Raw genomic sequence first — 50502 nt, forward strand, 5'->3', positions numbered from 1 at the left:
GCTGTGTCACAGGGCTGCTCCTGCACAGTGGACACTCCTGCCAGATGTCCCTGGTGCCATGGGCACCCACTTTGGAGCTGTCTCGGGCTCCTCAGTGTGATGGGACCCTCCTGTCCCACAGAGCTGCTGGTGCTGCAGGTGCCAGCATGGGCACTGCTGGAGGGGGACACGAGAGCACTGCCATGCCATGGCTGGCAGGACAGCCCTGTCACCAGAGTACGATTTTATAAGGACGAGAAGGAATTCGTGGGGTCCCTCAGGGGCCACCAAGCTCTCCCTGCCCCCCCTGGAGCTGCACAACAGTGGCCGCTACCACTGCAGGGGCGGGTGGCCTCAGGAATGTCACAGCACCAATGACAGTGACAGTGCACGGTGAGCACCCCCACGGCTGGAACCCCAATTTCCTGACACCCCAAAATCCACTTCTCAGTGGACTCAGAGTCACAGTCCTAACCCCCATTTTTTTCCCAGAGCTCTTCGCTGTGCCAGTGCTGGAGGGTCCCCCCGGGCTCCCCAAGGGGTCCCCCCTCAATCTCAGCTGCCTCAGCACCCCCAGCCCCCTGCGGCCCCCAGCCCCCCTCCTGTACCGCTTCTACCGGGATGGGCAGTTGGTGGGGGGCCCGCAGGGGTCCCCACAGCTCCTGGTGCCCGCCGTGGGGGTCTCCCACTCGGGGAATTACAGCTGCGAGGTGCGCTCCGAGGGGGGGGCCGTGCGGAAGAGCAGCGCCCGGCTCGGCGTCACGGTGCACAGTGAGTGTGGGGATGGGCACGGGGAGCCGCCACAGCACCCCAGCTCTCCCATCCCTGCTCAACCCTCTGTGTGCCGCCCTGCCTTCCCAGCTCTCTTCCTGGGTCCCTGCATCGCCTCTCCTCGTGTCTGCATCCCTTACCAGGTCCCCTCAGTCCCTTCCTGAGTGCAACTGTGCTAATCTGAGGTCCCTGCATTGTCAATAGGTCACCATCCCTGTCAGGGCACCCAAAATCTTCCCTTCAACCCTTTCCTGGTGTACCCTCTCTGAATATGCCATCTGTTCCTGGGGTCACTTCCACTCCATTCCAAGCGTCCCACGTTTCTTCCTAACGGGATCCCCCCAGTCCTCTCTGATCCTCCCCCTCTCTGATTCCCTCACTGCTCCCTGGTGTCCCCTACTCCCATGTCCCCAGTCCCGCCTGTGTCTCTCTGCAGGGGTCTCGCTCTCGGGCGTGTGTCCCTGTCGCTGCAGCCCCCCCGGGGACAGGTAGCACTAGGGGATCACCTGGTGCTGAGTTGAACGGTGGCCGTGGGGATAAGTCCCCTTCTGTCCTTCTCCTAGCACCAGGGGGGCTCGGGGACAAGACTGGGCACCACCCCTCGCTTGGAGCTGTGGCACCAAAATAGGGGCTTTTATGCCTGTTGACACCGTGGCTGACAGTGTCCCCCTGAATGTCACCATCTGGGGTGAGAGGGACCCTCGGGCTACGAGTGACTCCACCCACAGCATCCCCTTCCCACCCATCCCAACCTTATCCCCCACTCCAGCCCCTTCTCCCTAGTGGATGCCAGCACCTTCCAATGACCTCAGCCCTGTCTGTGTCCCCGCAGTGCCTGTGGCCAATGCCACCATCACCCCCGGTCCCCTGGCACTCCAGGTGTGCCCAGGTGACCCCGTGACCCTGCGCTGCTCGGTGCAGGTGGGCTCAGCACCTGTCACCTTCACCTGGCTGCACAATGGGCACGAGTTGGCCCGGGGTCCCCTCCTGGAGCTTGGGGCCGTCGATGTGGGACATCCAGGCACCTACCAGTGTGTGGCCACCAACCAGCTGGGACAGGATGAGCACCGCGTGTTCCGGGCACTCAGCCCAGAGCTGGCCCTGGAGGTGACACCACAGGGAACCACTGGAGTCACAGGTGACGTCACACGGAATCACCAGAGTGTTCAGGACTCCCGGGGTTCAGGGTGACCCCGTTGTGTCTCCCTCTGTCCCCAGCAGTGGCTGTGAATGTTGGCAGGACCCTCCTGTACCTGCTCCTGCTCCTGGCTGTCATCGGGGGCTGTCACTGCTGGCACCGCCGGGGTGGGTGACCCACACAGAGTGTGGGTGACCACACGGGCAACTAAAGGACACCAGTGACACCTATGAGAGCATGCTGTGACACTGGGGACACTGGGAATCCCCATGCCATGGCTCCCGTGGTTGCCCATCCTGCCCAGGGTGATGACCATGAGTCAGGGGGCTGCATAGGGCACCCAATGCTCCCCTTTCCCCCTCCCAGTGCTCCCAGTACACTCATGGCTCCCCACCTCTCCTCCCAGCTTTGGGGAACACAGGACTCGTTTCCTCTTATTGGCACCGAAATGCAGCTTTTTGGCTCAGCTGGCAGAGATGGTGTTTCTTTGTTCAGCACTGTTGAGCTTTAGGAAGGGGATTCTCCAATTTTGGGCTGCCACAAAAAAACAGGGGCTGGTGCCCCTCCCCCTGCCAGTGGAGGCACAAAAAGCAAAGGTCCCAAAGGGCAGAGACAAGAACAATTTCCTGCAAACTGTAACGAGAGAAAACAACCAGCAGCAACGAGGGTCAGAATCCAAAGGGTCACAAAAGGAACTATTTCCAGGGAAAGCCCCAGCAAGGAACAAACCCCAGACAATTCCCCCAGCTCAATTCCTCCACCAGAGGAACCTGGCAGGGCCCTGGATCTTCATTGCTCTGATGGCCACAGCAGCCTTCAGGAGGCTCTGGATTCTCGTGTCACCATTCCCAAACCCCTCCTGTGCCGTGGTCCCCACACCACGATGTCACAAAGGCCCTGGGGGGTTCCAGAGCCTCCCCCTTTTCCAGGGCAGCCAGGATCAGGCCATGGCAGTTGAATTCCCTCTGTCTCCACAACAGCTCTGCCAAAGCCCAGTGATGCCCTTTGGGCTCCCTCAAATCCCCTCTCCTCAGAGAATCGGTGCCAAGGATTCCTGGGGCCTCGGGGCCAGTCCCAAGGGGATGTTTTGGCCATTCCCAGCATTTTAAAACATCAACAAATGGGGGAAAATTCCTCCCAATGCCCACAAATCCTCCCCTCTCAGCCTGGGAATTCTGCTCCTCCAATTGTCCTCATCCAGGTGCAGAATTCCCCCCTCCCAGAGCTTCTCCATATGGAAAATCAAGAATGGGAATTTGGGTCAGCTGGGACAGAGCCAAATCCCAGCCAGGGAGTTCTTCAAGATGCAATGGCCACAGGCAAGTCCTGACAGCTCCTCACACCCCTTGTGCTTCCAGAGCTGGTAGTAAAAGTTTCCTGCAGCTCAGAAATCCCTGGAATTAATCAGTAATTGGACTTAACCAACCCGGAGTGAAGTGCAGTGGTGGGGAGATGTGGAGGGATCCCAGAAAACCAACATCCACACAGGGATTTGAGGCACTATAGTCCAAAAAGATCCACAAAGTTTCACTAATTTTGGTTTTGAGGGGGAAGGTGAGTTTCCACACAGCAGGAATATCAGGAATATTCCCATGGAAGGTGTTTTTCCTGCATCAATGTTACAATTTTGGGTGTCTAAAAGCAGCAGCTGGAGAACACCAGATCCAGGATCTCCCCCCAAATTTCCAACAAGGGCCATGGGCCCATCTCCCCCCAATCACACTCTCACCAAGGGACCCTCCCCACCTCAGGACACCCCAAACCTCACCACGCCCTCAGCAAGGGACCCTCAGCACCTCAACACCCCAAATTCCCAGCAGGGGCTGGGGATCTCAACTCCTCTCATTAAAACCTCAGCAAGGGACCCCCCAAACCCCACCAAGGGCTCCTCTTCCTGATCCAAATAAATTCATTTAACTGTTAAAGTACCCCTTCGTTCTGATACCCAAAGAGGCTGACCTGGAACAGACACTAGACAGAGTTAAAGGAATAAAATAGAATTTAGTAAGAGTATTACACGGATACACCTTGGGGAGTACAAGAGGCTTCACCCAAGCTGGACTCCAAGTCTTGAGTTTTCACCGTTTTATAACTTTTGGTCCATTTCCATAGGGTTAATTGTCCAATTCCAGTTCCAGGTTATGCAATCTCACCCTCCCATATTTCTCTCATCAATTCACTGCTGTTTGCACTTTTTGTATAAATTATACATTTTGAGGCTGAAGCTGCAGCAGTGTCCCTGGTCCTGGGGCTGGAAAAGGATTGTTTTGTCTGACTGAACTGTGAGGAGAACCTCCTAACACTTTACATGGAGTTCAGAGTCACACACTAAGGCAGTGCAGAATCTGGAAAATAGGAAAACGAAAATTTAAGGCATCAATTCCAATCCCAGGCAAGTGCTGGGGGTGTCCCTCCATGGACACGTTCCATCGGGCACCGCTCCCTCGGCTTTACAGACATCCTGATAGTCACGAGACTGCCCAAACCCCTCCCGAAATCCCTCCGCATTTTGCACACGGTGAGTTCCGTCACTTAGGATTTTTTGGATTTTTGTCATTTATGTTTTCCATGGAGTAAGATTGCCACCTTCTGTTCGCTGTTCTGAACTACACAGTGTATTTTGGGGGGCTTGCTTCTATTTTATACGATTCCATCGTTGTTATAAGAATATATTATATTATTGGCTTTTCGCAAATAATAAAATGAATGCTGCAGTGTAATGTTGCGAAACTCTGCTGTAAATCTAGTTTATTTTAGTTCCGCGTGTGCGCGGCTCTGGACTCCATTTCCCAGGGGCACAGCGCGTCGCTGGGCGTGGCTCAGTGCGTCACTTCCGCCGCGCTGCGCTGACTCGTCGTTGCGGCGTGGCGGTGGCAGAGCCATGTTTTTTGGTGTTTTTTTTTTTTTTCCTAAATGTTTTAATGCTCTTTTTGGAACATTAAAATTCAATTTGTAAAATTGTGTTAACCAATTTGATTGTAATATTCCTTTTTCCTTTTTTATAGTCTGCATATTTTTTTCATTAATTAAGACATATCCTGACGTTCTTTTTCTTTTTAAACATTTGGATGAACTATTGAGATGTATCTTTTCCTGTTAGGAGGGCTTGTTCTTTTATTTCCCTCCTTCTGGTATAACCTATTCTAATGGTGTGAAAATTTTTTTCTCAATATGTTATTACTTATTTGAGTAATTGTAAGATATTTCTCCTCCATACTTTGGTTTTACTTTTAATTATTACACCTTTAATTAATGACAGCAACTTCAAATTCCTTTTCCCTTTCTCCTGCCATTTCTACAGTGTTACTACACACATCACATTTTTTTTTAACATTTACTACACAAGTTCTTTTTGTTCCAGTATTTACTATAAATTTTAATACTTTCTTTTGTGGGCCTGTTTTCTTAAAGGCTTTGGATGATAGAGCCCATGATCTCCCCATCTTCTTCCAGATGTTCCTCCCGAACTACTCTCAGATCCCTTCCCAGCTGAGGGCACCTCCCTCCACAGTGTATCTTTTCTTCACAGCACAAACTGGCATTCTCAGCCTGCTCCTGGTGCCTTGACTGTGCCAGGGCTTCACCCTTTCCCTTCTCCCCGTCTCTAAAACATGAATGTTCAGGAGTAGTGGGATGGGAGGGACTGTCAGGATGTCTCTGGATTTCAGCTGAACTCTCAGCACTTTGGTACGATATTCTTCCTTTACAGAGGGAGTTCCTTTGGGCAGAGGGGAGCCGGAGTCACTTAAGGGAACGCAATATTCTTTTTTTTTTTTTTTTTTTTTTTTTTTTTTTCCTTTTCTGCTCTGTCTCTGGGGTTTTTGATCTTTTAAAAAGTTTTACTTCCAGGGGTTCTGTGTCTCTTGCCCAACACATGGCATTCTCCCCATTCTTTGGATCACTCGATTCTCCTGAATTTACAAATACATTGAAGGGCTGGCAAATCTAAGCCTCCCAGGGCATATCTGCCAGCATTTTTCCTTCTTTCTTCAAACCCATCTTACCTGCTTCTTGTCCCATTTTTCCAGTTCATCCCTGGCCTCTGCCTCTTCTTTCTAACTAATTTCTCTGGTAACTGCAACACACTTGCCCCCCCTCCACAGCAAAGAAAACCCTTATTTTTTCTTTGCTTGTTCTCACATTTTTGTTGGACAACCTTGGATGCTCTTCGGAATTTCATCCCTCAATCCAGCAATGTTTTGGGTCCGCTACTTTTGTCCTGTTTCCTAGTAATCCACTACTATGGACTGTGCTAGGAAACCCTTGGCTCCCTTTATATTTTGTATCCCAGTTCTTACATGAACCCTGATTCTTATCTGAACCTTTGGTACCTGGGTTCTTTGGTTTTCTAAAAAAATCCTGACCCATTCCTGATTGGTCCTTCAGTGCCTCTGGCCCCCGACGGTTTAAATAAAATCCCTTTGACAAACACCCCTGGTCCCTGACTTTATTTTATATCCCTTCAAGAAGCGCTCCCAGCCCCTTTTTTATTTAGAAGTCCCCTCTTCAATCACTTTGTTCCTTCACCTGCCGCTTGTCTCGTGAGAAGTCAGAACTGAGGTTAGAAGAACTCAGCACTCGGCCCGTAACTGCTGCATCTCAGACAGACACCAGTCACACACCACCCAACCAAGCGATACTCACAGTCCCATGTTCTTGCCTGGATCTTCCTGCACAGGAAATCACAGGTAATTTACTGCAATTTTCCTCGGGGAGCTCAAATTTCTTGCCCATGCCTTATCTTTTGATGAATTTCCTATCCCAGGAGAAGGCAAGAGTCACCCCAGGAGACACCAAAGGTAGGGTGTTTTCCCAGCATCAGTTTTTCTCCCCTGAAAAATGGAAATTCATCACATTGAGATCACAATTTTTTTTATAAATTACAACAATCGGGTAGGTTAATCAATAAGGCAATTTGTTAATTCCATGATAAGGAACGGGCAAGCAGTGCTGGGGATGCAGGGAGTCTGCACTCCACCAACACGTCCATTCTAGCCCTGGTCACTGCCCCTTTTCTAGGCAGGTTCTTGTTAAGTGCTGTCATGCCTACTGTGCTGGGATAGCCCGAACATGTTGGCTGGATTCCAAGCAACAGCGGCTACAAGCCCCCACCAGGGCTGGACAAGGCTTGAACCTGTTCTCAGGTTACACTCTTAGCAAGCAGGTAACAGCAGTAACAAGCCTTCCCATGTTCACACAAGCTTGCATTTTCCTTATACATAAAAAGTGGATACAATTCATAATTATAGTGGCATAAAACACATAACAGCAAAAGCCAGTAATTCACAGCAAAGTCATTTTAAGAAATATAATGAAATTATTATATTTTCCTCTGTCTCATGTCCATGCTTTACATTAAGTTCAATATTCTTGTTTATATTGATCCCATGCTGTGTTTCTATAATGACACAAATCATTATGTAACATCTCACACGATTATAACATTTTCTAGCAGACTTTTTAACAGGAAAACTAAATTCAAAGGTAATCTTTCCATCATTCATGGGCAAAGGGGACAGAAACAGAGCCACAGGCACAGGGGCCACTGTTCAAAAGTTTTCTGGCACTCTCAGGGGTGCAGCGAGGGCCACAGTGGCAACCGCAGTCCCTCCAGTAGCCTGTAATGATTTTTTTTTGTCTCCCCGGCTCACTGGCTGTATCTCTCCCACAATTCCAGTTCGCGGCTCTGTGGCTGCTTTGCTCATTTGTTCCCCGGTTCTTCAGACCGCGCCCCGTGTCTGCTCAGAGGCAATTTCTCTTTTACTTTTCTCAGCTCTCGGCTGTTCCCTCACCCATGGTTCTTGAGACCGCTGTCCCCACAACTCATTTATTCTCCCACGCTCAAAGAAGTGATGTATTTTCTGGTCCATGACCTTTTCTTGTTTCTTGGCATCCTGTGGCTGGCTGTAGCCATAACCTTTCACTACTTTGTATATTCCGTTCCTGAGTCCCTTGGTTTCTTTTGACCCATCACTTACAGCATCCCAGAGAGTTATTCCCAGCCTTTCCCACTCGAGGGAAGCACTCCTGGGGGGCGTTTCCCACTGTCAAAAATACTCTTGGGGGTGGCAAAAAATCCTCTCTCCTGACCCCATCTTAAAAAGACAAGAGTCTTTTTAAGACCTCCAGGTCACACTTCACTGCTCTCTTAGAAAGAATAAGCTGGAGGACATTCAGCATGGCCTGCTCTTCTTTTGACAGTGCCTTTCCCATCCTTCCAGCCCCAGCTGCTCACCTTTCCCAGTGTCCCTGCTGCACTGTACATATTTTTTCCAGAGCCTTTCTCCCAGGACCCTTCTTTCTCCCGCATTCCTTGGAGATGCCCTCCGACTCCCCCAGCGCGGTTCTGCAGCGCCAGTCTCCAACCGAGCCTCCCGCCTGTTCACTCACAGAGCCCTGCAGAGTGCAAAGGGTGCGTAGCTCTGCTTCATTAGCACGGTGTAAATCACTGTGGAGTCACCAACATGCAGGAGCTCAGTACTTGTGAACAACTAACCAGTGTGATTAAGCAGAAGCCACTTTATTGTTTGCATTATGCTCTACTTACACATTCTAAAACTACTGTCCCTGGGATCACGCAGTACTTGATGGGTGCCTCTGTGTTGTCCACGTGCTCTGCTGGCACCTCTCAGGAAATATGATTGGTTACAGTTCAGTGCTTCCAGGCCCTTCTTTATCTTAATTCTTGCAGTCTTCGTATTCTGTTTTCTGCTTCTTCTTTCCCAGATTAGCACAATTAAAGTTTTAGTAGCCTTGACAATTTCCAGAGTGTTTGATAAGAATATCTAAAAATGATTTGGCCAGAGCACTGGCAGGAGCACACTGTAGCCTAAGACGTTCAAATACATTGCTACAGTGGGCACCCATGGGAGCAGAGAGGGTACACATGAGGGGTGCCCTCGGGAAGGGACCTCCAGTCCCAGCCATGCCCCGAGTGTCCCAGCACATTCCCGTAGATGTCCCCACATTCCCGTGGTCGCCCATGGGTCGCTGGCAGCTCTGCGTAGGCCACCTGGGGATCCTGGAGTGTGGTGGCACAGGGAGACACTGTGAGAGACACTGACTGTGGCATCTGGTCATGGGGACACTCATGGGTGACGTGTCGCTTTGCGTGTGTCCCAGCCCAGTTTGCTTGGTGCTCACGACGTGGGTGTACAGCACCTCCCCCTCCTCTGGGGGGGCCGGGGGCTGTGGGGGGACCCTAAGGGAATAAAGGAGATGTGTGGGAGGGAATGGGAGGTCTTGGGGGTTGGGGTCGAAGGCCAGAGTGTAGTTTCAGCTCCCCCCTCACCTTTCCTGCTGCTTTCTGTGAGCTGCAAAGGAAAGAGGGGAAGGGTAACTGTCGGGTCCCCTGGGCCCTGACCCCTCTCTGGAATCCTCAAACCCCACTGCCTCCTTAATTTCCCCCCGGACCCCTGAGAATCCATGGTGATTCCCAGAACATTTAAACCACCCCAGTACCCAGCACTGCATGAAGCCCCAGAATGTCAAGCCTGGCAGGGAGGCTGAATCTCCTAATTCCCCTGGGATCACTGAAAGAACTCCCAAAATCCCTGCAACACCCTCCAACACCACCCCAAATCCTTCAGGACCCTGAGCAACCGTACTGAGCACTCAGCACTTCTGCAGTCAGGGGCTGTGGGTGCCACCCCATCACCCCCACATTTAAATGGCCCCCCCAGTTCCCCAGGGACCCCATTGTCCCCATTGTCACCCACCCATGTTGTACCATCGGTGCCAGCCCACAGCTCCACACACGAGCAGGAGCAGGAAGAGGAGGGACCCGCCAAGGCCTGCGGCCACTGCTGGGGACAGAAGGGACACATCAGGGTCACCTCTCACTGAAGGGCTCCTGCAATCCCAATGACCCCGTGTGACCCCACCTGTGTTCCAGTGGTGTCCAGTGGTTCCCTGTGGTGTCACCTCCAGGGCCAGCTCTGGGCTGAGTGCCCGGAACACGCGGTGCCCGTCCTGTCCCAGCTGGTTGGTGGCCACGCACTGGTAGGTGCCTGAATGTCCCACATCGACAGCCCCAAGCTCCAGGAGGGGACCCTGGGCCACCTCATGCTCATTGGGCAGCCAGGTGAAGGTGACAGGGGCTGAGCCCACCTGCACTGAGCAGTGCAAGGTCACGGGGTCACCTGGGCCCACCTGGAGTGCCGGGGGACCGGGAGTGATGGTGGCATTGGCCACGGGCACTGCGGGGACACAGACAGGGCTGAGGTCAGCGGGAGGTGCTGGCACCCGCTAGGGATTATGGACCAGATGGGGGGATAAGGGTGAGAGGGGTGGGATGGGGAATCCATGGGTATAGTCACTCCCACCCAGAGGGTCCTGCTCACCAAGGATGGGGACATTTAGGAGGACTCTGTCCCTTACAGGTAGTATCCCCAACGTGCTGCATCTCCAGGATTGGAGCAGTGCCCAGTGTCGTGACCAAGGCTCCCCGGTGCCAGGGGAATGACAGGGAACCTGTCCCCACGGCCACCGTGCAGCTCAGCTCCAGAGTGTCCCCGAGTGCCACCTCTCACCAACGGGAGTGCACCAAAAGTGACCCTCCGAGAGTGGGACCCCTGCCGAGTGACACAGGAGGGACTGGGGACAGTCGAGGAGTGGGAGACACCACGGAGTCATGAGAGAATAAGAGAGGGGGAGGATGAGAGAGGAGTGGGGAGCCACCAGTGAGGACGAAGGGGGCCCAGAGATGTGAGTGAGACTTGGAAAGGAGTGGAAGGGACCTTAGAGAAGGATGAGAGATTCAGAGAGGGGAAATCAGGAGAGGGTTGAAGGGAAGATTTTGGGGACCCAGACAGGGATGGTGGGACCTATGGACAATGGAGGGACATCACAGAGGGAGAGCTGCAAACAGGAGGGGGCTGAGGGACCCTGGTGAGGGATGCAGGGAACAGGAGAGGTGATGCAGGGACCCAGGGAGAGAGCTGGGAAAGCAGGAGAGCACGCAGAGGGTTGAGCAGGGATGGGAGAACTGTGGGGGCTCCCCGTGCCCATCCCCACACTCACTGCGCACCGTGACGCCGAGCCGGGAGCTGCTCTTCCGCACAGCCCCCCCTCGGAGCGCACCTCTCAGCTGTAATTCCCTGAGTGGGAGACCCCCACGACGGGCACCTGGAGCTGTGGGGACCCCTGCAGACCCCCCACCAACTGCCCATCCCGGTAGAAGTGGTACAGGAGGGGGGCTGGGGGTCGCAAGGGGCTGTGGGTGCTGAGGCAGCTGAGATTGAGGGGGGACCCTCCAGCAGCGGCACCGTGAAGAGCTCTGGGAAGGAGATGGGGGTGGGGACTGTGACTCTGAGTCCACTGAAAAGTCGCTGTGGGGGTGTCAGGATATTTGAATTCAAGCAGTGGGTGTGCTCACCATGCACTGTCACTGTCACCGGTGCTGACAGTGACATTCCTGAGGCCACCCACCCCCCGCAGCGGTAGCGGCCGCTGTTGTGTAGCTGCAGGGGGGACAGGGACAGCTCTGTGTCCCTGATGGAACCCTTGAACTCCTTCTCATTCTGATAAAATTGCACCCTGGTGACAGGGTTGTTCTGCTGGGCTCGGCAGCGCAGTGTCACCGTGTCCCTCTCCAGCAGTGCCCGTGCTGGCACCTGCAGCACCAGCCAGTCTGTGGGACAGGAGGGTCTCGTCACACTGAGGAGCCCGAGACGCGTCCAGAGTGGGTGCCCATGGCACCGGGGACGTCTGGGTGTAGTATTCACTGCACGGGAGGTTCCCAGGGACACCAGGAGCAGCCCTGTGGCACAGCTGTCCCCAGGTGGCTCCAACCACAGTGGGATGCACTGGGATGTCCCTGTTGCAACAGGAAGGCTGTGAGGCCACCCACACAGTGGAGCCCACCCAGATCTATCATGGAGCCATTCTGAGCGTTTGAGATCCCCCCTCACCATCTGACACCATCAGGGGACGGCTGGGCCCGCTGCCAGGTCTGTCACACATGTAGGTGCCACTCTCGGTGACAGTGAAGCTGTCCCTTCTCTCCTGCCGCAAGCACTGCTTGTCCTTGTACCAGGTGGTGGCACCGGCGGTCCCCGAGCCCTGGCACGTCAGTGTCACCCGGTCCCACAGCACCGCCGGCATCCAGGGGGGCTCCACCAGGAGCTGGGTGCTCTGGGCACCTGCGGGTGACAGGGGACACCAGCCTGCCAGGGCACCACGGGGCTGGGGACAGCAGAGCAGGGACATGACATCCCCTGAGGACTCACCAGCGAGGCCGAGGGTCTGGGCTGGAAGGGAGAAGGGACAGGGCTGGGTGGGGGTGGCTCTGCAGGGATAGTGTGACCGAGGGGGGGAGAGTGAGACTGTCCCCAAAATGTCCCCATGGGGACACCCTTCTTTTAGGAATGTGCTCAAGTACAGTCCCCAATATGCCTGAAGAAGCTCCCAGGGGACATTTTTTTGTCACACGTCTGGGTAGAACGGACACCTCGACGACAGGGACAACACAGCCACCCTGTGCCTGTTCAGGTCACTACCTGCCATTCCTACGGCCACATCCTCATGATGCTTCCCCCATTTTCCCTGTCCCCACAACTGCCCCAGCCTTGTGGAGCCCAACCCCACAGTTCTTTCCCCTGTTCCTGTTCCCATATCCCTGCCCCCACATTCCCATCCCATTCCTGTCCCCTTGTCCCTGTTCTGAGTGTCACACAATGACCCTGGTGACACTGAGGGAGCTCCGGCTCTGTCCCCCACTGGCTCTGTTGGCCTTGGGGACCTCAGGTAACCTCTCAGCCCCCCTGTGCACCCTCCCCACTGCTCTCTGCCTCACCAGGGCCCATCCCCAGGGCGTCAGGCCCGTGCCCGGGGCACTCACCCCACAGGAGCAGCGCCACCTTCCCGGCCATCCCTGTGTCCCCGGCCATGGGCACTGGCTGTCACTCGCTGCTGGGGCCACCTGTCCCCTGGGGGGCGGCTCTTGGGATGAAGGGACAGGAAGCAAGGGCAGGTGTCTTCTCATTGTGTAGGTGGCTCTTGGTGGGGGTAGGGTGTGGACAGGATGGGGGCAGGGTGGGGACATTGTGGGACATGGGGTGATGGTGGGACAGGATGTTGCCAGAATTTGAAGGCTGAGGTGTTGCAGGGAGCCAAGGATGGGTGTCCAGGGCACTGGGGTGCAGGGATGGGGTCCCATGGGAATGGGGGTCACAAGGGTTAGGTGGATTAAAACTCAGTGAAGAAGGTCCCAGAACAACATGGCATCCCAGCTTGGGGGTGCCAGGGCAATGGGGGTCCTGGGGAAATCATGGGCCCCCAGAGAATGGGGGTCCCAAGGCCTGGAACTACCCAGATGGGGGTCCTTGGGAATGGAGATCCTGGAGAATGGCAGTGCTGGGATGGGGGTCCCAGGGAAGGGGGAACATAAAGAATGGAGTCCCCATGGTTGGGTTTCCAGGGGAATGGGGGTGCCAGGGATGGCAGTGTCTGGGCAGGCCAGGGGTCACAGCTCCTTCCCTTAGTGCCTCAGATTTTGTGGTGACCAAGGGCCCAACACTGGGGTGCTAATTTCCTGGGCAGGCATCACATGGGGGTCCTGGGTATCTTCACTTCTGTGCTGTCCCCTGCCATTGACATTCTCCTCTCTCTATTCCTCTTTTTTCCCCTTTCACAATTTTGTGCCATGCCACCTTGCTCCCAGTTCCTGACTCAAAAATCCTGGAGAGCACCTTGGAAAAAACTGGTTGGGGTAGCCCGAGGAAAGGAGAAAAGGGGGTGGAGAGACTCCAGGGAGGGGTGGAGAGGCTGTGCAGGATGGGGGTGTCTGGCTGTGCTCACCCAATACTTTCACTTTCTCTCTCCTGCAGCAGAAGGAATAGGCTGTTTGTGCTGAGTCACACGGGGTGGGTTCTGTCCTGGGGGCACATCCAGGGGGTCCTGCCTGAGGGGATCCTGTCCTGGGGGTGACACATTCTAGAATTTGTCCCAGCGGTGACACATCCCAGTGGGGGAGATCCTGTCCTGGGGGATGGTGGTTCTGGGCAGGGTCCCTGGACACATTCCCTGAGCAAGTCCCTGTCCAGGGTAGGGCACATCCTGGAGACCCCTGTCCCGGGCAGGGGGGCCCTGCCAACCCCCTCTGTCCTCAGTGGGGCACTGTGACCTCTGTGACCTCTGGGGTGCCCCGACTCAGGGTGTGACCCACCCACTCTACACCCCCTCATTGGCTGGCCCCACCCATCTGGGAGCCTCAATCCCCGTTTGGGAACCCTCACAGGTGCAGCACCTCGGCCCCATTGCACAGCCCACCAAGATCATTCTGTGGGTGAAAATCCCCAGCAGGGCTGACTGGGGGTAACAGACATGGGCTGGTGTCAGTCAGGGAAGACACAGACACTCAAAAACACCCAAAACACAGCCCCACACTTAAAACCCCTGCAGGGCCTCAGTGCTGGCAACCAGGAGATGGATGAGACCCTCCCCATGAAACACTTGTGAAGCTCTTGGGGGGCTTCCCCCTCCCTGTGCTGCTCCAAATCAATCGCACACAAGGTTTCTGTCCTCAGGGGTGGGGACACTTTGGGTTTATTTCATTTGTAGAGAAATCCTGTTCCTGATTTTCCCAATCTCGCTCCTCCCCTGCAGGATCTGAGCTGGTAAGAGCAGCTGAGGAATGGAGCCCCAGGCTGCAAGGAGCTCCCAAACTCCTGCTCCTTGAATCCAGTGGCCATCCAAGTGTGGGCCCAGCCATGGCCCAGCCCCAGTGCCCAGGGATGGGCATTGGCCAGCCCTGCTCTGGCCAGCCCCAGGTGGCAGCCAGGACCTGAGGCTCCCCTGCCCCCTTGGCTTTGATTCTCGCAGCTTTCGAGCTGCTGCAAAGGTGAGAATTCATTCTGTGGCCAAAAAAGGCTTGGCTGTGGTTTGCTCAGCCCTGCAAGAAGCACAAAAGCCAGTGTGAACCCAAGCAGTGGCTCTGTGAGGGCCTTTGATGGTTTTCAGAGCAGGGCTGGCTGGAAACCCCCCTGCAGGGGCAGCTGTGAGGTAACCAGTCCGGAAATGCAGCAATTGATCATTTGGTGCCTGTCCCCAAGGCACTGAGAGAGACCCAGAACTGCTGGAAATCCCACAAGGATCTGCTCAACAAGCTGACCAGGACCTTCCTCCTTGAACAAAAAGTGCAGCCCTCTGAAACCTACCAGAAAGAATGATTGGGTTCTGAATGTGGACACCAGTAGAGAGGGAAAAATGTGGAAATATGGAGCAGGGGTTTCACACGTGGCTCTGGGGCACAGGGGTGTCCCAGCAGGAGCAGGGAGTTCCCAGGCAGGGGAATTCAGGGCAGGGTGCAGTGGATTTACCAGGGAATCAGAGCCTGAGGGACAAACGGGCATTTACACAGTTTGCAGTGGAACCAAATGTACCTGGCATTTCCCATCATAGGGCAAGGTCAACACAGGAATCACCTTAAGTTTGGGCACTCCCGAGGTGCCAGGGTCACACTGGGGACAGTGAGAAAGCTCAGGAACCCCAGGACAGAGGTGCCCAGGATGTGCCAGCTCTGGGACAGGAATCCCCAAGGATGTGGCACCTCCAGAACGAGGAGGCCCCTGGGATAAGACCCAGGTGTCACCAGCCCAGAGGAGCCCTTTTCTCTCAGAGCAGGACCCCTCTGGATGTGTCCCCACAACAGAATCCACGTCCTGGCCTCAGTACAAACAGCCTCTTCCTTCTGCTGCAGGAAAGAGAAAGTGAAAATCTTGGGGGAGCACACCCAGAGATCCTCATCCCCCACAGCGCCCCAACCACTACCTGCACACCCCAGTCCCCTTTTCCCCTTTCTGGGATGGCCCATCTCTTACCTGCTCAGGTGTTCCCTGGGATGTGTGAGCCAGGAAAAAGCCCAGGGGTGTGTGGGGCAGAGAGGCAGAACCTCTCAGGACAAGTCTGGGTGCCCCCCTGGCCATGAACACCCTGTGGGGGCTGTGCTGGGCACTGAGTCAGCCAAAATCTGAGACACCCTGTGAAGGAGTTGTGACCTGTGTGCCCACCCAGCCATTGCACATCCCTGTTTCCCCCCGGGAACCAAATCATGATACCCCCGTTCTTTTGATCTCTCCTCCCCTCTCTTGGACAACAGTCCCAGCTCTCCCATTGCCCAGCACCACCATGATCCCATCCCAATGGCTGTTAGTTCCACCACAAACCCCTTCCTGAGGGTCCCTTTTTTCCCCTGACCCCCATGCCCTGGACACCCATCCCTGGCTCCCTGCAACACCTCAGACTCCAAATTCTGGCAAAACTCTGTCCCTACCATATTCCACCATCACCCTCACGTCTCACAAGATCCCTACCCTGCCCCCATCCTGTCCCCACCCTGCCCCCACCAAGAGCCACCTACACGTGAGGACAAGACGTGACCTCGTTTCCTGTCCCTTCATCCCAAGAGCCGCCAGCCAGGGGACAGGTGGCCCCAGCAGCGAGTGACAGCCAGTGCCCATGGCCAGGGACACCGGGATGGCCGGGAAGGTGACGCTGCTCCTGTGGGGTGAGTGCCCCTGGGCACGGGCCTGACGCCCTGGGGATGGGCCCTGGTGAGGCAGAGAGCAGTGGGGAGGGGGCACAGGGAGGCTGTGGGGACCGCTGAGGCCCCCAAGGCCAGCAGAGCCAGGGCATGGGCATGTACTCCAGTGTGATCAGAGTCATGGGGTGGCCGTGGGGACAGAAACAGAGGAACTGGGATGTGAGGATGGAAACAGGGGATTGGGGTGTGGAGACAAGGATGTGGCCAAAGGAACCTTGGGGTCGGGGCAGCTGTTTGGGACAGGGAGACAGGGATGCAGGTACAAGGGTCACATTCTGTGCAGATGGGGCATGGTGACAGGTGCCATGGGAATAGGATCACGGGCACAGGGCCATGGGGATGTGGCTGCGGGTACAGGTGCTTTAGGGCAGGGGGAGGTGACCTGTGCACACATGGGGTGTCCACAATGTCCCCATGTCCTGCCTCAGCCCAGGGTTACTTCAGTGTTTCTGTCCTCAAAACCTCCATGCTACACCAGTGCTCCTGTGGGGACAGTTTGGGGACAGACACAACACCAGGTCCCCCAGGTGCTGCTGTCCCCATGGTGCCACCCCCACCCAGCCCTGTCCCTTCTCTCTTCCAGCCCAGACCCTCAGCCTCGCTGGTGAGTCCTCGGGGGATGCCATGTCCCTGCCCTGCTGTCCCCAGCCCCGTGGTGGCCCTGGCAGGTTGGTGTCCCCTGTCACCCGCAGGTGCCCAGAGCACCCAGCTCCTGGTGGAGCCCCCATGGACGCCGGCGGTGCTGTGGGACAGGGTGACACTGACCTGCCAGGGCTCGGGGACCGCCGGTTCCACCACCTGGTACAAGGACTGGCGGCGCTGGTGGCAGGAGGGACCCGACAGCTTCATTGTCACCGAGAGTGGCACCTACCAGTGTGAAAGACCCAGCAGTGGGCTCAGCCGCCCCGTGATGGTATCACAAGGTGAGTGGGGATCTGAAATGCTCAGGGTGGCTCCCTGATAGGTCTGGTTGGGTTTCACTCGGTGAATGGATGCACATCCCTCGTGTGCCGAGAGCCTGTCCCCTGCACACAAGGACAGCTGTGTCACGGGGGTGCTCCTGCTGTCTCTGGGACCCTCCCATGCAGTGGATACTGCACCCAGATGTCCCCGATGCTGTTGCCACCCACTCTGGACCTGTCTCGGGCTCCTCAGTGTGATGTGACTCTCTGCTCCCACAGACTGGCTGGTGCTGCAGGTGCCAGCACGGGCACTGCTGGAGGGGGACACGGTGACACTGCGCTGCCGGGGATGGCAGGACAATCCTGTCACCAGGGTGCGATTTTACAAGGACGACAAGGAGCTGAGGGGGTCCCTCAAAAACACAGAGCTGTCCCTGTTGTCCCTGGAGATGCACAACAGCGGCCGCTACCACTGTGGGGGCTTGGTGCGAGCAGGAGCAAAAGCGTCAGCACCGGTGACAGTGACAGTGCACGGTGAGCACCCCCACAACTGGAACCCCAATATCCTGACACCCCCAAAGCCACTTATCAGTGTACTCAGAACCACCGTCCCCACCCCCATCTTCTTCCCAGAGCTCAAGCCTGTCTTGGTGCTGGAGGGTCCCCCCGAGCTCCCCGAGGGGTCCCCCCTCAATCTCAGCTGCCTCAGCACCCCCAGCCCCCTGCGGCCCCCAGCCCCCCTCCTGTACCGTTTCTACCGAGATGGGCAGTTGGTGGGGGGCCCACAGGGGTCCTCACAGCTCCTGGTGCCCGCTGTGGGGGTCTCCCACTCAGGGAATTACAGCTGCGAGGTGCGCTCCAAGGGGGGGACCGTGCGGAAGAGCAGTGCCCGGCTCGGCGTCACGGTGCGCAGTGAGTGCAGGGATGGGCACGGGGAGCCCCCACAGCCCTCACAGGTCTCCCATCCCTGCTCAACCCTCTGCGTGCTGCCCTGCCTTCTCAGCTCTCTCTCTGGTTCCCCACATCATCCTTGCTGGTTCCTGCATCCTCCACCAGATCCCCACAGTTCTTCCTGGGTGTCCCTCTCCCTCTCTGATGTCCCTCCATTGTCCATGGCCCTTCCATCACTGTCTGGGTCCCCAAAATCTTTCCTGTGCATCCCTTCAACTTTCACCTTGTGTCCCCTCTCTGAATATCCCATCCTTCCCTGGGGTTCCTTCCTTCCCTTTCCAAGCGTCCGCCCCACTTCACCCCTTTCAGCCTCACTGAGATCCCCCCACCCCCTCTCTGATCCTCCCACTCTCTGAGTCTCTCACTCCCCCCTGCTGTTCCCCACTCTTCCCATGTCCCCAATCCCTCCTATGTCCCCCTGCAGGGGTTCCGCCCTCAGGGGTGTCCATGTCCGTGCAGCCCCCCGGGGCACGGGTGGCCGTTGGGGACCGCCTGGTGCTGAGCTGCACGGTGGCCATGGGGACAGGTCCCCTGTCCTTCTCCTGGCACCGGGGAGGCTTGGGGTCACCTCTAAGCAGAGGACCTGACCTGGAGCTGTGGAACCTTGGGGACAATGACAGTGGCCACTACCAGTGTCGGGTGAGCGATGGGGACAACGTGGCTGAGAGTGTCCCCCTGAATGTCACTGTCCTGGGTGAGTGGGGTCCCCAGACTGAGGTGACACCACCCAAAGCATTCCCATCCCCGCCTCACCAGGTGCCAGCCCTGTCTGTGTCCCCGCAGTGCCCGTGGCCAATGCCACCATCACTCCCGGTCCCCCGGCACTCCAGGTGTGCCCAGGTGACCCTGTGACCCTGCGCTGCTCGGTGCAGGTGGGCTCAGCCCCTGTCACCTTCACCTGGCTGCACAACGGGCACGAGGTGGCCCGGGGTTCCCTCCTGGAGCTTGGGGCCGTCGATGTGGGACATTCGGGCACCTACCAGTGTGTGGCCACCAACCAGCTGGGACAGGATGGGCACCGTGTGTTCCGGGCACTCAGCCCAGAGCTGGCCCTGGAGGTGACACCACAGGGAACCACTGGACACCACTGGAACACAGGTGGGGTCACACGGGGTCATTGGGATTGCAGGAGCCCTGCAGTGACAGGTGACCCTGATGTGTCCCTTCTGTCCCCACCAGTAGCCGCAGGCCTTGGCGGGTCCCTCCTCTTCCTTGTCCTGCTTGTAGGTGGAGCTGTGGGTTGGCAACGATGGAACAACATGGGTGGGTGACAATGGGGACAATCGGGGGCCCTGGGGACAATGGGGGCCATGGAATTGTGGGACTGATGGGGCGGCACCCACAGCCAGTGGCTTAAGCACTCAGAGTCTTTCCCAAAGTACTAAAGGGTTTGTGGGGGTGTTGGAGGCCTTACAGGGATTTTGTGGGTTCATACAATGGTCCTGGCTAGAATTTGGAGGTTGAGCCATTCTACCAGGCTTGACATTCTGGGGGCACAGAGCACTGGGGTGGCTCAGGGGTTCTGGGAGACACCAGGGATGCTCAGGGGTCCTGGGGGAAATTGAGGGTGCAGTGGGGTTTCAGGATTCCTGAAAGGGGTCAGGGCCCTGGGGATCCCACAGTTACCTCTCCCCTCTTTCCTTTGCAGCTGATAAGAAGCAGCAGGAAAGGTGAGTGGGGGGCTCAAATCACACTCTGGCCTTTGACCCCAACCCCCAACACCTCCTGTTCCCTCCCACACATCCCCTTTATTCCCTCAGGGCACCCCCACAGCTCTTGGCCTTTCCAGAGGAGGGGGAGGTGCTGTACACCCACGTCATGTGCACTAAGCAGACAGGGGGTGAGTCTGGGCTGGGACACACGCAGAGGGACACGTCATCTATGAGTGTTCCTCTGCCCAGATGTCACAGTCAGTGTCTCTCACAGTGTCCCCCCGTGTCACCACACTCCAGGATCCCCAGATGACCTATGCGGAGCTGCCAGCAACCCATGGGCGACCACAGGAATGCGGGGACATCTACGGGAATGTGCTGTGACACTTATGGCACTGGGGGCACTGGGGGAACTAGAGATCCCTGCCCCATGTGTTCCCTCCCCCTTGGTTCCCGTGGCTGCCCACTCTGCCCAGGATGCGGCCACGAATGAAAAGTCCCCATATGGGGTTGCCCAGAGCTTCCCATTCCAGTGCTCCCAGTTCCTCCAGGGTCTACCCATTCCTCCCCCATTGCCTTGGGGCACAGGATGTTTGTGCCTCTTATTGGACATAAAACACAGCATCTGAATTAACCCAGGAGAAATAGTGTTCTGTGTGTTTAGATCTGCAGGCTCAGCTTAGACCTAGGAGAGTCCTGGTCAGGTTGTTGAGCAGATTGTTGTTGTCTTTGCAGCAGTTCTGGGGCTATCTCAGTGCCTTGGGGACAGGCACCAAACGATCAATTGCTGCATTTCCGGACTGGTTCCCTCACAGCTGCCCCTGCAGGGGGCTTTCCAGGCAGCCCTGCTCTGAAAACCATTAAAGGGCCTCACAGAGCCACTGCTTGGGTTCACACTGGCTTTTGTGCTTTTTTCAGGGCTGAGCAAACCACAGCCAGGCCTTTTTTGGCCACAGAAAGAATTCCCACCCTTGCAGGAGCTTGAAAGCTGTGAGAATCAAAGCCAAGGGGGCGGGACAGCCTCAGGTCCTGGCTGCCCCTGGGGCTGGCCTGAGCAGGGCTGGCCAATGCCCATCCCTGTGCAGTGGCCATGGTGAGAAGGTCCAGAAAACTTTCCTTGCATCCAAAGAAGCTTCTTGTAGACAGAGCTAGAGGCATCTGAGCCCCAAAATATTTCCAGTTCAGCCACAGTAGTGCAAAATCCCTCAGAGAGCCAGGAGAGCTGTGCTTTTGTGCACAGGGGTGGTTTTGCAGCCCAGGTGACCTTCATGAGCCCTGACCCTAATTACAACAGATCATCGAGGGCCTGCTCCTCCCCTTCATCCTCCCCCTTTCCATCCTCCACCTCCTTCTCCTCCCCCTGTGGCTGCTGTGTCAGGACCAGCAGTGGCCCAGGAAGAGCAGTGGCTCCAAACGTGCTCTGGAGCCCTGAGGAGCCCTGGCAATGTCAACAAGGAGCACCTGCCTTCCTCAACATGCCAGGGGAATTCAACATTCCCAGAGCTGCTGTGCCAGGGCTGAAGGAGGAAAAGGCAGCGAGAGGCTGAGGGTTTTCAGGAATTGTGGTGGAAAGGCACGAGAGGTGCTGCTGTGGGCCTGAGACCTGCCTGGGGTTGGGTGCTGCCTTCCTTGCGTTCCCATCAGGGAGAGCGGTGGCGGGTGTTGTGCAGGGTGTGTGCCTGGGCCGGGACACTGCTGCGCTGCCACTGGGCACCAGGATCCAAGCTGCTGCCTTCGTCTCTTCTGCCTGGGCGCTGCCGGTGCTGGTTCCGGAACCGATTGGTGCAAAGCGTGAGTTTGCCAAAGGAGCGATTTGGGCTCGTCCCTCCCGCCCGAGGCCGCCATGGCCCCTGAGGGGTTGGAGCTGGCACCGGGCGCCCCCTGCTGGCGGGAGTGCTCCCTGCAGCGCCCCCTGCTGGCCGGGAGTGCTCCCTGCAGCGCCCCCTGCTGGGCAGGAGTGCTCCCTGCAGCGCCCCCTGCTGGGCGGGAGTGCTCCCTGCAGCGCCCCCTGCTGGCCGTGGCCATAATTTCACCAAACATGAAGAAACAGCCCTGAGCTGGTTGGAAATTTCTGTTCTTGTGTTGTTTTCTTCTGTTCTGCTTTTTTTTTATAAATTTTCTAGTAATGAACTCTTACTCCTTTTCTTGCACTTTTGCCTGAAAGCCCCATAATTTTCATAGTTATAACAATTGGGGGAGGATGGTCCACTTTCTATTCCAGGAATGTTCCTGCTATCCTTGGCAGACATTTCTATTTTAAGCCATTTCTAACTCCTGTTTTCCAGCATGGATAGGGAAAACACACCAAAAGAAGACAGGGTCAGACACTTGGACTCATGCTTTGACTTTTAATACATCTGGTCACAAAGGGCCCTCTGCCATGGTCGAACTTCTGGTGACTCAGCCACTCAGGAGCTGGGTTTGGCAGAGTGTAACATTGTCCCCAGTGTGCCATGGCTGAAAGACAGACTGACACATGAGGCCCTGTGTCACCAAAAGCAAGGCCTGACCTAGCCCTGTCACACACAGGTCTTCCAAAATGTCTTGAGACATCCAACTTCTCATGTCAATGACATCTCACTTTGTGCCACGGTCTTATCCTGACTGCACAGGAAAAGGGGGAGGCTGCAAAACCCCCCCAGGACATTTGTAATATCATCGTGTTGGGAACATGGCACAGGAGGGGTTTGAGACAAGGGACAAGGGAATCCTGAGCACTGGTTTGTGTTGACAGCCCAAAATTGGAGAATCCCATTCCTAAAGTCCAACAGAACTGAACAAAGAAACACCAGCTCCACCAGTTGAACCAAAAAGCTGCATTCTGGTGCCAACAAGAGGGAAACAAGTCCTATATTCCCCTGTCACTGGGAGGAGAGATGAGGAGCCGTGGATTTACTAGGAGTGCTGAGAGGAGCATTGCAGAGGCACTGGGAGTACAGGGCCACTGAGAGAGAGCATGGGAACCACCAGAATGTACTGGGAGGAATGAAGAGGCACTGGGAGGGGAAATAGGGAGCCCTTGGTTGGTACTGGGAGCGCAATGGGGAGGGAATGGGGAAGAGTTTAAGGGTTCTGGGACTACTAGGATGTGGAATGGGGAGCCATTGCTTGTAGTGGGAGGGAAGTGGCTAAGCCCTTGGGGGTTCAAGGGGCATGGGGGGCTCTGGGTGCCCTGTGCAGGCTCTCATGTGAGCTCCCCTTTTGTGCCCATCTACCCCTGTTTGTTTGGCACCCATGGGAGCAGTGGGTGGCCACATAAGTGTGGCTGCCCATTGGTGGGGTCACCCAGTACCCCCAGTGCTCCCAGTACCCCCAGTGCCCCCAGTGCCCCCAGTGCCCAGCCATGCCCCGAGTGTCACATCACATTCCTGTAGATGTCCCCACATTCCTGTGGTCGCCCATGGGTTGCTGGCAGTTCTGCGTAGGTCACCTGGGGATCCTGGAATGTGGTGGCACGGGGGGACACTGCGAGAGACACTGGCTGTGACATCCGGGTGGGGAGACACTCATGGGTGACATGTCCCTCTGTGTGTGTCCCAGCCCAGACTCACCCCCTGTCTGCTTGGTGCTCACGACGTGGGTGTACAGCACCTCCCCCTCCTCTGGGGGGGCCGGGGGCTGCGGGGGGATCCTGAGAGAATAAAGGGGATGTGTGGGAGGGAATGGGAAGTCTGGGGGGTTGGGGTCAAAGGCCAGAGTGTGGTTTGAGCCCCCCACTCACCTTTCCTGCTGCTTCCTGGCACCTGCAAAGAAAAGAGGGGAGGGGTAACTGTAGGGTCCACAGAGCCCTGACCACTCAGGAATCTTGAAACCTCACTGCACCCTCAATTTCCCCCAGGACCCCTGAGCACTCCTGGTGTTCCCCTGAACCCCTGTAGTGCCACAGTTCTCTGGACCACCCAAGCCCCCCAGAAGCTCAAGCCTGGCAGGGAGAGGGACCATTCAAATTCCTCCAGGATCACTGAAAGGATTCCCCAAATCCATGCAAGGCCTCTAACACCACCCCAAATACTTCCTGATGCTGAGCAAAGGACCTGAGCACTCAGAAGAGTCCAAATGAAGGGCTATGGCTGCTGCCCCATAAACCCAAAATTTCTGCAGTCCCACAGCTCCCCCGGCCTCCTTTGTCCCCATTGTCACCCACCCATGTTTTTCCACCGGTGCCAACCCACAGCTCCACCCACGAGCAAGACCAGGAAGAGGAAGGACCCGCCAAGGCTTGCAGCCACTTCTGGGGACAGAAGGGACACATCAGGGTCACCTATCACTGCAGGACTCCTGCAATCCCAATGACCCCGTGTGACCCCACCTGTGCTCCAGTGGTGTCCAGTGGTTCCCTGTGGTGTCACCTCCAGGGCCAGCTCTGGGCTGAGTGCCCGGAACACGCGGTGCCCGTCCTGTCCCAGCTGGTTGGTGGCCACGCACTGGTAGGTGCCCGAATGTCCCACATCGATGGCCCCAAGCTCCAGGAAGGGACCCCGGGCCACTTTGTGCCCATTGTGCAGCCAGGTGAAGGTGACAGGGGCTGAGCCCGCCTGCACCGAGCAGCGCAGGGTCACGGGGTCACCTGGGCACACCTGGAGTGCCGGGGGACTGGGAGTGATGGTGGCATTGGCCACGGGCACTGCGGGGACAGAGACAGGGCTGAGGCCGGGGGGGAGGGGCTGCTACCTGTTGTGGGTGGACAGGGGAGTCTGCATGGTGGCACCTGGAGACAGAGGGACTCCTTCACCCAGGACAGTGACCCCATGTTACTGGGAGTCATTTTGTGGTGTGGGATACAGCCGTGATATGGATGAGGGATGGAGGATGAGAATGGGGTGAGGGTGAGGCAAGGGTGGGTTGAGGGATGCTGTGTCCAAGGGTGGGGATGGTCGTCACCTGGTGGGGGTCATGGAATGGTGTGGGTGGGATGTGTTGGATGCCATGAGGCACATCAACGGGGGCATCACCCCAATGCCAAGGGTCTCAGTGCTGTGGGAGGGTCACACTCAGTCAGGTGAATGTGACCTGATGTGCAGTGGGGGATGTGACAGTTGGGTTAGGGATGCATGGCTTGGATGTCTGGGGTGGGGACACCTGGAGCCAGATGGTCCCAGTTGCCTTGGTCTGTGACACCCAGTGGTGAGGGCTGTGAGCTGGGCTGGGCTGGGGATGGTGTGAGGGGGTGAGGTGGAATGGGAATATGTGGAATTGGGGATAATGTGGTTGGAGTCACCCTCACCCTGAGGGTCCCACTCACCTAGGAGAGTGACATGCAAAGTGGGGCTCTGGGCCACACTGTCACCATCACTGTGCCAGCAGTGGCAGTGGTGATACAGAGGGGATAGGAGAGCTGGGGTGCTGTGGTGGCTCCCCTTGCCCATCCCCACACTCACTGTGCACCGTGACGCCGAGCCAGGCGCTGCTCTTCCACACGGCCCCTCCCTTGGAGCGCACCTCGCAGCTGTAATTCCCCGAGTGGGAGACCCCCACGGCGGGCACCAGGAGCTGTGGGGACCCCTGCGGGCCCCCCGCCAACTGCCTGTCCCGGTAGAAGCGGTACAGGAGGGCAGCTGGGGGCCGCAGGTGGCTGGGGGTGCTGAGGCAACTGAGATTGAGTGGGGACCCCTCGACGAGCTCGGGGGGACCCTCCAGCATTAGCACCGGGAAGAGCTCTGGGAAGGAGAGGGTGGTGGTGAATTTGTTACCCCTAGTCCCTGGGGAGGGGCTCTGGGGGTCTTGGGGGGGCAGCTGTGGGGCACTCACCGTGCACTGTCACTGGCACCTTCGCCGACTCCTCCCACCCCCACCCCCAGTATTCCACCCAGCCCCTGCAGTGGTAGCGGCCACTGTGGTGCAGCTGCAGAGGGGACAGGGACAGTGTAGTGCCATCGTGGAGGCTCCCCAGTTTCTTCCCATTGCGGTAGAAGGACACCGAGGTGACTGAATTGTTACGCCAGCCCCGGCAGCGCAGTGTCACCATGTCCCCCTCCAGCAACGTCCGCGCCGGCACCTGCAGCACCAGCCAGTCTGGGGGACAGGAGGGGTCTGTCACAGCCGATGTCACCAGGATCCCCCATTGAGTCACACCAGGGGTCCCCAATTCCAGCACGGAGGTCCCCACGCACTGGGATGCTCTGTGATGTCTTCAGAACAGGGGACAGGCTCTGGTCACACCAGGGGGTGACACATGGAGCTGAGTCCAGCCTGAGCCTGCGGGGTCCCTGTTATGTGCCAAACCACCCTCACCATTTAACATCCTCACAGAGGTGCTGAGCCCACTTCTGGGTCTGTAACATGTGTAGGTGCCACTCCCAGTGACAGTGAAGCTGTCGGGTCCCTCCTGCCACCAGTGCTGCTTGTCCTTGTACCAGGTGGTGGCACCGGCGGTCCCCGAGCCCTGGCAGGTCAGTGTCACCCGGTCCCACAGCACCGCCGGTGTCCAGGGGGGCTCCACCAGGAGCTGGGTGCTCTGGGCACCTGTGGGTGACAGGGGACACCAGCCTGCCAGGGCCACCACGGGGCAGGGGACAGCAGGGCAGGGACATGGCATCCCCCGAGGACTCACCAGTGAGGCCGAGGGTCTGGACTGTAAGGGAGAAGGGACAGGACTGGGTGGGGGTGGCCCTGCAGGGACAGAAGTATCTGGGGGACCTGGTGTGGCGTCTGTCCCCAAACTGTCCCCACGGGAGCACTGGTGTAGCACAGAGGTTCTGAGGACAAGAACACCTCACTCACCCTGGGCTGAGGCAGGACATAGGGACACTGTGGACACCCCATGTGCTGTCCCCACAGCCACATCCCCATGGCCCTGTGCCCATGATCCCATTCCCATGGCACCTTTCCCCATGGCCCATCTGCATGGGATGTGGCCCTTGTCCCTGTCCCTGCATCTCTGTCTCTCTGTCCCTGTCCCCACAGCTGCCCTAGCCCCAAGGTACCTTTTGCCACATCCTTGTCTCCACATCTCTATCCCCCTGTTCCTGACGCCACATCCTAATTCCCCTGTTCCTCTCCCCACGATCACCCCATGGCTCTGATCACACTCATGTCCATGCCCATGCCCTGGCTCTGCTGGCCTTGGGGATCTCAGGGGACCCCACAGCCCCCCTGTGCCCCCTCCCCACTGCTCTCTGCCTCACCAGGGCCCATCCCCAGGGTGTCAGGCCCATGCCCGGGGCACTCACCCCACAGGAGCAGTGCCACCTTCCCGGCCATCCCGGTGTCCCCGGCCATGGGCACTGGCTGTCACTCGCTGCTGGGGCCACCCGTCCCCTGGCTGGCGGCTCTTGGGATGAAGGGACAGGAAGCGAGGTCACACCTCGTCCTCATGTGTAGGTGGCCCTTGGTGGGGGCAGGGTGTGGAGAGGATGGGGGCAGGGTGGGGACATGGTGGTACATGGGGGTGATGGTGGGACATGGTGGGGACAGGATGTTGCCAGAATTTGCAGGCTGAGGCGGGGCAAGGAGCCAGGGATGGGTGTCCAGGGGACTGGGGTGCCAGGGCTGGGGGTCCAATGTGTTGGGTGGATTCAGACTGAGGGATGAGAGCCCCAGAACCACGTGGCATCCAGGGATTTTTTTCATGGGTTGGATTCCAGGAATGGGGTTCCATGGGTGTGGGGGTCCTGGGTGAATAATGGTCCCCAAGGGAATAGGGGTCCAAGGGTCTGGAACTACCAGGATGAGGGTCCTTGGGTAAGGAGATCGTGGGGAATGTCAGTCCTTGGATGTGGGTCACAGGGAAGAGGGGACAGAAGGAATGGGGGTCCCCATAGTTGGGTTCCCAGGGGAATGGGGAGTGCCAGGGATGGGCAGTGGCTTGTCAGTCCTGTGGGTCAGAGCTTCTTCCCTTGGTGCTCAGATTTTGGGGTGACTCAGGATCTCACACTGTCCCCCTTAGGTGCTCCTTTCCTGGGGAAGCATCACTTGGGGGTCCTGGGTAATTCTGCTTCTCTGCCCTCCCCCGTCCTTGACTTTTTCCTCTCTTTATTTCTGTTTTACTCGTTTTCCTTACTTTTGTGCCATGCCCCCTCACTCCCAGTTCCTGATTCAAAAATCCTGGGGAGCACCTTGGCAAGGAACAGCATGAGGGAACCCCAGAGAGGGAGAAAAGAGGGTGGGGGGGTCTGCAGGGTGGGGTGGGGAGGCTGTGGGGGATGTGGGTGTTTGGCTGTGCTCCCCCAACACTTTCACTTTCTCTCTCCTGCAGCAGAAGGAAGAGGCTGTTTGTGCTGAGAGTCACAGGGTGGGTTCTGTCCTGGGGGCACATCCAGGGGGTCCTGCCTGAGGGGATCCTGTTCTGGGGGTGACACGTTCTGGGTGGATTTTGTCCCGGTGGTGGCACATCCCAGTGGGGGAGATCCTGTCCTGGGGGATGATGGTTCTGGGCAGGGTCCCTGGACACATTCCCTGAGCAAGTCCCTGCCCAGGGCAGGGCACATCCCGGAGACCCCTGTCCCGGGCAGGGGGCCCTGCCAACCCCCTCTGTCCTCAGTGGGGCACTGTGACCTCTGTGACCTCTGGGGTGCCGTAACTCAGGGTGTGACCCACCCACTCTACACCCCCTCATTGGCTGCCCCCGCCCATCTGGGAGCCTCAATCACCATTTGGGAACCCTCACAGGTGCAGCACCTCGGCCCCATTGCACAGCCCACCAAGATCATTCTGTGGGTGAAAAACCCCAGCAGGGCTGACTGGGGGGAACAGACATGCACTGGTGTCAGTCAGGGAGGGCACAGACACTCAAAAACACCCAAAACACAGCCCTACACTTAAAACCCCTGCAGGGCCTCAGTGCTGGCAACCAGGAGATGGATGAGACCCTCCCCATGAAAAATTTGTGAAGCTCTTGGGGGGCTTCCCCCTCCATTGCTGCTCCAAATCAATCGCACACAAGGTTTCTGTCCTCAGGGGTGGGGACACTTTGGGTTTATTTCATTTGTAGAGAAATCCTGTTCCTGATTTTCCCAATCTCGCTCCTCCCCTGCAGGATCTGAGCTGGTAAGAGCAGCTGGGGAATGGAGCCCCAGGCTGCAAGGAGCTCCCAAACTCCTGCTCCTTGAATCCAGTGGCCATCCAAGTGTGGGCCCAGCCATGGCCCAGCTCCAGTGCCCAGGGATGGGCATTGGTCAGCCCTGCTCTGGCCAGCCCCAGGTGGCAGCCAGGACCTGAGGCTCCCCTGCCCCCTTGGCTTTGATTCTCGCAGCTTTCGAGCTGCTGCAAAGGTGAGAATTCTTTCTGTGGCCAAAAAAGGCCTGGCTATGGTTTGCTCAGCCCTGCAAGAAGCACAAAAGCCAGTGTGAGCCCAAGCAGTGGCTCTGTGAGGGCCTTTGATGGTTTTCAGAGCAGGGCTGGCTGGAAACCCCCCCCTGCAGGGGCAGCTGTGAGGGAACCAGTCCAGAAATGCAGCAATTGATCATTTGGTGCCTGTCCCCAAGGCACTGAGAGAGACCCAGAACTGCTGGAAATCCCACAAGGATCTGCTCAACAACCTGACCAGGACCTTCCTCCTTGAACAAAAAGTGCAGCCCTCTGAAACCTACCAGAAAGAATGATTGGGTTCTGAATGTGGACACCAGTAGAGAGGGAAAAGTGTGGAAATATGGAGCAGGGGTTTCACACGTGGCTCTGGGGCACAGGGGTGTCCCAGCAGGAGCAGGGAGTGCCCAGGCAGGGGAATTCAGGGCAGGGTGCAGTGGATTTACCAGGGAATCAGAGCCTGAGGGACAAACGGGCATTTACACAGTTTGCAGTGGAACCAAATGTACGTGGCATTTCCCATCATAGGGCAAGGTCAACACAGGAATCACCTTAAGTTTGGGCACTCCTGAGGTGCCAGGGTCACACTGGGGACAGTGAGAAAGCTCAGGAACCCCAGGATAGAGGTGCCCAGGATGTGCCAACTCTGGGACAGGAATCCCCAAGGATGTGGCCCCTCCAGAACGAGGAGGCCCCTGGGATAAGACCCAGGTGTCACCAGCCCAGAGGAGCCCTTTTCTCTCAGAGCAGGACCCCTCTGGATGTGTCCCCACAATAGAATCCACGTCCTGGCCTCAGTACAAACAGCCTCTTCCTTCTGCTGCAGGAAAGAGAAAGTGAAAATCTTGGGGGAGCACACCCAGAGATCCTCATCCCCCACAGCGCCCCAGCCACTACCTGCACACCCCAGTCCCCTTTTCCCCTTTCTGGGATGGCCCATGTCTTACCTGCTCAGGTGTTCCCTGGGATGTGTGAGCCAGGAAAAAGCCCAGGGGTGTGTGGGGCAGAGAGGCAGAACCTCTCAGGACAAGTCTGGGTGCCCCCCTGGCCATGAACACCCTGTGGGGGCTGTACTGGGCACTGAATCAGCCAAAATCTGAGACACCCTGTGAAGAAGTTGTGACCTGTGTGCCCACCCAGCCATTGCACATCCCTGTTTCCCCCTGGGAACCAAATCATGATACCCCCGTTCTTTTGATCTCTCCTCCCCTCTCTTAGACAACAGCCCCAGCTCTCCCATTGCCCAGCACCACCATTGCCTTCATCCCATCCCAATGGCTGTTAGTTCCACCACAAACCCCTTCCTGAGGGTCCCTTTTTTCCCCTGACCCCCATGCCCTGGACACCCATCCCTGGCTCCCTGCAACACCTCAGACTCCAAATTCTGGCAAAACTCTGTCCCTACCATATTCCACCATCACCCTCACGTCTCACAAGATCCCCACCCTGCCCCCACCAAGAGCCACCTACACGTGAGGACAAGACGTGACCTCGTTTCCTGTCCCTTCATCCCAAGAGCCGCCCCCCAGGGGACAGGTGGCCCCAACAGCGAGTGACAGCCAGTGCCCATGGCCGGGGACACCGGGATGGCCGGGAAGGTGGCGCTGCTCCTGTGGGGTGAGTGCCCCGGCCACGGGCCTGACGCCCTGGGGATGGGCCCTGGTGAGGCAGAGAGTGGTGGGGAGGGGGCACAGGGGGGCTGTGGGGACTGCTGAGGTCCCCAAGGCCAGCAGAGCCAGGGCATGGGCATGTACTCCAGTGTTATCAGAGTCATGGGGTGGCCGTGGGGACAGAAACAGAGGAACTGGGATGTGAGGATGGAAACAGGGGATCGGGGTGTGGAGACAAGGATGTGGCCAAAGGAACCTTGGGGTTGGGGCAGCTGTTTGGGACAGGGAGACAGGGATGCAGGTACAAGGGTCACATTCTGTGCAGATGGGGCATGGTGACAGGTGCCATGGGAATAGGATCACGGGCACAGGGCCATGGGGATGTCGCTGCGGGTACAGGTGCTTTAGGGCAGGGGGAGGTGACCTGTGCACACATGGGGTGTCCGCAATGTCCCCATGTCCTGTCTCAGCCCAGGGTTACTTCAGTGTTTCTGTCCTCAAAACCTCCATGCTACACCAGTGTTCCCATGGGGACAGTTTGGGGACAGATACCACACCAGGTCCCCCAGGTGCTGCTGTCCCCATGGTGCCAGCCCTACCCAGTCCTGTCCCTTCTCTCTTCCAGCCCAGACCCTCAGCCTCGCTGGTGAGTCCTCGGGGGATGCCATGTCCCTGCCCCACTGTCCCCAGCCCCATGGTGGCCCTGGCAGGCTGGTGTCCCCTGTCACCCGCAGGTGCCCAGAGCACCCAGCTCCTGGTGGAGCCGCCCTGGACACCGGCGGTGCTGTGGGACCGGGTGACACTGACGTGCCAGGCCTCGGGGTCTGCCGGTGCCACCACCTGGTACAAGGATGGGCAGCGCTGGTGGCAGGAGGGACCCGACAGCTTCACTGTCACCGAGAGTGGCACCTACCAGTGTGAAAGACCCAGCAGTGGGCTCAGCCCCCCCCGTGATGGTATCACAAGGTGAGTGGGGATCTGAAATGCTCAGGGTGGCTCCCTGATAGGTCTGGTTGGGTTTCACTCGGTGAATGGATGCACATCCCTCGTGTGCCGAGAGCCTGTCCCCTGCACACAGGGACAGCTGTGTCACGGGGGTGCTCCTGCTGTCTCTGGGACCCTCCCATGCAGTGGATACTGCACCCAGATGTCCCCGGTGCTGTTGCCACCCACTCTGGACCTGTCTCGGGCTCCTCAGTGTGATGTGACTCTCTGCTCCCACAGACTGGCTGGTGCTGCAGGTGCCAGCACGGGCACTGCTGGAGGGGGACACAGTGACACTGCGCTGCCGGGGATGGCAGGACAATCCTGTCACCAGGGTGCGATTTTACAAGGACGACAAGGAGCTGAGGGGGTCCCTCAAAAACACAGAGCTGTCCCTGTTGCCCCTGGAGATGCACAACAGCGGCCGCTACCACTGTGGGGGCTTGGTGCGAGCAGGAGCAAAAGCGTCAGCACCGGTGACAGTGACAGTGCACGGTGAGCACCCCCACAGCTGGAACCCCAATATCCTGACACCCCCAAAGCCACTTCTCAGTGGACTCAGAACCACCGTCCCCACCCCCATCTTCTTCCCAGAGCTCAAGCCTGTCTTGGTGCTGGAGGGTCCCCCCGAGCTTGCCGAGGGGTCCCCCCTCAATCTCAGCTGCCTCAGCACCCCCAGCCTCCTGCGGCCCCCAGCCCCCCTCCTGTACCGTTTCTACCGAGATGGGCAGTTGGTGGGGGGCCCACAGGGGTCCCCGCAGCTCCTGGTGCCCACCGTGGGGGTCTCCCACTCAGGGAATTACAGCTGCGAGGTGCGCTCCAAGGGGGGGACCGTGCGGAAGAGCAGCTCCCGGCTCGGCGTCACGGTGCACAGTGAGTGCAGGGATGGGCACGGGAAGCCCCCACAGCCCTCACAGGTCTCCCATTCCTGCTCAACCCTCTGCGTGCTGCCCTGCCTTCTCAGCTCTCTCTCTGGTTCCCCACATCATCCTTGCTGGTTCCTGCATCCTCCAGCAGATCCCCACAGTTCTTCCTGGGTGTCCCTCTCCCTCTCTGATGTCCCTCCTTTGTCCATGGCCCTTCCATCACTGTCTGGGTCCCCAAAATCTTTCCTGTGCATCCCTTCAACTTTCACCTTGTGTCCCCTCTCTGAATATCCCATCCTTCCCTGGGGTTCCTTCCTTCCCTTTCCAAGCGTCCGCCCCACTTCACCCCTTTCAGCCTCACTGAGATCCCCCCACCCCCTCTCTGATCCTCCCACTCTCTGAGTCTCTCACTCCCACCTGCTGTTCCCCACTCTTCCCATGTCCCCAATCCCTCCTATGTCCCCCTGCAGGGGTTCCGCCCTCAGGGGTGTCCATGTCCGTGCAGCCCCCCGGGGCACGGGTGGCAGTTGGGGACCACCTGGTGCTGAGCTGCACGGTGGCCATGGGGACAGGTCCCCTGTCCTTCTCCCGGCACCAGGGAGGCTTGGGGTCACCTCTAAGCAGAGGACCTGACCTGGAGCTGTGGAACCTTGGGGACAATGACAGCGGCCACTACCAGTGTCGGGTGAGCGATGGGGACAACGTGGCTGAGAGTGTCCCCCTGAATGTCACTGTCCTGGGTGAGTGGGGCCCCCAGACTGAGGTGACACCACCCAAAGCATTCCCATCCCCGCCTCACCAGGTGCCAGCCCTGTCTCTGTCCCTGCAGTGCCCGTGGCCAATGCCACCATCACTCCCGGTCCCCCGGCACTCCAGGTGTGCCCAGGTGACCCCGTGACCCTGTGCTGCTCGGTGCAGGTGGGCTCAGCCCCTGTCACCTTCCCCTGGCTGCACAACAGGCACGAGGTGGCCCGGGGTTCCCTCCTGGAGCTTGGGGCCATCGATGTGGGACATTTGGGCACCTACCAGTGCGTGGCCACCAACCAGCTGGGACAGGACGGGCACCGTGTGTTCCAGGCACTGAGCCCAGAGCTGGCCCTGGAGGTGACACCACAGGGAACCGTTGGACACCACTGGAGCACAGGTGGGGTCACACGAGGTCACCGGGTTGTTCAGGACCCCTGGGGTTCAGGGTGACCCTGCTGTGTCCCCCTGTGTCCCCAACAGTGGCTGTGAATTTCGGCAGGACCCTCCTGTACCTGCTCCTGCTCCTGGCTGTCATCGGGGGCTGTCGCTGGTGGCACTGCCGGGGTGGGTGACAGTGGAGGGCATGGGGGTCCTGGAGTGAGGGAAAGCCCCCAAAGTGGGGGCAGAGATTGGGCAGCACCCAGGGCCCTGGGCTGGGGAAAACTGAGCCCACAGTGACCTCAGCTGGGGGTCCTGAGGGTTGTGGGGGAATTTGGAGGGTCTTGATTGGCTTTCAGGGCATCACTGGGTGTGATTAGAGGAATATTGTGGTTGCACTGGGAGCTCTTGGAGGGTTTGGGGAGCTCTTGGAGGCCATGCATGGATGTTCAGGGATATTTTTGGGATCCTGGGAGAGTTTGGGGGGGTGCCCCTCCTTGCCGGGCTTGGAGTACTGGAACTCAGAGAATTTGGACACCAGAGGCTTTGGGGGCACTGTGGTGATGCAGAAGTTCTGGGGGTTTTAGGGGTTCTTGGAGTCTCCAGGGGGAATCAAGAGTGTGGTGGGAATCAGGACTCCAGTGGGGATTTGGGGATCCCATGGGGGGTTGGAGCCACCAAGTTCCCAGGAAGGGTCAGGGCTCCTGGGGTCCGATGGTCGCCCCCTCCCTTCTCCATGCAGACACCATGGAGCCCCAGGACAAGTGAGTGGGGGGCTTCAGCAATAAGTCCCATTTTCCCCATCCCAGACACCACCCAGACCCCACCTTATCCCCATAGGCCTCCCCAGGAAGAGGGGGCGGTGCTGGACCCTCACGTTATGGGCACTGAGTGGGCAGGGGGTGAGTGTGGGGGGGAGAGGGACACGTCACCCACTGGTGTCAACCCCCCCAGGCACTCCCACCAGGTGTCTCTCACAAGGTTTCTCTCCCAGATGACCCATGTGGACCTGCCAGGGCCCCACGGGTGACAGCAGGACCCCAGTGACATCTACAATGACGTGCTGTGACACTGAGGGCACTGGAGTTCCCTGCCCAAGGGCAACCCCCGTGTGTCCCCCCAGCCACCCCAGATCCAGTTGGTGCCCATCCTGCCTGGGAAGTGGCCACGAATGGGAGGTCCCATGTGGAACTTCCCAGAACTCCCTGTTCCAGTACTCCCAGTGCTCCCAGAACTGCCAGGGGCTCCTAATTCCCTCCCCCAGTGTCATGTGTCACAGAATTCTCATCCCTCTTATTTGACAAAAAACGCAGATTTTGGATTAAACAGGAAGAAATGGTTTCTGTTTGTTCAGCTCTGCCTGTGAAGCTCAGCTCAGAGGAGCATCCTGGTCAGGTTGTTGAGCAGATTGTTGTTGTCTTTGCAGCAGTTCTGGGGCTCTCTCAGTGCCTTGGGGACAGGCACCAAATGATCAATTGCTGCATTTCTGGACTGGTTCCCTCACAGCTGCCCCTGCAGGGGGGGTTTCCAGTCAGCCCTGCTCTGAAAACCACCAAAGGGCCTCACAGAGCCACTGCTTGGGCTCACACTGGCTTTTTGTGCTTCTTGCAGGGCAGAGCAAACCACAGCCAGGCCTTTTTTGGCCACAGAAAAAATTCTCACCTTTGCAGCAGCTCAAAAGCTGCGAGAATCAAAGCCAAGGGGGAGGGGGAAGCCTCAGGTCCTGGCTGCCACCTGGGGCTGGCCAGAGCAGGGCTGGCCAATGCCCATCCCTGTGCAGTGGCCAAGGGGAGAAGCTCCAGAAAACTTTCCCAGCATGGAAAAAAGATTCTTGTGGGCAGAGCTGGAGGTATCTGAGCCCTAAAATATTTCCAGTACTGCCACAGTAGCCCAAAATCCCTCAGAGATCCAACAGAGCTGTGTGTTTGTGCACAGGGGTGGTTCAGCAGCATGGCTGAACTTCAGGAACTCCAGCCCTAATAACAACAGCTAATCAAGGGCCTGATCCTCCCCCTTTCCATCCCTCACCTCCTCTCCTCCCCCCATGGCTGCTGTGTCGGGACCAGCAGTGGCACAGGAAGAGCAGTGGCTCCAAACGTGCTCTGGAGCCCTGAGGAGCCCTGGCAGTGTCAGCAAGGAGCACCTGCTTTCCTCAACATGCCAGGGGAATTCAACATTCCCAGAGCTGCTGTGCCAGGGCTGAAGGAGGAAAAGGCAGTGAGAAGCTGAGGGTTTTCAGGAATTGTGGAGGAAAGGCACAAGAGGTGCTGCTGTGGGCCTGAGACCTGCCTGGGGTTGGATGGTGCCTTCCTTGCGTTGCCATCAGGGAGAGCGGTGGCGGGTGTTGCGCAGGGTGTGTGCCTGTGCCGGGACACTGCTGCGCTGCCAGCGGGCACCAGGATCCTTCGTCTCTTCTGCCCGGGCGCTGCCGGTGCTGGTGCCGGGACCGATTGGTGCAAAGCGTGAGTTTGCCAAAGGAGCGATTTGGGCTCGTCCCTCCCGCCCGAGGCCGCCATGGCCCCTGAGGGGTTGGAGCTGGCACCGGGCGCCCCCTGCTGGGCGGGAGTGCTCCCTGCAGCGCCCCCTGCTGGGCGGGAGTGCTCCCTGCAGCGCCCCCTGCTGGCCGGGAGTGCTCCCGGCAGCGCCCCCTGCTGGGCGGGAGTGCTCCCTGCAGCGCCCCCTGCTGGGCGGGAGTGCTCCTTGCAGCGCCCCCTGCTGGGCGGGAGTGCTCCCTACATCGCCCTTTACTAGCTGTGGCCAGAACTGCACCAAGGATGAACAAACAGCCCTGAGCTGGTTCGATATTTTTTGTCTTGTCTTGGTGTTTGTTCTGTTCTGTTCTATAAATTTCCTAAGAATTACCTGTTGCTCCTTTTCTTAAATTTTTGCCTGGAAGCCCCATAATTGCAACAGTTATAAAAATTTGGAAGGATGGGTTCTCTTTCCATTCCAGGAAGGTTCCTGCTTTCCTTGGCAGATGTTTTTCTCTTAAACCAAGACAGTTTCCAACTCGTGGGTTCCAGCATGAATGGGGCAAATACTCAAAGAGAAGACACGTTCAGACACTTGGCCACCTCATGCTCTGCCTTTAAAGCCCTGGGGCCTTCAAGCCCCCTATTCCAAGGTGGAACTCCTGGTCACTTGGCCACTCCGGAGATGGGTTTGGCAGAGCATCCCACTGTCCTCAGTGTGCCATGGCTGACAGACTGACTGACACACAGGGCCTTGTGTCACCAAAAGCAAGGCCTAAACCAGCCCTGCCAAATTCAGGTGTTCCAAAATGTCTTGAGACATCCAATTTCTCCTGTCCCTAACACCCCACCCTGTGCCATAGCCTGATCCCCACTGCTCTGGCAAAGGAAGAGTCTCTGGAACGCCCCCAGGGCATTTGTGACATCATCGCGTGGAGAATACGGCAGAGGAGGGGTTTGAGACAGGGCAGAAGGGAATCCTGAGCACTGGTTTCTAGTGGCAGCCCAACATTGCAGAATCCCGTTCCTAAAGTTCAACAGAGCTGAACAAAGAAACACCACCATTGCCAGCTGAACCAAAAAGCTGCATTTTGGTGCCAATAAGAAGACAACAAGTCCTGTGTTCCCCAGGCACTGGGAGCAAGATTAGGAGCTGTGGGTGTACTGGGAGTGCTGAGAGGGGCATTGCAGAGTTGCTGGGAGCACAGGGGTATTGGGAGGGAGAATGAAAATCCCATGGATGTACTGGGAGCAATGGAGAGGCACTGGGAGGGGAAATAGGGAGCCCTTGGGGGTACTGGGAGCACAGTAGGGAGGGAATGGGGAAGTGTCTGAGAATTCTGGGAGCACTTGAATATGGAATGGGGAGCCATATATGCAATGGAGGTGAGGAAGCCCTTGGGGGTTTTGGGGGCATGGGGAGCTTTAGTGTCCTTGTGCTGCTTCACCCGTGACCCCCCACTTGTACCCTCCTACCCGTGAATGTTGGGCTCCAATGGGAGCAGTGCGGGAGACACACGTGTGTGACTGCCACATGATGGGGTTACCCCAGTACCCCCAGTGCTCCAAGTGCAACCAGTGCCCCAGTCCCATCCGTGCCCAGAGTGTCACAGCACATTCCCATAGATGTCCCCGCATTCCCGTGATTGCCCATGGGTTGCTGGCAGCTCCGCGTAGGTCACTTGGGGATCCTGGAGTGTGGTGGCACGGGGGGACACTGTGAAGAGACACTGGCTATGGCCTCTGGGCAGGGGGACACTCATGGGTGACATGTCCCTCTGCGTGTGTCCCAGCCCGGACTCACCCCCCGTCTGCTTGGTGCTCACGACGTGGGTGTACAGCACCTCCCCCTCCTCTGGGGGGGCCGGGGGTTGCGGGGGGACCCTGAGGGAATAAATGGGATGTGTGGGTGGGAGTGGGAGGTCCTGGGGGTTGGGGTCAAAAGCCAGAGTTTGGTGTGAGCATCACACTCACCTTTTCTGCTGCTTCCTGTCAGCTGCAAATGAAACAGGGGAGGGGTGACTGTGGGGTCCTCAGGGATCCGAAACCTCTCAGGGATCCTCAAACCCCACTGCACCCTCAATATCCCCCAGCAACCCTGAGCTTCCTTGGTGACTCCAGAACCCCTGAACCACTCCAGTGCTCTGGACTTCCTCAGCCTCCAGAAGCTCAAACCTGGCAGGGAGGGGACCCTCCAAATTCCTCCAGGATCACTGAAAGATTCCCTCAAATGCTTGCAAGGCCAACACCACTCCAAATCCTTCAGGTCCTTGAGCAAAGGTCCTGAGCACTCAGCACAGCCCATGGCAGGGACTGTGGATGCCATACCATTATCCCCACATTTAGGTGATCCCATAGCTCTCCCGGGGCCCCCATTGTCCCCATTGTCACTCACTCATGTTAATCCTCCGGTGCCAGCCCACAGCTCCACCCACGAGCAGGACCAGGAATAGGAGGCACCCGCCAAGGCCTGCAGCCACTGCTGGGGACAAAAGGGACACATCAGGGTCACCTGTCACTGCAGAGGTCCTGCAATCCCAGTGACCCCGTGTGACCTCACCTCTGTTCCAGTGTCCCTGTGGTGTCACAGGCACTGTGGGGACAGAGAAAGGGCTGAAGCCAGGAGGAGGGGCTGGCACACTGTGGCAGGGGATGAGGGAGTCTGCATGGTGGCACCTGGAGACAGAGGGGCTCCTTCACCCAGGACAATGTCCTCGTGGTGCTGGGGGTCATCATGTGGTGTGGTATGATGGCATGTGATGGATGAGGGGTGGAGGATGAGGATGAGGTGAGGGTGGGATGAGGGATGCTGTGTCCAAGGAGGGGGATGGTTGTCACCTGGTGATGGGGTGGATGGAATAGCATGGGTGGGATGTGATGGATGCCATGAGGCATATCAACAGGGGCATCAAACCCAGTGCCAAGGGTCTCAGAGCCCTGGGAGGGTCACGTTCAGCAGGGGGAATATGACCTGATGTGCAGTGGGGGATGTGACAGATGGGTTAGGGACGCATGGCTTGGATGTCCTGAGTGGGGACACCTGGAGCCAGATGGTCCCAGTTGCCCTGGTCTGTGACACCCAGTGGTGGGGGCTCTAAGCTGGGCTGGGCTGGGCTGGGACTGATGGGGGGGAGGAGGTGGAATGGGAATGTGTGGAATCTGGGATGCTGTGGATAGGGTCACCCCCAGCCCAAGGGTCCCACTCACCCAGGACTGTGACGTTCAGTGTGGGGCTCTCGACCACATTGTCCCCATCGCTGACTCGGCACAGGTAGTGGCCACTGTCATTGTACCCAACATGACAAAACTCCAGGCAGGGGCCAGTGCTCAGCGGTGTCCCCAAGCCCCCCCAGTGCCAGGAGAAGGACAGGGCACCTGTTCCCATGGCCACCGTGCAGCTCAGCACCAGGTGGTCCCCAACTGCAACCTGTCCCCCGGGGGGCTGCACTGACAGGGACACCCCCGAGAGCGGGACCCCTGCAGGGGGACACAGGAGGGATTTGGGACATGGGAGGAGTGGGGGACAGCAGGGAGCAGTGAGGGAATCAGGGAGAGGGAGGATCAGAGAGGGGAGGGAGGAACCCAGTGAGGAAGAAGGTGGTTCGGAGGCCGGGGGGGGGGAGACACATGGAAAAGGTTGAAGGGAAGATTATGGCGATGCAGAAAAGGATGGTGGGACCTGTGGACAATGGAGGGACCCCAGCAATGGATGAAGGCAACAGGGAAAGCAATGCAGGGACCCAGGAAGAGAGCTGAGCACGGTGGCACACAGAGGGTTGAGCAGGGATAAGAGGTTTCAGAGGGCTGTGGGGGCTCCCCGTGCCCATCCCCGCACTCACTGCGCACCGTGACGCCGAGCCGGGCGCTGCTCTTCCGCACGGCCCCCCCCTCGGAGCGCACCTCGCAGCTGTAATTCCCCGAGTGGGAGACCCCCACGGCGGGCACCAGGAGCTGCGGGGACCCCTGCGGGCCCCCCACCAACTGCCCGTCCCGGTAGAAGCGGTACAGGATGGGGGCTGGGGGCCGCAGGGGGCTGGGGGTGCTGAGGCAGCTGAGATTGAGGGGGGACCCCTCGGGGAGCTCGGGGGGACCCTCCAGCACCAAGACAGGCTTGAGCTCCGGGAATGACATGGGGGTGGGGACTGTTACTAAGAGTCCACTGAGAAGTGGCTTTGGGGGTGTCAGGATATTGGGGTTCCAGCCGTGGGGGTGCTCACCGTGCACTGTCACTGTCACCGGTGCTGACTGTGACATTCCTGAGTCCAGCCAGCCCCTGCAGCGGTAGCAGCCGCTGTCGTTCAGCTGCAGGGGTGACAGGGACAGCTCGGTGCCCCCTGGGGACTCCATAAGTTCCTTCTCGTCCTTGTAAAATCGCACCCTGGTGATAGGGTTGTCCCACCAGCCCCGGCAGCGCAGTGTCACCGTGTCCCCCTCCAGCAGCGCCCGTGCTGGAACCTGCAGCACCAGCAGCTCTGTGGGACAGGAGGGTCTCGTCACACTGAGGAGCCAGAGATAGGTCCAGAGTGGGTGCCCATGGCACCAGGGAGATCTGGCTAGAGTGTCCATTGCACGGGAGACTCCTTAGGATACCAGGAGCAGTCCTGTGACACAGCTGTATCCACGGCTATCCCACCACACTGGGATGCACTGGGATGCACTAGGATCTCCCTGTGTGCAGGGGACAGGCTCTCACCACATGAGGGGTGTGAGGCCACCCACAGAGTGGAGCCCACCCAGACCTATCTGGGAGCCACCCTGATCATTCCAGATCCCTCCTCACCATTTGACACCACTATGGCTGGGCTGGGACCACTGCCGTGTCTGTCACATTTGTAGGTGCCACTCTCGGTGACAGTGAAGTTATTGTTTGTCGTCTGCCACGAACGCTGCTTGTCCTTGTACCAGGTGGTGGCACCGGCGGTCCCCGAACCCAGGCAGGTCAGTGTCACCCGGTCCCACAGCACCGCCGGTGTCCAGGGGGGCTCCACCAGGAGCTGGGTGCTCTTGGCACCTGTGGGTGACAGGAGACACCAGCCTGCCAGAGCCACCACATGGCTGGGGACAGCAGGGCAGGGACATGGCATCATGTGAGGACTCACCAGCAAGGCCGAGGGTCAGGACTGGAAAGGAGAAGGGACAGAGCTGGGTGGGGGTGGCCCTGAAGGGACAGCAGCACCTGGGGGACCTGGTGTCGTGTCTGTCCCCAAACTGTCCCCACGGGAACACTGGTGTAGCATGGAGATTCTGAGGACAGGACACCTCAGTCACCTTAAGCTGAGGCAGGACATGGGGACACTGTGGACACCCCATGTGTGAATAGGTCGCCTCCCCCAGCCCTACAGCACATGTTCCCCTGGCCACATTCCAATGGCTCTGTCCCTGTGATCCCATTCTCATGGCACTGGTCCCCATGCCCCTTCTACATGGGATGCAGCCCTTGTCCCTGTCCCTGCACCCCTGTCTCCCTGTCCCTATCCCCACAGCCGCCCCAGTTTCAAGATTCCTTTTGCCACACCCTTGTCCCCACATCTCGATCTCCTTGTTCCCATCCCCACATCCCAGTTCCCCTGTTCCTGTCTCCACAGCCACCCCACAGCTCTTGTTACACTGGGCTCCATGCCCATGCCCTGGCTCTGCTGTCCTTGGGGACAACAGGGGACCCCAGAGCCCCCCTGTGCCCTTTCCCCACTGCTCTCTGCCTCACCAGGGCCCATCCCCAGGGCGTCAGGCCCGTGCTGGGGCACTCACCCCACAGGAGCAGCGCCACCTTCTCTACCATCCCGGTGTCCCCGGCCATGGGCACTGGCTGTCACTCGCTGCTGGGGCCACCTGTCCCCTGGCTGGCGGCTCTTGGGATGAAGGGACAGGAAGCGAGGTCACATCTCATCCTCATGTGTAGGTGGCCCTTTGTGGGGGCAGGGTGTGAACAGGATGGGGGCATGGTGGGGACCTTGTGGGACATGGGGGTGATGGTGGGACATGGTGGGGACAGGATGTTGCTGGAATTTGGAGTCTGAGGTGTTGCAGGGAGCCAGGGATGGGTGTCATGGCATGTGGCTCACAAGGCTGGGGGTGCAGGGGGAAAAAAGGGACCCTTGGGAATGGGGTTTCTGGAGGAAGAAGCAGCCCATGGGATGGGATCAAGGCAATGGTGGTACTGGACAATGGGAAAGCTGGGGTGGGGGTCCCCAGTGAGGAGATACCAAGAGAACAGGGGTATCATTGTTTGGTTCCCAGGGGGTCGCAGGGTTGGGACAGTGGCTGGGTGGGCACAGGGGTCACAGATCTTGCATGGGGTGCCTCAGATTTTGGGCTGACTCAGAGCCCAGCACAGCCCCCACATGGTGCTCAGGGCCAGGGGGGCACCCCAGGCTTGTCCTGGGAGGTTCTGGCTCTGTGCCCCACACACCCCTGGGCATTTTCCTGTCCCCTCATTTCCTGGTTCACACATCCTAGAAAACACCTGAGCAGGTAAGAGATGGGCGATCCCAGAAAGGGGAGAAGGGGGCTGGGTGGTGCAGGCAGTGTTTGGGGGGCTGTGGGGGATGAGGATCTCTGGCTGTGCTCCCCCAAGATTTTCACTTTCTCTTTCCTGCAGCAGAAGGAAGAGGCTGTTTTTGCTGAGGCCAGGATGTGGATTCTGTCCTGGGGGCCACATCCAGAGAGGTCCTGCCCTGAGGGAAAAAGGCTCCTCTGGGCTGGTGACACCTGGGTCTTGTCTTGGGGTCTTGTCCCAGGGGCTCCTTATTCTGGAGGTGCCACATCCTGGGGATTCCTGTCCCAGAGGTGGCACATCCTGGGCACCTCTGTGCTGGGGGGGCCTGAGCATTCCTGCTTTTCCCAGTGGGGCTCTGACACCTTGGGGGTGCCCAAATTAAGGGGACAAATGTGATGATGTTGCCCTGATCATGAGAAATCCCAGGTACATTTGGTTCCACAGCAATCTGTGGAAATGCCTGTGTGTCCCTCAGGCTCTGATTCCCTGGTGAATGCACTGCACCGTGAACTCCCCTGCCTGGGCACTCCCTGCTCCTGCTGGGACATCCCTGTGCCCCAGAGCCACGTGTGGAGCCCCTGCTCCATATTTCCACACTTTTTTCTCTCTTTTCTGGTGTCCACATCCATAACCCAAACATTCTTTCTGGGAGGTTCCAGAGGGCTGCAGGTTTTATTCAAGGAGGAGGGTCCCAGTCATGTTATTGAGCAGATCCTTGTAGATTTTGCAGCAGTTCTGGGGCTCTTTCAGTGTCTTGGGGACAGGCACGAAATGATCAATTGCTGTATTTCCAGACTGGTTCCCTCAAAGCTGCCCCTGCAGGGGAGTTTCCAGCCAGCCCTGCTCTGAAAACCATCAAAGGGCCTCACAGAGCCACTGCTTGGGTTCACACTGGCTTTTGTGCTTCTTGCAGGGCTGAGCAAACCACAGCCAGGCCTTTTTTGGCCACAGAAAGAATTCTCACCTTTGCAGCAGCTCGAAAGCTGCAAGAATCAAAGCCAAGGGTGTGGGGGAGCCTCAGGTCCTGGCTGCCACCTGGGGCTGGCCAGAGCAGGGCTGGCCAATGCCCATCTCTGGGCAGTGGGGCTGGGCCATGGCTGGGCCCCACACTTGGATGGCCACTGGATTCAAGGAGCAGGAGTTTGGGAGCTCCTTTCTGCCTGGGGCTCCATTCCCCAGCTGCTCTTGCTGGCTCAGATCCTGCAGGGGTGGAGTGAGAATGGGGAAGTCTGGAATCGCCCAGAGCCACCATCCCCCAGAACAGGAGCTCTTCCTTCTGCTTTGGGAGAGACAAAGTGGAAGTGTGTGGGGGAGGGCCACAGCCCAACACCCCTATCCCCCACAGCCTCCCCAACCCTCCCAATGCTCCCTGCACCCCCTGTACCTCCTTTTCTCCCACCCTGGAGTTCCCCCAACCCGTTGCCTCTTCAGGTGCCCCCCAGGATCATCAAGGCACGGATTGAGGGGTTGTGAAATTAAGGAATTTAAAAAAGGAAACTGAAATGAAGGGAGGAAGAAGCCTCTGGGGGGTGATGGGGGTACAGACTATGAGCCCCTTGGAATCTGTTGGGTTTTGGGTGACCCCCCAAACCACAGGAACCCCAGGGGACACCTCTGTGCCCTAGATCACCACAACAACTGAGGCACCCAGGGAAGGATCTGTGACCCATGGGCCCACCCAGCCACTGCCCATCCCTAGCACCCCCATTCCACTGGGACTCCAATACAGGGACCCCAATTCATTATGATCCCCCTTCCCTAGGACCCCCATCTCAGGAGTGACAATCCCCAGGGTCTCCATGGGCAAGGAACCCCATTATTAAGGAATCTACTCCAGCCCTTACAGTCCCCCTTCTCCAGAACCTTGATCCTCCCAGTACCCACCATTCCTCTGGCACCCTCATCCCTCGGACCCCCATCCATGACCCCAAATCCCTGCAGCCCCCATTCTGCTGGAACCCCCATCCCTGAGTGCTCCCAGCTCTGGTGACTCCCCCTCTACAGGACCCCCCCATTGCTCTGCACACCAATCCCTAGCCCCCCACTGCTTGGAACTCTATATCCCACCTTGTGCCACCTACCCTTGTCCCCAGCCTCCAGCCAGGGGACAGGTGGTCCCAGCAGTGAGTGACAGCCAGTGCCCATGGCCTGGGACACTGGGATGTCCGGGAAGGTGGCTACCTGAGGACCCCAAGGCAAAAAGAGCCAGGGCATGGGCATGGACCCCAGTGTGACCACAGGCATGGGATGGCTGTGGGGACAGGAACAGAGGGACAGGAACAGAGGAACTGGGATGTTGAGATGGCCTCCAGGTTCTGCTGTCCCTGCAGGCCCCCCCCCCCCCCCCCCCAGCTCTGTCCCTTCTCCCTTCCAGCCCAGACCCTCGACCTCACTGGTGAGTCTGCACTGCTGTGGGACTGAGTGACACTGAGCTGATAGGGCTTGGGGACTGCTGGTGCCACCATGTGGTACAAGGACGGGCGGCGCTGGGGGCAGGAGGGACCCGACAGCTTTACTGTCCCCAAGAGGGGAACATTCATGTGTGACAGACCTGGCACTGGGCTCAGACCCCCCTTTGAGGGTCTTAAATGGTGAGGGGGCATGTGTGCCCTGGCATCTTCAGGGTTCCTGACAGCTCTGGGTGGGCTCTATGCCTGAGTCACACCCCTCATGTGACCTCAGAGTTCGTCCCCTACACACGGGGATATCCCAGATCATCCCATTGTCCTGAGAGCCCCTGTTGCAATGGGGGACCCATGGTGCCTCCCAAGGCCTTTGGCATCCCCCAGACTCCCCAGATGTGACAGGTCCTTCCTGTCCCACACAGCGTCTTGTGCTGCAGCTGCCGGCATGGGCACTGCTGGAGGGGGACACGGTGACACTGTGCTGCTGGGGCTGACAGGATGCCACAGTCACTGGAGTACAGTTTTACCATGGGGACAATGATCTGGGGGGACCCCTCTGTGGGACCAAGCTGTCCCTGTCCCCCCTGCAGCTGCACCACAGTGGCTGCTACAGCTGCGGTGTCTGGGTGAGCTCTGGGCCATCACTGTGCTGGGAGATTTCATTGCCAGTGACGGTGACAGTGACAGTACATGGTGAATGTGGGAAAGGGGATGGGAAAACCCACCATCTTCCCACCTTTCTTCCACCACTGCCTGAGTCCCACATCACTCCTTCCTTCCATCCCTGGGTCACCCAGGCTTCCCATGTCTGTCTCAGTTCCATTCATATTTGTCCTGGTCCCTCTCCTGGTCCCCCTCATCCTTGCCTGGCATCCCGTACCCCTTCTGAGTTCCCAGCTCCATCCTCTGCTCTCCCTTCCCTACCTGGCTTGATTCCACCCCTCCCTGCTTCCCCCCAGTCCCTCCCTGCGCTGGCCAGGGATGGGAGGAACGCCAAGTGACTGTTCCGCAGGTGATGCCTACCAGGACTGGTTTCTCATGACAACTAGTCACGGGGCGCTGACTCAACAAAGCTCCCACAGATGGAAGAACAATGGACTGGTCCGGTATGGGCTGCCCTGTGTGTGTTCATAACAACAAAGATGGTTTGGTGTGCCTTGAAACGTCCTGTTTCCACCTGTTCTTCAGGGTAACGAGATCCACATACAATAGTCCATAAATCTTCCCACCTTTTGGCCAGAAGCCACTCACTTTGGGAAAGGACTATAAAAGTGACTTTCTCAGAAAAGACCCCCGAGATCTCCCCAGACGGCAACAGACATCTATTGGCTGCTCCACGAGGATTCATCTGCCCGTCATGGTAGCTATAATCCCAACCCCCCTTTCTCTCTCTCTCTCTCTCTCTCTCCCTCTCTCTGTCCCACTATCACATTTTGGTTGGCACTAAATAAAGTGCATTTCTGTAGAAGTAAACTGGTTTTGTACCCTGCTGTGTCTTTTGCGCTTTGAGATCCATAAAAGAACCAGTCACGACTCCTGCTCTTGAATTGGGTGGACAGTGACAGCTCCCGGTGTTCTTCTGGGTTTCCAGTCCAGAGCATTTTGAATAGTTCCAAGAAAATAGATATCACAGTCCAGGGAACTTCACTGCCTCAGCTAGCTAAAAAAATACTGACTAAAAAACAGAGGAGAGCTCCCTCTCACTGCCCGTCCATGCTGCAGACAACAGTCAGGAGAAGGAAAGCTGAAGCTCTTATCTATGTATTTTGAAAACAACTGCCTCAGATATTCCACCGCTTCTTCTTCTCCCCCCACTTCACTCTCAAATCTAATTTTAAAGGTGCAAAAGTTATTTCTGGGCTAAACAGATCGATGCGGATACAATTCAACATGATAAAGTCACCCCAGGACAAGATGTAAGCTGAGTTAAATGGTGTTAAGTGTTGTTCTTTTCCTAAGTTAAGTTTAGTATAAGTTTTAAGCTGAGTTAAATACTCTTAAGTGTTATTCCTCTGTTAAATTGTTATAGTCATAGGTTAAAAGTTAGGTTAAATAATGTTAAGTGCTGTTCTTTTGTTAAATTTTGAAGATCAAAGTATAAGTTAAGGTTAAGGTATAAGTTAAGTCCTGTTGAGTTTGAGCTCTGTTGGGCTTTGAGGCCGCATTCCTTTTATCCTTGCCCTCACTGTCCTTTTGCCCCACCCACCTGAGCACACACACACAAACAGTTCTCAGTTCATTTCTGGTTTGATTGACTGGATTTTGTTTGGTTTTGTTGTTGCTTTGTTTCCTTGGTGTGCCTGAAGTGTCCAGTCCAGGAGTAGGGTGACTCTTGGCAAGGAACTTTGTCGTGCTGTAGCTTAACATTAAATCTGGTTTTTGCTGATCCCGTGCTGGGGATTTTTTAAATGCTCTCAGCCCCTGGCTCATAACAGGGTGAAGGAGCCCTGGCCCAGGCTCTGGCCCTGGGACACGGGGACGCTGCCGGGGGGTCCCTGTCCCCCTGTGCCACCCCCAGGGCCCGGCCCCTGTCCCCGTGTCAGGCTCTGGGGTCGATCTCATGGAACATCCTCTGGGGGAGGCTGCGGCAGGGGGGGCGGGGGGACCTGGGGGGACAGGGGACCCCCCTGTGCACGAGCAGCGTTGGACTGTGAGGGGGGACTGTGAGGGGCGAATGGGGCAGAGTGACCTCCCCAGTGACCTCACACAGCCCTGGGATGTCACACAGCCCCTGTGATGTTACACAGCTCCTGTGATGTCACAATCCACCCTATGATGCCACACTGCTCTATGATGTCACACAGAACCCTATGATGTCACACAGCACCCTATGATGTCACACAGCACCCTATGATGTCACACAGCTCTGTGATGTCACACAGCACCCTATGATGTCACACAACACCCTATGATGTCACACAGCCCCTGTGATGTCACACAGCACCCTATGAGGTCACACAGCCCCATGATGTCACACAGCACCCTAAGATGTCCCAAATTCATTGTGATGTCACACAACCCTGTGATGTCACACAGCATCCTATGATGTCACACAGCACAGCCTTAGCCAATATCCATGAATACAACACCCAGCAGCCTGTGTTCTCTTCTGGCAGATCAAATTATTGTTTGCTGGAGTATCAATTTTTCAGAGCATCCCGCTGCTTCATATAGCCTCTTTGCCTTGGCTTGAGGGAGCATGCCTCAATTAACCTTGCTGATCTTATTCTGGAGAACAGTCTTAGCAAGATGGAACCAATTGTGATCATTCATGGCTTCTTATAAATAGATATGATAATAGATTTCTTTTCCAGGTTAAGTATAGGTGGCCCATCCACCTGGTCCAAATTGGTAAATTTATCTCAAATATGGGCAGTGGCCAACAAAGTATGATTGAAAGAATTGTATTGCTCCCACATGTCCTACCCACTGTCCAGTGATGCCGTTCAGCCTTGTTTTTTATTTTCATGAACAGAAACAATCCATCGAGCTTTGTCCACAAAAGTATGTACCATAACAATGGAGAAGAGCAGTGCTCTGGATGCTCTGGGCCCAGGCTGTCTTCTCTTGCCTCATCTTAGAGAGACCTAGGGCCAACAGCAGAAGAGTTTTTGTCAAACCACTTTCCTCGCACTCCTATAGGAAATCCCACAAATTCAATGTCTGCTGGATTTGTAAGATCTTGAGTTAGTCTGTGAAGGCACTGGTATTTCCTGACCTTCTCATTGGCAGCAACTTTCAAGGAGGAGTTGGAGTGCTTGTATCTGACTGTCATGTTCACCATGAATGCCTTTCCTCCTTTAACAAATATCAAATCTGGCTTGTACAACTTGTTGTGATTGTCTCTTGAAATACAGTCCAGTTCTTCCTTTTAGCAGCTCACAGATGTGTCTCTTTGTGCCTTTATTCCTGGTGTTTTGAGTAATTGGACAGTTCCTTATAATATGGGCTGATGTTTCATTATCAGCACCACAATATTATCAAGTTTCCACAAGTACCCTTGGCCAGGATCTCTCTCGTGGGGCAGACATTGACTCTCAACTGTAGTGCAGTTACCAATTTTCTATGAGGTGTGCTTCTGTACCTGGTTATCCTCCAATTACTGATAATATCATTTTCAAACTTCTCAATACCGTGGCCTTGGGATAAGAGTAATGATGTGATATGATATGATATGATATGATATGATATGATATGATATGGTATGATATGATATACATCATATGCTTTGGGATACTTGGCCAACCCCTCCCAGCTTCCACCAAAGTAGTTTACATGTTCCAAGAACTGTTTAGCACGGCTCCTCCTCGGGTTTGCCTTTTTAGAGCCTGCACATTTCCTGGCTGTGGTTTTAGTCTGTTCTTATTATCACCTCCAGCCTGGGCTTCGGTCCATACTTGGTGCTGATAGTAGCAGGGGACTTCATCACCTCTCCATTGGAATCCCAACCAAGCAGGCAGTTCAATTCCCACAAGCATGACTATATCAGCTATTTCACTACTATGTTTAAGTTTAGTTAATAGCAGAAATAAAAACTAAATATTTATAGCAAAATTGCTATAACATTATACATACAGCATGCATTTTAATATTTGCAAAAAAACCAATATTATAATATGGATTTATATAATGCTGGACATTTTCCAGCCCATTCCCAGCTCAAAGCAGAGGGAAGAAGAAAAGGAAAGAGCGGCCCTGACAGAATCCCAGAACGATGGTGATGAGAAGGGGCCCAGCAGGGTGAGACACCTCAAGCCCAGTGAAGGTGCAAATGAGACCATAGGAGCACAACCTACGAATTTGATTGAACATGGATTTGATTGAACTGGAAATGTGAGGTAGAGAAATATGAAAGAGAGAAAAAGAAAGAGGGAAGAGTTGAGGCTGGGACTGGGCAGCTGCTGGGAAGAGCCACAGAGCACAGAGCCTTTCACCAGCACGGCCAGAGCCCAAATTGAACAATTTGCTCAGTGGTGACTCCCCAGAGAGTGGCATGAAAAATGTGTTCCTCTTTGTGCTGATTTAAAAAGGTGTAATACAAGAAAATAAGAAACAAATAGTAAAGTAAAAGGTTATAACGGTTGAAAGTTTGGTATTTGGTTAAGAATACACTTTTTTTTGAGGTTTATTTTTTGAATTTATTTGCTTCTTGTATATTTATAGACATTGTATATTTTCAAACTGTTTTATAAATGATATTTTATAATTTAGGATTTGTTTTTATGGTTATTATATGAGTTTGGTTTTTAAGAGCATTTGTGGTTTTTTGGTTGTGATTTTAATTCATTTTTTTTAATAAGTTTTAATTTGATTTGTGGCTTTTAGGTTTTAGAGACGGTTGGTGCTGGTAACTGGTATATTAGCAAT

At 56.9% G+C, this 50502-nt stretch overlaps 3 protein-coding genes and 1 long non-coding RNA gene across 5 annotated transcripts; 1 reads left to right on the forward strand and 3 right to left on the reverse strand.

Moving 5' to 3' along the window:
* Window positions 1-8824: 8824 nt before the first annotated feature.
* Window positions 8825-12817, reverse strand: LOC306815668 (low affinity immunoglobulin gamma Fc region receptor II-like). Of its 2 annotated transcripts, XM_079332233.1 has the most exons (6): window positions 12729-12817; window positions 12118-12138; window positions 11800-12030; window positions 11265-11519; window positions 9607-9690; window positions 8825-9089 (listed from the first exon to the last, which is right to left on the reverse strand). In XM_079332233.1, exons 1-6 carry the CDS (start codon window positions 12775-12777, stop codon window positions 9028-9030), a joined length of 702 nt encoding a protein of 233 aa, XP_079188359.1. In that variant the 5' UTR covers window positions 12778-12817; the 3' UTR covers window positions 8825-9027. The 2 variants fall into 2 exon arrangements, 1 of the variants encoding a protein (XP_079188359.1); XR_013777435.1 differs by lacking the exons at window positions 11265-11519; window positions 11800-12030; window positions 12118-12138; window positions 12729-12817 and adding an exon at window positions 9772-9950 and having other exon boundaries at window positions 9048-9089; window positions 9607-9693.
* Window positions 12818-16763: 3946 nt separating this feature from the next.
* Window positions 16764-18248, forward strand: LOC306815660 (low affinity immunoglobulin gamma Fc region receptor III-like; the record flags this gene model as incomplete). The annotated part of the gene is made up of 6 exons (XM_079332227.1): window positions 16764-16781; window positions 16926-17034; window positions 17123-17353; window positions 17612-17866; window positions 17966-18101; window positions 18167-18248. 6 exons carry the CDS (start codon window positions 16764-16766, stop codon window positions 18246-18248), a joined length of 831 nt encoding a protein of 276 aa, XP_079188353.1.
* Window positions 18249-22571: 4323 nt separating this feature from the next.
* Window positions 22572-40193, reverse strand: LOC306815667 (Fc receptor-like protein 4). Its single transcript, XM_079332232.1, has 7 exons — window positions 40074-40193; window positions 39442-39711; window positions 24245-24559; window positions 24080-24163; window positions 23657-23678; window positions 23487-23566; window positions 22572-23400 (listed from the first exon to the last, which is right to left on the reverse strand). The coding sequence occupies exons 2-7, from the start codon at window positions 39617-39619 to the stop codon at window positions 23291-23293; spliced, it is 789 nt and encodes a 262-aa protein (XP_079188358.1). The 5' UTR covers window positions 39620-39711; window positions 40074-40193; the 3' UTR covers window positions 22572-23290.
* Window positions 37830-38716, reverse strand: LOC306815670. The gene is made up of 4 exons (XR_013777436.1): window positions 38630-38716; window positions 38209-38230; window positions 38039-38118; window positions 37830-37951 (listed from the first exon to the last, which is right to left on the reverse strand). It is a non-coding gene; the product is annotated as an uncharacterized lncRNA (long non-coding RNA).
* Window positions 40194-50502: the final 10309 nt, after the last annotated feature.

Source organism: Erithacus rubecula, assembly GCF_903797595.1.
Source record: "Erithacus rubecula genome assembly, contig: scaffold_180_arrow_ctg1, whole genome shotgun sequence".
Classification (NCBI taxonomy): Eukaryota; Metazoa; Chordata; class Aves; order Passeriformes; family Muscicapidae; genus Erithacus; species Erithacus rubecula.

Excerpts from the sequence above, each read along its gene's own strand:
- LOC306815667 (XM_079332232.1), bottom strand. The coding sequence starts at position 39,619 with ATGGGAACAGGTGCCCTGTCCTTCTCCTGGCACTGGGGGGGCTTGGGG. Across the intron at positions 23,679-24,079 it reads GCACCGGTGGAAAAACATGG|GTGCCAGGAAGCAGCAGGAA; the intron begins GTGGGTGACAAT and ends TTTTCTTTGCAG. Across the intron at positions 23,567-23,656 it reads GCCAGGAAGCAGCAGGAAAG|GATCCCCCCGCAGCCCCCGG; the intron begins GTGAGTGGGGGG and ends TTATTCTCTCAG.
- LOC306815668 (XM_079332233.1), bottom strand. The coding sequence starts at position 12,777 with ATGGCCGGGGACACAGGGATGGCCGGGAAGGTGGCGCTGCTCCTGTGG. Across the intron at positions 11,520-11,799 it reads TCCCCTGATGGTGTCAGATG|ACTGGCTGGTGCTGCAGGTG; the intron begins GTGAGGGGGGAT and ends CCTGTCCCACAG. Across the intron at positions 9,691-11,264 it reads GGTGACAGTGACAGTGCATG|TGGCCGCAGGCCTTGGCGGG; the intron begins GTGAGCACACCC and ends TGTCCCCAGCAG.